The 69,948-nt window shown below is 57.7% G+C and overlaps 2 gene segments (V, D, J or C); both read right to left on the bottom strand.

The window, feature by feature from the left end:
- Positions 1-2,171: 2,171 nt before the first annotated feature.
- On the bottom strand, positions 2,172-22,247 carry LOC101692462. The segment is given in 8 exon segments: positions 2,172-2,406; positions 2,702-2,868; positions 6,397-6,708; positions 6,896-7,222; positions 7,749-7,817; positions 9,032-9,106; positions 9,311-9,589; positions 20,569-22,247. Coding segments are annotated over 7 exon segments (1,086 nt in total).
- LOC101691890 lies at positions 12,974-24,910 on the bottom strand. The segment is given in 7 exon segments: positions 12,974-13,152; positions 13,238-13,353; positions 15,290-15,622; positions 15,723-16,040; positions 16,297-16,638; positions 16,714-17,031; positions 24,667-24,910. Coding segments are annotated over 7 exon segments (1,665 nt in total).
- Positions 24,911-69,948: the final 45,038 nt, after the last annotated feature.

The following is a 69,948-nucleotide window of genomic DNA, read 5'->3' on the forward strand; positions in this document are numbered from 1 at the left end:
CTCGAGGCCAGGCTGGGAGGTGGGCAGAGCCAGGGGCGCGAGGAGGGTTGTCCTGGGCAGGCTTGGGTGGCTGGGCGGGGCCGGCAGGCTGGGTTGGGGTGCAGGAGCCCCTACCTCTTTTCTGGTGTAAAGGGAACCTTGATGTGTTCCTGAGGCTCCGGGACAGAGCTGTGTCCTCAGGACCCGGCCGAGGGCTGTAGGGGACGCCTGGAGGCTGCTCGACAGTGGGGAGCTCTGGGGGGTGGGGCGTGCGGTGTGCAGGAGGACGGTGGTGGTGATGCTGGGTGACTTTCGGGGTCCATGCGGCAGGAGCTCGCTTACAGAGAGGGCAGCGTGGGGGCGGGTAGGCCTGGGAAGATCCGTAAATCGGCCCCGCACGGGGGCAGACATGGGGAGCCGGGGTGGTCTTGTGCGGCGGTGGCGTCCCTTCCCTCAGCAGCCGCTTGCCGAGCACCTACTGTGTGCCAGGCTGTGCTCTGTGTGCTGGGGGTCGTGGGGGGGCAGCGGGAAACACTGTGCTCTCGGCGTGGACCTTCCGGGGAGCAGAAGGAGGAAGCCAAGCGCACGGCGGAAAGGGACGCGCAGGGCGTGCGGCCGGGGGCTGCGGAGAGGAGAGCCCGGCAGGGCTGGCAGAGGGCAGGGCGCGTCGCCGCCAGGGGCCCCGTGTGCCGATTTCTGGCGAATCGTGGGGGAGGCCGAGGCCTGAGAGGCTGCGGAGGCCAAGGCGGGCAGGACGGCCGCACAGGACGCGGCCGCGGGCGGACGCTGCGGACACCAGGGCGGTGGGCCGGCTGGTGCCGGAGACGCGGTGTCCCGGGAGTACGCCCAGGGCTGGGACAGCGGGAGGCGTGTAGGGGACGGAGGGAGTCTGTGCTCAGCGTGCGGCCTGAGCCCCTGGAAGGGGGGGCCCTGGGCCGGCAGGGGTCAAGGTCAGGCATGGGCAGGTGCAGCCCCTCCAGAGGCTCTGGGACACAGCCCGTCAGGCTTTCGGGCTTCAGGAGCAGCACCCCGGGCTCGTGGCCCTGCCTCCACTGCACAGCCACAGGGGCTGCCTTGCTCTGGGGTCGCCCCACCTTCTCCCATGGGCTCTGTGACAACACTGGCCCTGTTCCGCCAGGACATTGAACGCTGACCCACATGCCTCTGCAAGCGTCTTTGCCCTGGAGGTCATGTGCAGTCTGTAGGGGTAACGCGTGCAGGTTTTGGGGGCTGAGTCAGCTGATCTCAGCCTGACGTCCGGCTGTGGCATTTTGGGTGTCAGGTGTGGGCTGAGCTCCCGTGGCGACATGTGGAGTCGAAGTCCGCGCCGAGGGACGGGGTGTGACCTGGAGCCGTGAGCTCGGAGGAGGGGGGTAGAGGCAGCAGGAGTGTCGCTGTGGACCGGCGGGGGTGGGGGCTGGGCTTGGCAGGCCCCCTGCACCCTTGCCCCTGGCCAGTGGGTGGGGAGGGCAGGAGACGCAGGAGTCGTCTGCCGCTCTCACCTGCCCGCTGTGCCCCCTCCGTCTCCTGCAGCCGGGGACCCTGGGGGACCGCGGGACGGCCACCGCTGACCGTGTGCTGAGCTGTGCCAGGGTCTTCTCTACGTCCCCTTGGCACGGCGGCGTTCACTGCTCACCGCACTCCACGTGGGCCTGGGCTCCTGCCCGCGGTGCCGGCCGGCCGGAGACAGGAAGGTCGGGGTCGTCTCTGCGGCCGTGGGGCACACGGGAAGAGCTCTGTGTGGGGGCCGTCCCGACTGCCAGCCCGGCTGTCCTCTCGTGGCGCGTGGAGCCTGTGCGGGCCCGTGTCCGTGTGCACACGTGAGCACAAGAGTCCGCAGACCGGCCGTGTCCTGCGCATGTGCACGTGTTTGCGCTCATGTGTGTGCACTCGTGTCAGCAGGGGCAGAGGGCACACGTGCCCGGCTTGTGTCTGCGCACTTGTGCTTGGGTGTGGGCTGTGCTGTGCACACACGTACGCAGGGGCGCCCTGTGCGCATGTGGGGAGCAGCACCTCCCGTTCCCTTCGGGGCAGAGGGGCCTCACCAGCGTTTTCCCACAGGGGCGCCTCCCACGGCCTGCACTGCCGGTGCCGCACCCCAGGCCCGCTGTGAACCCTTGGACGCTTGCCTGCAGCCTTCTGGGGCCTCTGACCGGGGCAGATGCTGACGACAGAGACGGGGAAACAGGAGGCACGGAACGAGCAAGTTGTTTATGGGGCCGGCCGGCCAGTGTGAAGGCAAGGGGCTGCGGTGAGGTCTGCTGGCTCGGGGGTGCGCGGGCTGCGACGCCCTCCTCTCTGGGAACTGGCCGCTGAGCTCTGGACAGGGGTGGACAGCGGTGCGCGGGGCGTGGGCGGAGGTGGGGCTGGAGTCCGGCTGGGCCCCTTTGCCCTTGGCGACAGCATGGAGGCTGAGCGTCACTTCACCTGCAGTGAGAGCCCGGGGTCAGGAAGGGGACGGGTCTGACGGGAGGGTCCCCAGAGGACAGGGCCCAGGCCCCCGAGTCCTGCCCAGCTGAGTCCGACGTGAGCAGGCGCCCAGCATCTGTTCCACCGTAGGACCCGGGCGGCGGAGGGCAGGGGCCTGTGAGCTCTTGGGGCTGAGGCCCTGGGCCTGGGTCTGTGGCCCATGACGGCCGCACATGCCTCCCGCTCCCTGCGGGCTCCCTGGGCCGGCCCAGCCTGTCCCCAGCCCTGCACACAGGCGTGCCGTTCGCCTCACCTTGATGAAGGTGACAAAGCCGCTGTAGAGCAGAGCGAGCAGGAAGAGGGCGGCAAACGTGGGCCACAGCCCGCCCGTGTCCTCCAGGTCCGTGGCGTCCCCCAGGTCCGTGGCGTACCCCCTGCTCTCCTCGTGGCTCTGGGGCGGTGGGGGCGTCGTGGCCAGACCTGGGGAGCGAGGGCACTGGTGAGGAGGTTCAGTCCCCCACGCAGGGGGAGCCGAGGGACGGGCCGCTGCTCTGGGATGCCCCCTCCTGACGTGGCCCCCTCCTGACATGGCCCCTTCCTGACGTGGCCCCTTCCTGACGTGGCCCCTTCCTGACGTGGCCCCTTCCTGACGTGGCCCCTCCTGACGTGCACCTGTGAACCTTCTCCCTGCCCGCACCAGGGGCTCCCAGAGCCCGACGGGCCCAGCACCGAGCCACGCAGAGACCGCACCCAAACACCCTGATGTAACAGTCGGCAGGACAAGTGTGTGCGGCAGGTGCGTGGCACATAGCGGGTGTAGACACACGGGCAGGGCTGGCGGCGACCCGGGGCTGGGCAGGGCCCTCAGAGCGACAGGGAGCCCTCCAGGACTGCCTGGATGCCCACGGCTCTGTCCCCCATGTCCCAGGGTGGGGCTCGTGCCACTCTGAGCCCCTGCCCAGGGTGGGCTAAGGTGGCGGACAATGTCCTCTTCCCTGGAGTCAGGTCACCTGGCCCTCTGTGCGTCCCCAGCCCTCTCGTGGCTTTAGCTGCGCATGGTTTATAGGGTGTCTGTGGTGTCTCTGCTAGTTCCTGCAGGCCAGACTGTCCTTCCTTTTCTCCTACGTCCTAACTGGAGCCTCAGAAACCCCTTTGCTGTGGAGCAAGGCTGGGCTGTGGGGGAAGGCTTGTGGCAAGACGCCCTCAGGGAGGGCACCGCGATGAGCAGGGGGAGGCCCGGGGTGGTGCTGAAGAAGCAGAGGGGCTCCGGTGTCGGCTGGGGGGCCCCTGCCTCCGTCTGGACCGGGCCGCACGCAGCCCTCACACGAGGAGGGGAGCAGGACCCGCTCGGGAGGGGGCATGTGTAACTTCACGGCGACCCTGAGGAGCCCAAATGTCCCCCAGCTGTACGGCCGCCAGTGTGTCAGGCCTGTCCCGCAAGCACCACCCTGTTTGGGAACAGGGGACCCGTGCTGGGCCGAGGCAGAGGACAGCCTGTGGGTGGAGGATGGGGGGAGCCTGGGGGTCCGGTGAGGACAGCAAGCAGCAGCCCCAGAAGGAGCAAAGCCCCAGCTGCAGGAGGAGGGGCTGGGACCCTGCGGAGCCACGGAGGACGGGCTCCTCCCAAGGGGTCCGGGTTGCCAGAACCAGCCGCCCCCGCCTGGCTGGAGGAGGGGTCCTGGAGATACTCACGGGACCCCAGCTGCCCCCCGGCGCGGGCCCACCTGCATGGCTCAGCCTGTAGTGGGGTGCTGAGGGCTGGGCCCTCCCAGAGGAGGGCTTTCTCCCCAGTCGGTCCTGGGGGCCTGGGGGCTTCGGGGCCAGGGGGCCAGGCTCCCTGTACCCTCTGCGGGATGTCTTGTCTCCAGACTGTGTGACCCTGGCAGGAGGCTCTGCCCCTGCCAGAAGATGCGGCACGCGTGGCCTCTGGAGGCTCCGAATCTGTGCGTGGGCACCAGACACACAGCTGTGGGCATAGGGTGAGGGCAGTGCTGGGCCCTGGAGGGGCTCAGCCACCCCTGCTCGCTCACACAGCCCTGTTGCACCCCTGCCCTGCTCCACATGTGCTCAGAGACGCGGACGCTGGGAGGGGTCCTGCCACCGCAGGCGTAGAGCCACGTCCGGTGCAGGGGCCGCAGGGCCGGGCTGCCTCGTCGGAGCTGCGCGGTGCCCGCTGGGCAGGCCTGGCCTCTCCGCGTGCTGGGGTCTGCTTGTGCTCAGGTCCCCAGTGTGCGCGCCCACACAGCTGGAGCCGGCAGCCGGGGCTCTGCACGGGGTGGCACCGCAGTCTCCAGCCTTAACGGAGGCCGCACGGGGCCGGGTCCAGCCTCTCCTGTGACCTGACCTGGAGAGGCCGGGTCTGCGCCTCTGGGCAAAACCCACCTCCTGCTTGTAGGAGACGGGAACAGGAGGACGGTGGGCCTGGGCCTCAGGGGCCCACGGGAGGGAGGAGGCGCAGGGCCAGGAGGCTGCTCTGCGGGCCCCGGCCGGCGGCACTCGGAGAGGAAGGGGGCCGTGAGCCGCGGCAGGCGGCCTGCAGCTGTCCCTCAGAACGAGGCATTTCCTGACATGTAAGCGCGGGAAATGCCACTAGCTACCCAGCCCGTTTAGACGTAGCCTCAAGAAACACACGTCCTGCAACGGGCCTCTGGGGGAGAGGGTGACTGGCGTCCCGGAAGGCCAGCAGCGGGGGACGCGGGCTGCTCGGGGCAGACGCCGCCTGCTCCGTTTTCCCGGTGCCCCCCTTCCCTGGAGAGCACCCGTGGCCGGGGGCCGATGCCGTCGGATGTGCGGCGCAGCTACGACTGTCCTGCGCGACCGGGCGCGTTCCGCCCTTCCTCTCGTTCGTCCGCAGGCGGGTGACTGAGGTCTGGCCTGCGGGTCTCTAGCTAATAAAAGTGGGGCTGAGGAGTTGTTCGGGGCGACCGTCTCTTCTCCGGTCGCCCCCGGCTCCCTCTCTCTTCTCCGGTCGCCCCCGGCTCCCTCTCTCTTGCAGCTGACTGGTTTGTGCCTCATTCTTCTCCCGTGCGCCGTCAGGAAGCGGCAGCGGCCCAGGGCAGGTGGCATCCAGAGAGAAGGGGGTGGTGCCGGGAAGACGGGTGGAGGACCAGGGGTCCCAGCCTTGGGCGGGCAGGGAGGGCCTGGCCCCGGGACTTTAGGGGAAGCCTACTGGAGCAGTCCAGGTACGCTGGGGGTTAAAGAGCTGCCCCCTCCCTGGGCTGCCTCCAGGGCCAAGCTGGGCTGTTGGAGCCGTGGGGTCAGTGCTACTGTGTTGGAAGGGTGCCCGCTGCAGGGGTTGGGCCGTTGGCAGGGTGTCTGAGCCCGTGGAGCCTGGCACATCAGTCCCACATGCCCCCCACATGGCTGCCGTGGGCCTCCACTGGGTACCTCCCCCCACCCAGGTCCCAGGGGCGGCCAGACTGCCTCTCCATGAGCAGAAGGAGGACGGTGTCCTGCTGCCTGTGTGGCCTACGGTGTCCAGCGCTGTCCCACCAGGGCTTTGCTGCACCGGATGGGGCCACAGGAGGTCTGACAAGGGCCTCAGAGGGGGGAGTAAGCCCTACACCTTCCTCATGAGCCCGCACCGTGGTGGGCCTTCGTCCCCTCTGCCCTGTAGGGGGCCTGCAGTCGGGGCCCGTCGTGGGGCTGCGCCGGTCAGATGTCCCTGGGCACCGAGGCCAGCACCCACTTCTGGGTCTGTCTGTTTCCCGAGGTGCTGCCTGATCTGCACCCAGCTGTGTGGCACATCTTGCTGGGAAATGGTTGCTCTTTGGGGCCTGGCAGGGTGACAGCCACCTTGCAGCCCTCCGAGTCCAGCGCATGGCGTGTAGACAGAACAGGTGTCCCAGATGCCGAGCAGGCCGGCGTGGAGCCATCGGGTGGGTGGCCCAGGGCCTTGGCTGCAGCCCCAGGACCCGACCGCTGGGCTCCGGGAGGGCTGTCCCTCCCCCCTGCGCCCAGGCTGGGAGGAGGCTTGGATAGGAGCCATCAGGCCCGGGGGTGACTCACCAGCGTCCAGGCTCTGGCTGCTGTTGAACAGCTTCCGGGAGGCATCATGCCTCACCACACACGTGTAGGTGGCCGGGCCTGGGCTCTGGGCTGCGAGGACACGCAGGACACTCCAGGTCCAGAACGTGCTGTTCCCAGGCTGGACCATGGGGCGTGCGGTGGCAAAGGCACCAGGGTCCACCTCCGTGCGGCCCTTGAGCCAGGTGAGGAGGATGTCCGGGGGCGAGAAGCCTGACACCTCACAGAGGAGCCAGGAGGCGGCTTGGCGCACGGTCAGGACGCGGACAGTGAGGCTGCTGGGCGCGGTGGCCGCTGCGGGGAGAAGTCTGGTCATGCTGGGGCCACCCGAGGCCTGGGCGAAGCTGGGGGGCCCGCGGAGGGCTGGTCCTCACCCCCTCGGTGTCTCCGTGTGGAAGGAGGGGGAGCCACTGTGCTGGGCGGGGGGTGCGCGTGTGGGGCCCCAGCCTCCCGGTCTCCTGGACCCTGGAGCCGGCCTCACCGTGCTGTCCCGGTGCCACAGACGCCACCTGGGCCGGCCTGTTGGGCAGGCTCAGCGTGCAGGCGATGCTGGTCCCCGAGGCCCACAGGGACACGGGCAAGGCCAGCCGGCTGCTCAGGCTCTGGGAGCCGTTGGTGTGCTCCTCCCGCAGTTCCTCCTCCACCGCCCCGCTGGGGGGCGCCCTGGCCACCGCCCAGGACATGCGGGCCTCCTGCAGGTCATCCCCCACCGCCAGGCAGGTGAAGGTGGCCTCTCCCTGGAGCCACGGGCCCCGCAGGGGAGGCTGCAGCAGGTAAAGGCTGGGAGGGTGAGTGTGGTTCCGGCAGTCTGCCAGAGGAGAGCGACCTTGGTCAGTGGGGGGACCCCGGTCAGCGGTCAGTGGGGGACCCAGGTCAGGGGTCAGTGGGGGAAACCCAGGTCACTGGTCAATGGGGGGACCCTGGTCAGTGGCCAGTGAGGGGGACCCAGGTCAGCGTTCAGTGGGGGGACCCTGGTCAGCGGTCAGCGGGGGACCCAGGTCAGCGGTCAGCGGGAGACCAGGTCAGGGGTCAGCAGGGGACTCAGGTCAGGGGTCAGCGGGGGACCCAGGTCAGCGGTCAATGGGGGGACCCTGTCGGTGGCCAGTGGCGGGGGACCCCGTCAGTGGTCACTGGGGGACCCTGGTCAGTGGGGGGCACGCAGACCCTGCCTGGGAGTGGTGCTGTGGGCAGTGCCCAGCCCACGTCTGCTTCGCTCCCCAGGGAAGACCTCCCCTTTGTGGCTTCCTGGCCTCCCGCTGCCCGGCTAGGACACCCCCGGATCCCCCAGTCCTCTCTCCCCCGCCTCCCCCCACTCTGTGCCCCAAGGAACTGGCCTCTGAGCGTAGCGTCCACTGGGCTTCCTGACTCCGCGGCTTGTGTCCGGGTGTGGCGGGTGGAGGACACTAGGAGGGAAGGGGGGGTGAGACCAGGGACTCACCGGGGCTGTGGCCTCCCGGGGCCCCTCAGCCTTCCTGCTCTCTGGGGTCCAGAGACCTGCCCTGGCCCCTCGTCGGGGCTCCTGAGTGGTCATGCCACAGTGACGTCTACAGTTAGGGTGAGGACAGCCGGAAGTTATCGGGCCTTGGGTTTGGGACGGACGGGGGACCTGCAAGCGTGCTCTGCAGAGGGTCAGCCGTGAATACTTAGGTTGGCCGTTACGGGGTCTCTCTCCGTCCTCCCCACCCCCATCCTGCCAGAGCTGCTCGGGTTGCGGGAAACACGCTCAGGGCTGTGGGCCGTGCGGCCCTCCCGGGGGGATGGTGCCGGCCTGTTGGGAGGGCTGGGCTTGTGGGGCCACACACCCCAGTCTGCCCCTGGGACGCCATACGCCCCTGGAGGCCTCTCCCCGGAGCTCTGCCTGGGCCTGAATCCTGGCCAGCCAGTGGACGCGCCCTGCATGGACAGGGACTGGCGGGGACCCCTGCCCCAGGCCGGGGATATTTGGATCCTTGCCTGGAGGGCGGTCCCCTCTGGGTCTGACCGGGCTGTGCTGAGCCGGGCGTGGGTGGTGGAGGAAGATGGGGTTGTCAGGGGTGCGGGGGGCTGTGGAGGGGCCACGGAGGGGCCACGGCAGACCACAGCCTCTGCCCCAGCATCCCCAGGGCTTCTCTGAGAGCATGGCTTGCTGCCCTGCTTCGAGGAGCGAGTGCTGGACCTCTGCCGAGGGGCAGGCAGGGCGGCTCTGGCCCCGTGTGGCCCTTGGAGAGGCCCCTGGGTTGGGGGCAGCTCTCGGAGAGGGGCTCTGGCTGCGGGACCCCTGGGTCCGTGGTCAGGGGTCCTGAGCCTCAGGTGGCTACAGCTCTGTCAGGGCCACGGGGCCAAGTCCACCCTGCCGGGCATGTCGGCCGTGTGTCCTCACGTGAGGCTCTGGGACAGGCTCCCGTCTGAGCCCTGCCTTGGACCCGCTGAGTCCCGGTGCTGGCCGGAGGCCCCACCCCGTCCGCTGTGCTCACTGCAGGTGTGCGGGGGTCTCCTGTCCACAAGGGGCCTGAGGGGGCGCCTGCTGGGCCCCAGTGCGTGGTGTGGCCGGTTCTCTGCAGACACCGCCCCCAGAGAAGTCGCGGAGGGCTGCCGAAGGCGTCCGACTGAGGGACAGGAAGGCAGGAGGGCTCCTCACCTGGGGCGCTGGGTGTGGAGGTCTCCCGCGGAGACGGCCCGTGAGCCGGTGGGTCAGTCTTCCTTTCCCAGGACTCTGAAGTCAGAGGGCGGTGGCGGGGGAGGGTCAGACGGTGTGTGTCCGGGTCGGGGGGCTGCCCGGGGGGGGCCGGGGGCCGGGGAAGGCAGGAGGGTGGGGCGACTGGCCACGGGCCTGCTGGGCACAGCCGCCTGCATCGTCCTCGGGCTGGAAGGCGCGGGGCGCTCCGGAGGACGACCTCGGGGGCCTGGGGCCACCCACCTGGCCACGGGATGGGCTTCTGCTGCGGGCGGCCGGAAACTACGGCTCTGCAGAAGTGCGGGTCCGGCTTCCAGAAGACCGACAGGAAGGACAGCTGCATGCGCTCTCGGCTCCCCAGCGTGATCATGGTGGTCGTCTGCGGCCCCGAGCTCGAGCTCGAGGCCACCCGCAAGGACTCCACGGAGGGTCCTTGTGCCAAGCAGGCCAGGCCTAGGGAGTCGCCTTGCTTCGGGACTTTACACTCTGAGACCAAGGGGAACAGATGCAGCGTTTCGGTGTCTGGAAGACAGACAGGGCGTGTGAGGCCGGGGCCGCGGGGGTGCAGCGTGGAGGGGGAGGGGCAGGGTGTGGCCGGTGGCAGCCGTGGCCCTCTTGTCCAGCAAATGCAGCAAGGGGCGCTCCCCCCCCTGCGGAGCCCGTGCTGCCCTGCTGAGGGGCCCGGCTGTGGGTCCCCCCCGGGACTCCGAGTGCTGGCCCTGTGCCTTCCTGCAGTTGTCCTGGGTCCCCTCTGCCTGCAGAGAGGCCTTGGAACTGGGCTCTGGCTCCCTGGCCAGCGGGGTGGGCTCAGACACTGCCCTCCCTGTGACTGCCCCTGGAGCTCTGTGGCTTAGAGTCCAGGCCCATGAGACTTTTGCCCTCATGGGAGGCCCTTGGTCATGTCCTGGGGTGGGAGGTAGTTCGCTCTGAAGTGCTCTGGGCCCAAGGGTGGCAGGTCCCTGGGCGGGGCTCCCTGGTGGGCCAGTTCCAGTGCCCTGGTCCTCTCCCTAGGGACCCGGCTGGCCAAGGGCGGCCAAACAAGGGTGGGGTCCCTGCCTGTGTCCCTGAAGGCTCCCTCGCCAGTCTGTGGTCCCTGCTCTCTGCCGAGCCCCCAGGCACCGTGCTGCCACCGCACGACGGGACATGCCCGTGCTCCAGCCGGCCGCCTGGGCCATTGCCTGCGCCCACTCCGCAGGCGCCCTGGGGCAAGGCCCATCTGTCTGTCCTCTCAAGCACCCAGCTGGCCTGCCCCTGCCTTTTCCGGGGGTTCCCCGGCACGACGGTCCCATGCACGTCCCGGGGCCCCCACTGCCCATACGGCGTCCCCGGCACCCCCTGCGCCCTGCCAGGACCCCCGCATGCACTGGGGGGAGATGCCAGGCGTGGTTGGGCTTGACCCCCTTGTCCGACCGTGGCCGCATTTGGAGAGAAAGTCCTAGTGGGCGAGTCAGCGACTCTGTGAGGTGCTGCTGCTGGAGGGTGGCCTCCGACGCAACGTGCCCGTCCTCACGAGAGGGGACACGCGGCCCACGGGCCGTGGGCAGAGAGCTGGGGGTCGGAGGGACGCGGAAGCCAGGAAGGCCGGGGCCGCCCACGACCGGCGGCGGCCGGGACCCTGCCCTGCCCCAGCGGGAACCTACCCCCACACTGCGAGCCGGGGGTCGCGGCCCCCAGAGCGGACGCCACAGATGCCTGCTGTTGGGCGCCCGTGGGACACGAAAGCCGACGTGGGAGCAGGAGTGGCCTGTGCTGCGGCTGACGGCTGGAGACGCGCAGGCGGCCTCGGAGCCCCGGGGGGCAGGCACTCGGCTGGCCAGGAAACGCCGAGGGCTCCCGCAGGCCGCACATGGGGGCGAGAGGGGAGTCTGGGGAGGACTGAGGCGGGCAGAGCGGGGGACCCAGGTCAGCGGGCTGCTGGGCTTTGCAGGAGCGGCCGGGGCACTTGGCGGAGCGACCCCACAGCGCAGCCAGACGCCGGCCGCTGCCCCAGGAGTGTGGGAGGAGGCGGCACCAGGAGGCCGGACGGGACACTTACGGCCCGCTGGCCGCGGGGCCGGGCTCTGGCCGCTCCTCCCGCCGGGCACCACGCGTGTGGTCCCATCAAGCGTCTGAGGAACCTGGGGCGGCGCATGGTCGGCCCGGACGGCGACTTGTGCATGAACGGTGAGGGGCGCCGACCGGGTGTAGCAGAACTTGGCGTCAACGGGCCTGCCCGGAGGAGGCGGAGGAGGGCTGGCACTGAGGGCAGAGCTGCGGACGCAGAGGCCGGGGTGGGGGGGCTGCTGGCAGGGGTGCGGGGGGCCCGGGTCCTGGGGTGCGGCCGCCGCGTAGTGGGGCCTGAGCCGCTCGGGCTCCAGAGACAGCACGGAGCCACGCCGCATCCTCCGGAGCCTCGTCCTCTGCCGGGGGCCCTGCTGGACCCGGACCCTTGCCTCAGGCCCCCTGCAGGGACGGGCCTGGGCACCTGTGGCTGGCCCGGCCGCCTGGAGGCATGCAGCGTGCGGGGCCTCCGTGCGTGGGTCAGTCACCCCGCGTCTCGCCTCTCCCTGATTCAGGTGCTCCTGAGGCACGGCTTTCCATGCGGGGCGGCCGCGCGGGGCGACTGCGGGAGCGGCTGGGCCCGGCGTTCTGCACCGGGGAAGGATGAGAATTTCGGAGGCTGGGGGTGGACGGTTAGGGCTTGGGTTGAGAGCCCTGGTACGTACGGAAATCCTGTCGCCCCGGTGCCCTGGCGTGGGGCCTTGCTGGGGAACGGGGCCGCAGAGGCTGAGACCTTAGCCCCACCGACGGATGCCCCTATCAAAGGGGGGTCCGGACACGCGCGGGGGACAGCGCCACGGCCCGAAGGCAGACGGCGCGGAGACGCACCCACAAGCCCGGGCGGCCGCCAGAGCCCAGCCTGGAGCAGACTGTCCCCCTGGCCCATGTGACTCTTGGCTTCTAGAGGATTCCCTGCCCCCAGGGGTCCCTGGACACGGACTCAGCACAGACGCCATCGGAGGTGACAGCCCCCTACTCCCTGGCACGAGAGTCCCCAGCTGCGCACGCACCCCGTGGACCCCTCATCCCGGGAGGCTGGGCCGGGGGGTCTGTGTTACCAGAACGAAGCTGGGGCCTCCCTGTGTCCACCGGGAGCTCACGGGGACCCGTGAGCTGCATCCTGGCCTCCGCCAGTGCCTCCTCCCGGGAGCCCGGCTCACGGCCGTCCTCGCCACTGCCACCCGGATCCCTCAGCCGTGTGGGGTCTGCGCCTCCCCTTCTGCCCCTCCCCCACGCGCTGCCACCCGGACCTTGGTGGCCACAGCTCCACGGCCGGTGGGCGAGCCCCGACGCGAACCCGCGTCCCTTTGCTGCACTCCCTGTCCGCTGGGGCTCCCGGCCATGGCGCCGCCTGCCCCTCGCATACAGGGACGGGGCCACACGGAGCCTCCCCGACGCGGCTCCCTGGCAGGCACTCTCCTCCCTGGCTCGCCGGACGCTCCTGCTCCCGTCCACATGCCCGCACCGTGCAGCACCGGCAGGACGAGTGCCCTGTCCTCGGTCCCACACAGCCCAGCCCCACGAGGGGTGGGACCCGCCTGGGGGGCCGCCAGGCCGGCTGGGCTGGAGACGGGACCATGCGTCGTGTGGGGACCCAGCGGCAGAGGCCCCTGCTGGTCGCACACAGGGACCGAGCCCGGCTCCCGGTTCCCGCCACGTCCGGGAGGTCAGGCCTGGGACAGGGTCCAGCACCCGTCCTTGAGCAGACGGGACGAGCCGGAGACGCTGGGTCCCACCGCAGGGCCCCCTTCCCCGGCACGTCCCCTGGCAGGCCTGCGCGCAGACAGGCCTTTCCCACAGGCCCTGGACACACGCGGCCCCCAAGGAGCACTTCGGGACAGAAGCCTGCACAGCAGAGCGGTTCCGTAGGATAAAATATACACGTTTATTGGAAGGCGACACGCGGGTACACTGCACAGGCCGAGTCTTTGAGCTGGAAGCGGGGTGGGGGGTAGGTCTGAGGACGCGCTGCCGGGCTCCGCGGGCTGCCCACCCCGGGTCCACGTCCCGGGCCTCTGAAGGTCTCCGCGGGCCGGTCATTTCACCTGTGGACGACAGACGGCGTGAGGTGTTTTCCCGCTGCCCTGGGCTGGGTGCCCCCGCCCCCTCCTGCCCCGGCCCTGCTGTTACCTTGAACAGCGTCACTGTGGTGCTGTAGAAGACGCTGAGGAGGAAGAGGACGATGAAGGTGGACGTCACGGTGTTCAGGTTCTCGAAGTCTTCCTCCTCAGCGCTCACCTCTCCCTCTGCAGGGAACACAGCACAGAGGGTCAGGCCACACGGCAGGGAGGCCCGGCCCCAGAGCTGCCCTTGGGCCTCGGCGAGGCTGCCCCTGGGGTGCCAGGCGGGGTGGGGACAGTAGGAGCAGGTGTGCGTGGCTCCTGACTGGTCCCACAGTCTCCTCGGCACTTGCTTTGGGGGGCCGAGGGCTCCTGGGCTCAGTCGGGAGGCATCGAAGCCAGGCGTGAGCTGGGCCCTGGGAGCCCGAGACGGGTCAGGCGGAGGCAGAACACAGGCTTAGCAGAGCAAGGCCGACCCGAGCACCCTGTGTGGGAGCCGTGGCGGGGCAGAGAGCACAGCAGAGCAACACAGACGCAGGGGTGTGGCTGGGCAGCAGCGGGGGTTGGGGGCGCACGGCCAGGGCTGCCCGGGGGGGCGGGGAGAGCCTGGGAGCAGGGCCTTCTGCCGGCTCTGGTCTGGAGAGGGTGCTCTGCCCCTGGCCGCTGAGGCTGGAGAGCCTGGCAGTGGGGACCTGGCGTGTGTCTGGGCCCGAGGGGGAACCGCCTCATTTCCTAGTGAGATTCCCACTCGCTGTCTCTCGGTCTTGGAGGGCATGGCCCCTGGGAGACCCCGTGTGGGGCCCGGCCAGCTGTCTGCACTGCCAGGCCTCGGGGACCAAGGGCTCAGATAGGACCCTGAGGCTCCAGGGGGGGCGGCCCTGGGGTGGACTACGTGGACAGGCTGAGGACTCTCAACGGGGTCTGGAGCCCACTGGGCCCTTTGGAGCATCTGCAGCTCAGGTTCCCGAGGGTCCGGTGTGCAGGGAGGGTCTCGGAGGCAGCCCAGAGGGGCCCGTGCTGCTGTGGCAGGGGGGGTGCCACCGGACCCTTGCCCCTTCCCGCCCACCAGGTCTGTACCCCTCACGCCTGCTCCTGGGGCCTCATTCCCACTATTTCCAGGGCTGGGTGTTTGCAGGGGCTCTCCACTCAGACCAGGCCGTCTGCAGTCACCCCTGCCAGGAGAAGCCTCCAGGGACAGCCTCGCTGCCTCTGGGGCCGAGGACCAGGCCCTGGGGCTTTGTCAGCAGCAGCCCGGCCCCGTTCACCTGTGGGCCCTGCCACCTTCAAGAGCCTGGGCATGGGCAGGGACTTCCCTTGGCCCTAGGCCTGGGAATGGTGGCCGCGGCCAGAGTCCAGACCTTCACGCTGAGACAGAGGGACGCGCAGAGCTTGGGCTCGAAGCCCGCAGAGAGGGACACGGCGGGACGGGCAGCAGTTCCTGACAGAGGACCCCGGGTGTGCGAGGGCTGGCACTGTGTGTGCATACGGGTGCACAGTGTGTGTGTACGTGTCTGTGTCTGCCTGTACGTGAGACGTGTGTCCATGGGTGTGACCGTGTGTGCACGTGTCTGTACGTGCCCGCGTGTGGGTGAGCGAGAGTACGTGTGTGTGCCCGTGTGCGGCTGTCTGTGTGCGTGTGTCTCTATGTGTCCACGCGTGTGGGTGTGCGTGCGCACGCGTGTCCGTGTGTCTACATGCAGGTGCGTCCATGTCGGCATCCGCACGCGTGCATCATGTCTGTGTGTGCGGGTGTGTGTGTGTCGCACACTCATGGTCGTGGGAGCAGCTACAGGAGCGGTGAGCGTGGCCTCGGTCTACAAGGAGCACAGGGACTTCCAGAGGCTGGGCGGGGGCGGGGACAGCGCGGCTGCGGCTGCGGCCCCGGCAGGCGAGAGCATCGCTTACTCAGGAGGAGTGTCTTTTGAATGGATGTTTTTATTTCTGATTTTGATCAAAGGTCACACGTTGCCCCGTTGACAAGGTTAGTGGACACACACACACACAGCGAGGGGCCAGCCAGGGGCCGCGGATCCACCGGCCGGGATCCAGCGGCCCAGCGGTCAGTAGCAGGTGCCGGCCGTGTCGGACAAGACCAGGGACACGTTGTAGAGGGTGGGTTTACCGGTGGACTTGTCCACGCTCCGCTCGGTCACCATGTGGGGCAGGACCTCGTGGCCGACTACACAGGTGTAGGTCTCGCCGGCGCTCCAGTCCTCCTCGCTCACGGTCAGGGTGCTGTGCACAAAGTAGAGGCCGGGGGCTTGCGGCTCGGGCATCGGAGCACTGGTCACGTAGGTGTTGGGGGGCACGGGCTGCCCCTTCTGCAGCCATTGAACAAACACGTCTGGGGGAGAGAAGCCCGTCACCAGGCAGGTGACCGAGGCTGACTCCCGCAGGCTCAGCTGCTCCCGGCTTGGCGGCAGGACGTACACAGACGGCATGTGCTTGGGGACCCCTGTGGGAGGAAAGACAGGATGAGCTCGGGCCGGGGCCGCTGGGGAGAGACCCCCAGAGGCCACGGGAGAGTCCCGCGGCAGAGGGGGCACGGGCCCTACCCTTGGGCCTGGAGATGGTCTTCTTCAGTGGCGAGGGCAGGTCCGTGTGGGTCACCGTGCAGGTGAACTGCTCCCCTGACTCCCAGTCCTCCACACAGACCGTGGCCTCCCCCATGGCGCTGAAGGTGATGTTGGGGTGGCTCTCAGAGATGTTGGTGTGCGTTTTCAGAGGCTCGCCGTTCTGGCGTGTCCAGGTGATGGTCAGGCTGTCGTAGGTGCCCAGGTCTGTGACCAGGCAGGACAGCTTGGCCGACTTGGTGAGGAAGATGTTGGCAAAGGACGGGGGGATGGTGAAGACTCTGATGCCCACGGCTGGGTCTAGGGCAGGAGAGAGTTTGTGTCAGCGACCGGCCGGACGTGTGGCCGGGCAGAGGCGGGGATCGTCACCAAAGAGCACAGGATCGCTGAGCCGTCCTGAGCCCCAGGGGCCTACGGGAGAGGAACGCTGGGCCCCTGCCTCCCAGCCCTTGGCCGCTCCGGGAAGCCAAGGCTCGGGGAGTGGCCGGCCTGAGCGGACGCCCGCGCACGTGAGGGACCCCACGCCCAAGGGGCCGCCCCGGGGCCAAGCACTCACTGGAGGTGCACACGGAGGACACGTTCCTCTCGGAGGTCACGCCGCTGTGCTCCACTTGGCAGGTGAACACGCTCTGGCTGAGCCAGGCGCTCTCGGTGATGGTCAGCGTGCTGAGCACTCTGTAGGTCACTGTCCCGGACACTTTCCCGTCGGCCTCCACCTTGCCAGTGTCGATGCCGGACGCGAGCGGCTTTCCGTCACGAAACCAGGACACGGAGATCTGCTTGGGGCTGAAGCCCCTGGCCTGGCACAGGAGCTGGGACGTGCGCTGGCCGTTGCCAGAGAAGGCGTCGCGGGGCGGGATGAAGACGGTCACGTTGGGGGGCAGTTCTACGGCTGCTGCTGGGAGGGAACCAGGCGTCAGCCCCCTGGCCTCCCCCTGCCCGCCCCGCCGCGGGAGGAGGGCCCGGCTCTCACCTGGGAGGGGCACGTGCACGGACTTGTTACCCTTCGTGTGCTTGACCTTGCAGGTGAGGTAGTCCTCGGAGCCCTGGAGGACGTCGACGGACGGCAGGAACACCTGGGAGGTGGCCACGTACTTGCCCTCTCTCAGAACCGACGGGAAGTACTTGACGTTCTGCCTGCTGACCTCACTGTCATTCTTGTAGGTCCAGGAGAAGGTGACGGTGTCGGGCAGGAAGTCCCCGGCCAGACAGCCCATGGCCACCAGGGTCTCATCGGACTGGAAACTCTCACAGGTGATGAGGGGGAAGAGGTTTGGAGGGGATGGGTTCTCTGAGGACCACAGAGGGACAGGAGGTGAGTGAGACGGTGTCTTCTCCCTACACTCCGCCAGGCGGGCCAGAGCCAGCCCCGTGGCCCCCTCATCCCACTGCCACAAGGGCTGGCCTCACAGCCTTCCCAGCCTTGACCAACAGGGCAGCGGGCGGCTGGGCTGAGGCCGAGTCCAGCCGCGAAGGGGAGGTTCAATGCCCCCCACCCAGCTGCAGAAGCCGAGCTCTGGACTTGTGGGAAGCTGGGGTCTCCGTGGCCTCGCGAGCACTCTGGTACCCTGGCTCCCGGCTCCGGATGGCTGGGCCAGTGCTGCTTTCCCTCCGAGACACTGGAGCCAGACTGCTGTGCTCAGCCCCAAGCCCCACGAGCCGTCTGTGATGCAGACAGCATGGAGGGGAGCCCCCTGGCCAGTGCGGCTAGGGTCAGGGGATGGTGAGCATGTGACAACTTAGACCCGCACGTGGCCCATTGCAGGTGAATCCAGCCCAAACTAGGACATCAAGCTCTTCTGAGCCAAGACAGCTCAGCCAGTCCATTTTGGCTGGACCAGCTCAGTGACCCTGTTTAATCAACTCAATGTACCCAGCCTGGTCCAGTTCCGCCACCTCAGCTCAGCCCAGCCCAGCAGAGCCCAGCCCAGCCCAGTCCAGCCCAGCTCAGCTCAGCCCAGCCCAGCTCAGACCAGCTCAGACCAGCTCAGCCCAGGTCAGCCTAGCCCAGCTCAGTCCAGCTCAGCCCAGCCCAGCTCAGTCCAGTCCAGCCCAGCTCAGCTCAGTCCAGCCCAGCCCAGCCCAGCCCAGCTCAGCACAGCTTAGCTCAGCTCAGCCCAACCCAGCTCAGTCCAGCTCAGGTCAGCTCAGCCCAGCCCAGCTCAACCCAGCCCAGCTCAGCCCAGCCCAGCCCAGCTCAGCTCAGCTCAGCTCAGCTCAGCCCAGCCCAGCTCAGTCCAGCCCAGCTCAGACCAGCTCCGACCAGCTCAGCCCAGGTCAGCCTAGCTCAGCCCAGGTCAGCCTCGCCCAGCTCAGTCCAGCTCAGCCCAGCCCAGCTCAGTCCAGTCCAGCCCAGCTCAGCTCAGTCCAGCCCAGCCCAGCCCAGCTCAGCTCAGCTCAGCAGCCCAGCTCAGCTCAGCTCAGCCCAGCCCAGCTCAGTCCAGCTCAGCCCAGCTCAGCCCAGCCCAGCTCAGCCCAGCCCAGCTCAGTCCAGCTCGGCCCAGCCCAGCCCAGCTCAGCTTAGCCCAGCTCAGTCCAGCCCAGCCCAGCTCAGCCCAGCCCAGCCCAGCTCAGTCCAGCTCAGACCAGCCCAGCTCAGCTCAGCCCAGCTCAGCTCAGCCCAGCCCAGCCCAGCCCAGCTCAGTCCAGCTCAGCCCAGCCCAGCTCAGCTCAGCCCAGCCCAGCTCAGCCCAGCTCAGCCCAGCCCAGCTCAGCTCAGCACAGCCCAGCTCAGCCCAGCTCAGCCCAGCCCAGCTCAGCCCAGCTCAGTCCAGCCCAGCTCAGCCCAGCTCAGTCCAGCCCAGCCCAGCTCAGTCCAGCCCAGCCCAGCTCAGCCCAGCCCGGCCCAGCTCAGTCCAGCTCAGACCAGCCCAGCTCAGCTCAGCCCAGCTCAGCTCAGCCCAGCCCAGCCCAGCTCAGCCCAGCTCAGCCCAGCCCAGCTCAGCTCAGCCCAGCCCAGCTCAGCCCAGCTCAGCCCAGCCCAGCTCAGCTCAGCCCAGCTCAGTCCAGTCCAGCCCAGCCCAGCTCAGCTCAGCCCAGCTCAGGTCAGCTCAGCCCAGCCGAGCTCAGCTCAGCTCAGCCCAGCCCAGCTCAGCTCAGCTCAGCCCAGTCCAGCTCAGCTCAGCCCAGCTCAGCTCAGCTCAGCCCAGCTCAGTCCAGCTCAGCCCAGCCCAGCTCAGCCCAGCCCAGCTCAGTCCAGCTCAGTCCAGCTCAGTCCAGCTCAGCCCAGCCCAGCTCAGCACAGCACAGCCCAGCTCAGTCCAGCTCAGCTCAGCCCAGCTCAGCCCAGCCCAGCTCAGCTCAGCTCAGCTCAGCCCAGCCCAGCCCAGCTCAGCTCAGCTCAGCCCAGCTCAGTCCAGTCCAGCCCAGCTCAGCTCAGCTCAGCCCAGCTCAGTCCAGCCCAGCCCAGCTCAGCCCAGCCCAGCTCAGTCCAGCTCAGACCAGCCCAGCTCAGCTCAGCCCAGCTCAGTCCAGCCCAGCCCAGCCCAGCTCAGCTCAGCCCAGCTCAGCTCAGTCCAGTCCAGCCCAGCCCAGCTCAGCTCAGCCCAGCTCAGCTCAGCTCAGCCCAGCCCAGCTCAGCTCAGCTCAGCCCAGCCCAGCTCAGCCCAGCCCAGCTCAGCCCAGCTCAGCTCAGCCCAGCCCAGCTCAGTCCAGCTCAGGTCAGCCCAGCTCAGTCAGCTCAGCTCAGCCAGTCCAGTCCAGCTCAGTCCAGCTCAGCCCAGCCCAGCTCGGCCCAGCCCAGCTCAGTCCAGCTCAGACCAGCACAGCTCAGTCCAGCCCAGCTCAGCCCAGCCCAGCTCAGCCCAGCCCAGCTCAGCCCAGCTCAGCTCAGCTCAGTCCAGCTCAGTCCAGCCCAGCCCAGCTCAGTCCAGCCCAGCCCAGCCTCAGCTCAGCTCAGCCCAGCCCAGCCCAGCTCAGCTCAGCCCAGCTCAACCCAGCTCAGCCCAGAAGTGCCAGTTTAATCTAGTCAAGCCAGATTGACCGCTTTGGCCAGCCCAGTGTAGTCCTGGGTCCTGCATTCCCGGAAAGTCCGGTCCCGGGACGGGCTAGAAAATTTTAGAGCTCCGGATCTGCGTGCTTCCAGCTAAAGCCAGCTCACCTAGGAATCCAATCCTGATGGGCCTGGCTCTGGGTCTGTACCTTCTGGTGCTTCGCCCTGCCTGTTCCACGGTTGTGTGTCCTTGTGGATTTTCCACTAGGACCCCCTATTTGGTTGTGATCCCAGGCTGAGCCGGCTCTTGGGCCCAAGCACTGGCAGTCACTCGTCAGTGTCCTGGGTAAAAAGCTTCCTGGCCAGTTAAGGTTCACCAGGACACGTTGCAAGGATGGAGGAGGGTTCACTCTCCCCGGTGGAAAGCCTGTGTCCCTGCTCCAGAGCAGGGAGTGCTGCTTCTGGGCTGAGAGGGGCGCTCGGTGCTGCCCGCCCGGCCTGCACCCTCCTGGGCAGTTGCCTGAGCTGACCTCCTGCCTTCAGAGTCTAAAGTAGGCCCCCCACTTCAGCTAAGTTCCCTCTAAATAAAAATCATCATTACATAGGCCAGAAACAAGTCTTTGCTGAATCTGCACTGTCAGAAAGCCCCTCGCAGCGGTGGCCGGTGGCCCCACACCCAGGGCCACGTTTACAACCAAAAGCCTAAGTGGGACTCTCGTGCTTGAGCGTCTGAGCCGTAGGGATCCACAGCCAAGAAGCCTCGGGGAGCCCTTCCAGCTGTGTCCTTCGGAGAAAGTCAGGCGGAGAGCTGGGACCCATACAAATAACCCTCATGGTTTCACTGAGCCTGAGTCTCCCGCCCAGAAGCCAAACAGGAAATACGAGCTTCTCTCTTACCAGCTGGGCTCCCTGGTCACTTGTGGGGGTCTTGGGAGAATTCCTCCAAATCCATTAAAATCGGGTGGTTGATGCACAGGCGGTTGGCCTGGCGGCAGAAGCCACGAGTGCCTGCCCCCAGCCACGGCGGGCCCGGGGAGACCCCCAGCCACGGCGGGCCCGGGGAGACCCCCAGCCACGGCGGGCCCGGGGAGACCCCCAGCCACGGCGGGCTGGGGGGCCCCATCGGCGCGGGAGAGTTCCTTTCTGATTCGAGACCTGACGGGGCCTCCTCTTAGTCCAACAAGAACGCGCTTCACTGAAACCACTCAGGACAATCACTCGTTTCCTCTAAAATTTGTCCCCAAAGGAATGCTTGAAAACAGGTCTGCGAACAGGCGGCCAGGAAGGTCACCTCCTCAGGGTACCTCCGTGCCTCTCCCTCACAAAGAGAAAGTCTTAGAACACGGACACAGAGTTCCCAAAACCCTGCTTCGGGGCACCGGAGGGCGGTTTGGGGTCAACGACCAGGAACCACTGATTCAGAAAACCCAACAGGAACAGGAACGCGCTGCAAACCGTCCCTGAGACCAGCGGAAGGTCCTCAACGTCTTACTTTGGAAATGAGTGTAATTCAGACGGAGAGATTAAATTCGGAAAGTCAGAAAAAGAAGGCTCTGGGCTCCTGCCAGCCTCTCGGGCTTATTTTAGAAAATGCAAATCGTGCAGGTGTTGTTTTGCAGGAGGCCGAGCTGGCCCTGGGGCTGGGCAAAACCGCCCGAAAACCACTTCTGCTAACCACAAACTATGAATTTGCAAGTGTGTTTTCTTGCTTCCTAAAATAGACGGTCCCAGAGACCTGCTTCCTGCCACCTGCCCCGGCCTGGCCCTGCCCCCACCGGCACGGCCGCCGCTTCCTGCCGCTTCCTGAATCGCTGAATTAAACAAAAAATAAACTTCATTGATCATCGTCAAAACTCAGCTGTGGCGGGGGCCGCCTTCTCATATCGACTCCAGAAAGATAAGATTCTGGCAGGTTAATGGCCTGATACAACTAAAAAGTCTAATACACTTGAAAATCTCCGACATTTTAAAGTCACCATTGTTTAGCGATTTCTCGCAGGAGAAAAGAAACCCTTCAAGGACGTCCTGCCCGTCCATGTTGCGAGCGCATTCGCTTAGCAGGCACAAGCCGCGCTCCCCTGGGGGCCGACCGCGCAGAGCCCAGCTCCCAGGGCCCCAGACCTGCCCCTCAGTGTCCCTCCCTGCCCGGACGGCTCTGTCCCAGACCAGGAATCCTAAACAGCCTAGCCCCGAACGGCACTCCTGGTTCCCAGCACAGTCTCCCACGACCCGCAGCCCTCTCCTCTCCTGCACACACAGCCGGCCGTGCACGTTCCTAGCTGACCCCAGGATTCTAAGCGCCCGGTGGCCCTGCGGCCGAGGGAGTCCCGGCCCTCAGTGGCCGGCCCAGCCTCCAGCCCCCTCTTCAGGGGCTCAGGTCCTGCACAGGGCCTGCCGGCAGGATTCCAGTTTTAGAACGGCACTGGAAAATCAAGAGGCGCGGAAGTCCCCAGATCACCTGGTCCTCGTCCCCTCCCGGCCAGCCTGCCCTTGGGGGGCCTGTCCCACGGACCGGCCATCGGTGCTCAGAAAACCCCACAGAAAGGAGCAGAAAATAAAGGCCATCACAGGGCCAGTCTTACCTGAGGACACGGTGACCGAGGTCCCCTGGCCCCAGTAGCCCATAGCATAGTAGTCACAGTGGTGAATTCGCCATCCGCACCCCACCAAAACCCCGGGGGCCTGGCCCGGCCTCGCCCTGACTCAGAGGCTGGCACGGTCTCCCGGACCCCACAGAAGCCAATCATCCAAGTCACCCCCCACTGCCCCTGAGACCCCAGAGAAGCCAGGGCACTGCCCGGCTACAAGCCCCTAACTGGGACTCCGAGGTCCAGTCTGCCCCAAGGGCCACAGCCGCAGAGACCCCGATTCCACTGATCGCCCCACAGTCGCCGTGGCCCCCCAAACTACGTGGACAGACCAGCCAAAGGAGCCGCCTTGCCTCTGAGTGCAGCCTTCCTCAGGGCAGGGTGGTCACCAGGCCCCCGTTCCTGTCCCCATCCTGGCCTCCAGAAACCCCAACAGCCTGATCCCCCCAAGTGCGGCCAAAGTGGGGAGGCTGAGGACCCACCTGAGGACACGGTGACCAGGGTCCCCTGGCCCCAGTAGTCAAGCCAGTTGTCACAATGTGACAATTGTGCAGGAAATCTGGACAAGAAGTCGGGCCTGGCAGAGCCTCCGACCTCACACCCCAGCCGGTGGGGCCGACAGGGCAGCCCAGGAGGCAAGGGAGGCTGAGTGCCAGGATGGTGGGTTGCCGCCGGCTGCCGGCCCCTTCCTTCCCCTGGTCCTCCCAGACGCCAGACCCAGACAGCCTCATTTTCTCCCCCAAATGCAGCAAAAAGCCCCAGAGAGAGAGAGGAGAGAGGGCTGGAAGGACTCACCTGAGGAGACGGTGACCAGGGTCCCCTGGCCCCAGTAGTCCATAGCATAGTAGTCACAGTGGCGAATTCGCCATCCGCACCCCACCAAAACCCCGGGGGCCTGGCCCGGCCTCGCCCTGACTCAGAGGCTGGCACGGTCTCTGGACCCCACAGAAGCCAATCATCCAAGTCACCCCCCACTGCCCCTGAGACCCCAGAGAAGCCAGGGCACTGCGCACCTGGGCTGCCCGGCTACAAGCCCCTAACTGGGACTCCGAGGTCCAGTCTGCCCCAAGGGCCACAGCCGCAGACACCCCTATTCCACTGATCGCCCCACAGTCGCCGTGGCCCCCCAAAACTACGTGGACAGACCAGCCAAAGGAGCCGCCTTGCCTCTGAGTGCAGCCGTCCTCAGGGCAGGGTGGTCACCAGGCCCCCGTTCCTGTCCCCATCCTGGCCTCCAGAAACCCCAACAGCCTGATCCCCCCAAGTGCGGCCAAAGTGGGGAGGCTGAGGACCCACCTGAGGACACGGTGACCAGGGTCCCCTGGCCCCAGTAGTCAAGCCAGTTGTCACAATGTGACAATTGTGCAGGAAATCTGGACAAGAAGTCGGGCCTGGCAGAGCCTCCGACCTCAAACCCCAGCCGGTGGGGCCGACAGGGCAGCCCAGGAGGCAAGGGAGGCTGAGTGCCAGGATGGTGGGTTGCCGCCGGCCGCCGGCCCCTTCCTTCCCCTGGTCCTCCCAGACGCCAGACCCAGACAGCCTCATTTTCTCCCCCAAATGCAGCAAAAAGCCCCAGAGAGAGAGAGGAGAGAGGGCTGGAAGGACTCACCTGAGGAGACGGTGACCAGGGTCCCCTGGCCCCAGTACTCAAAGTAGTCACATTGCCAAAGGCCCCGTCAGGGGGTGTACAAAAACCTCGGCCCCTGCCTGGCCGCCCGGCCACAGTGGACGCACCCCAGACGCGGAGCCTGCTCTGCCAGCCCCCCTCCCCACCCCACAGAGAGGCCCCCCAGAGTCGCAGAGGCAGCCCTCACTAGACTGGGCCCCACAGACCCCGGGGGTCTCAGGAACCTTCAGCTCCGGGGCTGGAACGAAGGGCCAGAGGGAAGCCGTCTTACCTGAGGACATGGGGACCAGGGTCCCCTGGCCCCAGGAACGGTCCCTGCTTCTCCCCCAACAGAGACCCTCCTGGCCCGCACCGTCCACCTCGGAGCCTGAGGACGCAGCCCACGCCGCCGGCTCCCCTGCCCCCAGATGGACCCCCAGGGCCAGAGCGAGGCAGGAAGGGTTGCAGTTACCTGAGGAGACGGTCACCAGGGTGCCCTGGCCCCAGACGTCCAAGTAGTCATGGCCACACTGGTGCAGCTGCCCAGCCGCTGCACACAGAAAGCAGGCCCCACGCTTCCCCTTCCCATCAACGCCTGAGCCCGGGGCGTCTGTCTGCCTGGCCCTCAGCTCGGTTGCCACCCAGGGGCTCTGCCAGCTCTGATTCCAGTCCCCACGGGTCTGGGACCCAGTGGGGACCTTGCGGTCCCGCAGGGCCCCAGGCTGGACCTTGGGCTCAGAGCTGCGGCCAGACCCAGGTGCCTGGCCCTGTGCCCACAGAGCTGCTGCCACGGAGACTCACCTGAGGAGACGGTGACCAGGGAGCCTTGGCCCCAGTAAACCAAATCCCAGAAGCACAGTCTCTGCCCAGCTGCGCCTCCCAGACAAAGACCCACTTGACCTCCTAGTGCCCCTGACACCCCCCCCTCCGCCACGCCGTGGAGACAGCAGCTTGCCCTGAGTGTGGGTAGCAGACGCAGCCGAGGAGACGGTGACCGGTGCGCACCGGCCCCAGGGGCCCGCGTAAGCATCTGCACAGTGCGCTGGGCTGGGCTGGGGCCCACAGACCCCCCCCGCCCCCCGCCCAGCCAAGGTCCCCAGGGAGCCGCAGGGGCCGGAAAGCCTGCTGACTGCTGGAAGAATGGCCCGCCCCGTGCCCCCAACCCGTCCCTCCAGCCCCCAGAGCGCTGGGCCTGCATTTGATGTCCCTCCGGCACCTGACTCGCGTTGGTCCTGAGGTCACGGTCTCCCGCACAGCCTTGCGAGGGCCGTCACTACTCGGGGCCCAGGGTGGCGCGCCCTGCCCGGCCCCGACCAAGCGCCCACCCCCTCCCCTGGTATCCAGGCTGCTGCGCACACCACGCCTCCTCCAGCCTGTCGATGACCCAGGCCGTCCCCGTGGTCACGTCCTGTCCCCTTGCAAAGTCCCTTTGCCTTCTGAGGCGGCTAAGCACCCCTCCCCCAGGTTTCTTGGGCTGCCCCCGCCCCGCCGCCTGGCGGGTGTGCTGGGACCCGGAGGGCCCCCCTCCGCTGCTGGAGTGCTCCCCTGCGGGGTTTCTGTAGGGTTGTGAATCACTGTGGCCCCAGTTAGCACTGTGGTTCCTGGCTCAGCCAAAACCCCAAGGACCCTACGGCAGGAGGGGGAGGGAATCACAGACCCTCGTCATTGTCCTCCGGCCCGGCCGTTCCTGACACAGCGGCAGACAAGTGGCTGGCAGTAACAATAACCGAATATTGGACGCCTTCCTGTGTCTGTTTTCCTTTTATCATTCAGAAATAAGAGTAGACCCAGGGCTGTGCCCACAGGCCACCTGCCTCCTAGACATGTGGTCTGAGAAGGCCGCTGGCTGCCGCAGGCAGGGCCACACAGAGGTCCATGGCCAATCCCCAGCTGGGCGCCGGAGGGCCTGCCTGAGGCTCGGCCGATGAGGCCACCTTCCCTCTGGCCACATCTGCGGACCCAAGGGCCGCTCCCTTGGGAACTCTGCCTGTTCGCTGTCCCCATGAACAGGCTGCTGGGGCCCAGGACTGTGCCGGTTGGCCGGAGCTGTGGGTCCTGGAGGAGGGTTCCCAGCTCTGCACGTCCGCGGCTGGGGGTGGGCTCAGGGGGCAGGGCACGATGGTCCACAGGGGCCGCGTCTCCCCCTGTGGGGCTGCTCTCCCCTGACTGCATGTGTCAGACCTGGGCTGGGCGCTGGGACCCACAGGTTCACCGGCTGTGGCCTTCAGGGGGGCGGAGACCCACACGGGCTCCCACAGCGGGCGCGAGAGTGGCAGATGCGCGGATGCAGGGGCAACTGCTCGGGGCAGGGATGCGGCCGGGGGCAGGGAGGGACTGGTGACGCCCTGGGGCTCGCTGGTGGAGCGGGTGGGTGAAGAGGGTGTTGGAAGTCTGTGTGTGAGTGTGTGTGTGTGTGTGTGTGGTGTGTGTGTGTGTGTGTGATGCCAGGCAGAGGGGCAGCCGAAGCCAAGACCACAGGCTGGCGGTGTGTCTGGAGAGGAGGCCACGTGGCTCGGATTCCAACATGTCCCATGTGCCCCTCGAAGAGGCCTGTGTCTGGGCCTGGTTTAGAGTCTCTTTCTGGAAAGTTCTGTCTACTATGGTGTGGAGGATGGGTCTAGGCCGGCCTGGGGGCACCAGGAGCAGGAGGTCTGGGAGGGTTAGGGAGCCCTTGGGGTGGCAGGTCTGTCATGGGGGCTCCTGTGGGAGAGGTGGGGAGCAGGGCAGACTGTCTGAGGTGGCCTCCCAGGACTGGGGACCAAGGTGCCTGATCTTGGGGAAAAGGGGAGAAGCTGGGGAGTGCCATGCAGGGGCAGTGAGGGGTGCAGCTGGTCATGTCAGCCTCCGGCAGGTGGACACGAGGTGCTGGGGAGACCCCGCCATGATGCTGGGGCTCAGGACCTCTCCAGGCATGGTTGGTCACCAGCCCATGCACAGTATCTGGGTCTGGAGCGGGGAGGGACAAGCCTGAGTTCACTGTGGGGGTGCCCTGTGTAAGGGCAGACTAGGGCAATGTCCCCGAGTTACCTGTGGAGGATGCAGGTGGGGGAGGAGAGGCAGGGTGAGGTCCCTGGGAGGAGGTGCTCCTGTAGTTGGCCCTGGGGCTGGGGCAGGACCTGGGGCTGGGGCAGGCCCTGGGGCTGGGGCAGGACCTGGGGCTGGGGGCAGGACCTGGGGCTGGGGGCAGGACCTGGGGCTGGGGGCAGGACCTGGGGCTGGGGCAGGCCCTGGGGCTGGGGCAGGACCTGGGGCTGGGGCAGGACCTGGGGCTGGGGGCAGGGCAGGTGGAGGAGCGGTCACAGCCTGTGGTCCCTCCCCACCCCCATGCCTGGGCCTCCAGAGCCTGCCCTCCAGGGCCCAAGGAGGAGGGGCTCCTGCCTGGCCGGAGGGCTTCCTCCAGGACTGCCCCCCCCCTCACTGGAGAGTCACCCTGGGCCCGCTTTCTCCTCTTAGGGAACGAAGGGTAAGGTGTGCTCTGGCCCTTCAGGAAGCACCTGCTCCGGGTTTCTGGGCCGTCAGCTCCTGGCTGGGGGAAGGAAGGTGCCTTCCTTGCCGTGCAGCTCTGTCCCTTCGGCTCCCAGGCCCAGACCCGTGCCTGCCTCTTCACCACGGCAGAGACCCAGTCAGGCCGCAGCACTCTCTGGCCTGCAGAGGACCCAGCCCAGCACCTGCAGGCCAGTGAGTCCTATCGCGCCCCCGTGGAGGATAAGACCTAACCTTGGCAGAGCTCATGGGCCTTCCACAGAGACCTCCGACCTGCCATCCCTGGTTCTTCCTGGAGATGCTGTGTGGAGTCTGGATCAGGGCAGCCATTCTGGGTCCAGAGCCTGTAAGCCATGTGTCTGGCTGTGCTCGTACCCAGGCCGGGCTGTGCAGCATCCCGTGGGCCAGTTCTGGGAGCCTGACCCTGCCCTCCTGGGAAAGGACATGGGGGTTACAGGTGTGCGCCCCAGCAAGTGCCAGTGTGGTATCTGGATCAGTGTAACGGGGCGGCTGGGACTGGGGTCAGTGGTGGGCATTCCAGCCTCTGCCCACAGCTACAGGCGCCCGGGGCCCTACCCTTCCCGGAACGGTGACTGGGACGGTGACTCGCTTACTTAGCTGCCCTGAATAAGCCGAGCTGAATTCTAAACCCCTGTGACAGGTGGGGAGGGCACTGTCAGTCAGGACATGTCCAGGCAATCGCTTCTGAAAATGACTGGTGAGCGAGGAGTGGCTAGTGTGGGGCCTTGAGGTCCTTCCCGGCCTGCAGTGCTGCTATGTTTCGGTGAGCTAATCACACTCCTGGGTGATGCACCCCTAAAATCGGGCACAGGGGTAGACCAGATGGCCGGAATGCAGGTGCGCTCTGGCAAGTTCTGGGAGCATTCATCACACTCCTGGGGGAGAAGCTTCCTATCTGAGACTTGATCTCTGATGGCCTCTGCCATGCGGAGCTGGTTCCTGAGCACGTGACTCCAGAAGGGAGGTCCTAGAGGACAAAACCACGAGGAACATCTTGCTTCATCTCTCAGGCTGGAAAGAGCAAGTCGTTGCTGTTGCCGACAAACCAGCAGTTGTGAGAAGCCACCAAAAGGAATAGAAAGGAATAAGAAACAGGATTGCCCTCCTCTGAGACCCTATGACATGAGCAAAAAGGAGTAAAAACCCGACAAATAGGTGGGAGCTTACAAATAAATGTGAAGAACAATGGGAGGGGACACAAGTCCTGCTCTGGAAAGGACAGAAGATCCAGTGGATCCTGGTCAGTCCCCCCGATCGTGCAGCCCAGACAGGTGGTGGTGGGGTTAACAAAGCCGTGAGAAGGCAGCTCATATGTCGCCACGTGCCTGAGAGAAGGGCCTGGCCGGAGCGGTCATCACGCTCTATGGGACCGAGCACCTTCAGTGCACACGACAAAGGGTTGGCGATAGGGTAGACAGGGCTGACGTTGGACTCCTCACTGAGTGAGGAGTCAGGACGGGAACTTACCCAGCCACTGAGGGGATGGGGTATTGGGCAGGTATCTCTGTGAAGGCCATTCCTTCATGGCAGGGGAGGGGCTGCCCCCGTCATTGGCACCTGAAGCAGGAGGGACCGGCAGGAGCTAACGTGCATTCATTGCCATTCTGGCTTTTTGCACAAGAAGGGAAGCCCCAGCTTCTTCAGCAGCTCCTTGTCCAGAGTGAATCCTGTGTCCATCTTGGGCCTCGCTGCTGCTCTCGTCCCCTGGAGCTGGGAGCACTCTCATTTCCCTGGGGTTTAAGGACCATACACTGCTGGACAGACACCTCCCATCCGCCTGCTGTCTGGCTAGCACGAGACAGCGGCTCCTCCTCCTCCTCCTCCTCCTCCTCCTCCTCTTTCTTCTTTTTATTATTTAAGCCTTTTATTAATGGGTGCTTGCTGTTTGTTGACTTTTTTGAAAAAATCAAGTTGTAAACTTTTATTCCAAATTAAAAATGAAGTTCTTGGAACGTGGACAAAATGGTGGAGAAGTAGGAGGTGCTGTTTCAACCAGTCCCCTAAAGTGAGCTGATCATCTACCAAAGAACTCTGATCACCCATGAAATCAGCCTGAGATGTAGGATTATCCACGTCTGGATCTCTACGGGGGCAGAAGACGCCAGTGGGCAGGTAAAGCGGAGTGGGAACGTTGGACTGATATGGGAAGATAACCAAAAGGGGGAAGGAGCCACCAGAAGCCACCCATTGGAAAGTACTACCCCAATGCGAGAGCGCCCTGCGACGGGGGACCAGCATTAACTTGGAGTCTGGTTGAAAGCACTCAAGAAGAGCAAAGGATCTTAAGGGGAAATTGGGGGAAACAGGGCAGTTAGGGACAAGGACTTAAGCCCACGGACCCAGGACGGCCACCCCTGGTGCTGAGCCAGAAAGGGTGCAGTGAAGAAGCCAGGTCTTGGTCCCTGAGCCACCAGCACACGTGAGAGCGTCAGGGTGGCAGCTGTGTGACGGAGTCTGGTGTGGACACCAGCCATGCTCTCTAGAACCACAGCTTTTTGCACTCTGAGTAAGTGCTGCACTACCAGGGTCTGAGTCACGCTCCACCCCCTCCCCTGAGAGGGGTCCGTGTGGACACTAGCCGGTGCTCTCGAGGACCAGTCAAGAGTCTGAACACTCCACCCAGGCCATTGTGAAAATCTCAGCGTGCTACCTCTGCTTGGGACCTCTCTGGTGGTCTGGACCTGCCCAGACAGCCATGGCAGAGGCAGCTGCTGGAAGCCAGCTCTCTGGACTAGTACTTTTTCTGGGTTTGCTAACACCGGGGTACAAAGAGGAGCTCCTGTGACCCCTGAGACTGTGACTGGGACCTGCTCTGCCAGCAGCAGAGGGGGAAGTTGTGTGCTCTGGAGCACCCAGAGGGGAGCAGGTGAGGTTTCTCTCTGAGATGGAGGTCTGGGTGCAGTTTGCTTTCCTCTAGACCTCCAAAGAACCACCAAAAACTGCCAACCACCAAAAAACAAAACCCAAAAAACCCCCAGAGAACAAAAGCCTGAAAAACCGGTTTCCTCAGAGACCACCCCCTTGATGGGGGCAGGAGGACTCAACTCTAGCAAGACTCCCTGAAAAACCACGCGGTGGGCCCCCCCCACCCCAGAAAGCCAGCCAAAAAGCCACAAAAAAACCCACAAAAAACAAAAAAACAAAAAACAAACCCCAAACTAACAAAAAGCAAAGAACAAGAGGACAACCACCACTTCATAGATACAAATTTTATCTTAAATTCATTCCCACTAATCTCATTCTTTTTAATTTTTAAATAATTTTTAACCTATTTACCATCACAATAAGATGCTCAGTACAACAAATTCCATAATAACCTTTTAACTTGGATGTTTTTGATATATATTCCTGTTTATCTTTTGCTTTTCTATTTTTTAAATATTCACATAGAGATAAGCTTCAAAGTAATCCTCTTTCCCCAATCAATGCTACCCCTGTATATAAACCAGTTTTAATCCCCCCTTATTTCGGGAAACTTGAGTCCTTTAACAAAGATATCAAGATACACCCAGGAAGAATCAAAATAACCGTCCTCGCTCACACTGAGAATTTATAACCACTCTCCCGTCTTTTTCCTCTGTCAGTGTTTCTGTGTATTTGTTTTTATTATGGTTGTATATAAATCTATACTTGGGGTTCATTTTGGCTGGGTTCTATTTTTTCTTGTCATTTACTTTTGTTGGTCTATTTGTTTGACTGTTTATTTTTGTATACTTTATAAATCTTACCTTTGGGGCCCATTCTGGCTGTGTCTTCTCTTTTATTTTTCCTTTTTCTTTTCTCCTGTCTCTCTTTCTCTCTCTATCTCTTTTTTCTTTTTTATTTCTTTTTGGTGGGGACTCCCGATTGCTCAGAAGCATTTCAGGGTGCACCGTGCCTGGATCATGGTTGATACATTCCACTGTACATGCCCTCAACCACTTCTCACTAAAATGACTAGGAGGAGGAATGCCCAACAGAGGAAAAATTCAGACAGTGCCCTCTCCATCAGAGCTACTGGATATGGCTAAACAGTATGTCAGAAAGGGAATTCATGGTAACAATTATCCAGGCGATGGCTAGGGTGGAGAAAGCCTTTGATGACAAAATGGAATTGATTAGGGAAGAAGTGAAAGCAACGAGGGAAGATGTTAACAATGCTCTCAATGAGAACAAATTCTCCATGAAAATTCTCAATTTGGGGAATGGAGTTAGCATTCGTGTTCTAGAGGCAGAAAGGTCTCCCCCCAAGATCATAGAATCTAGAAAGAACTCAAGATACCATATTGTGAACATGAGGAATCATAATTGTAGACAGAAGCTCTTGAAAGCAGCTAGGGGAAAGAGATTCCTTAGGTACAGAGGAAATCCCATCAGAATAACATGAGACCAGTCCACAGAAACCTGGCAAGCCAGAAAGGGCTGGAAAGATATATTCAGGACACTAAATGAGAAGAACATGCAGCCAAGAATACTTTATCCGGCGAGACTGACATTCAAAATGGATGGAGACATAAAGAGCTTCCAAAACCAGCAAGGCTTAAAAGAGTATGTGACCACCAAGCTGACACTGCAGGAAATATTAAGGGGGGTTCTATAAAAGAGGGAAAATCCTAAGAATATCATTGAACAGAAATATATGGAGACAATCTATAAAAACAAGGACTTCACAGGTAACACGATGTCAATAAAAACGAATCTCTCAACAATCACTCTCAATGTGAATGGCCTAAATGCGCCCCAAACTGGCACAGGGTTGCAGATTGGATAAAACGACAGGACCCATCCATATGTTATCTACAAGACATCCATTTCAAACCTAAGGATACACCCAGACTGAAAGTGAAGGGATAGAGAAGCATCTTTCATGGCAATGGGCCTCAAGGGAGGCCGGGGTAGCGATTCTCATATCAGATAAATTAGATTTTAAACTCAAGACTGTAGTCAGAGATACAGAAAGAAACTACATAATTCTTAAGGGGACTATCCACCAAGAAGATCTAACAATTGTAAATATTTATGCCCCTAATACAGGAGCAGCCAAACACAGAAGACAACTGCTAATCAAGATAAAGAGTCATATTGATATGAATACATTAACAGTAGGAGATCTTAACATGCCACTCTCAATAATAGACAGATCATCCAAGCAGAAAATCAACAAAGAAACAAGAACATTGAATGACACATTGGATCAGATGGACCTCATAGATATATACAGAACATTTCACCCTAAAACAACAGAATACTCATTCTTCTCAAGTGCACATGGAGCCTTCTCCAGGATAGACCACATACTGGGTCACAAATCAGGACTCAACCAATACCAAAAGACTGAGATTATTCCCTGCACATTCTTAGATCACAATGCTTTGAAACTGGAGCTCAACCACAAGGAAAATTTGGAAGGAACTCAAACACCTGGAAGCTAAAGACCACCTTGCTTAAGAATGCTTGGATCATTAAATTGAAATAATCGTCAAAAAGGACTTTCTTTTATAAATGCTCAGTTTAGTCTTTGGTGATTAAAGTATATATGCCTGTCAGTGCAAACAAAAAGTCATTCATTATATATCAAAAATTGATCTGTCAGGTGTGTTTTATCTCTGTATTTAATAAAGGATATTGTTGACATTTATTAATGAATTTAATAATTAATGAAGTAAAAAAAAAAAAAGAATGCTTGAATCAACCAGGAAATCAAAGAAGAACTTAGACAATTCATGGAAACCAATGAGAATGAAGACACATTGGTCCAAAACCTATGGGATACAGCAAAGATGGTCCTAAAGGGGAAACACATAGCCATCCAAGCCTCCCTCAAAAAAAATGAAAAATCCAGAATACACCAGCTGTCTTTACATCTTAAGAATCAACAACAAATTAAGCCAACAGAACACACAAGAAGAGAAATAATCAAGATTAGAGCAGAGATCAATGAGGTAGAAACCGGAGATACAGTAGAATGTATCAATGAAACGAGAAGCTGGTTTTTTGAAAGAATCAATAAGATTGATAAACCATTGGCCGCACTAATCCAAAAGAAAAGTGAGAAAGCCCAAATTAATAAAATTATGAATGAAAAGGGAGAGTTCACAACTAACACCAAGGAAATAGAAATAATTATCAGAAATTATTATCAACAGTTATATGCCAATAAGTTAAGCAACCTATATATAACTATAAAACTATATACTTCAAAAATTGAACCAGGAAGCAGTTGACTATATGAATAGACTGATATCTAGTAACGAGATTGAAGCAGTGATGAAAAACCTCCCAAAAAACAAGAGCCCAGGACCTGACAGATTCCCTGGGGGAATTATACCAAACTTTCAAAAAGAAATAACACCTATTCTCCTGAAGCTGTTTCAAAAAATTGAAGCACAACCAAAACTTCCAGAATCCTTTTATGAAGCCAGCATTACCCTGATCCCCAAATCAGGCAAAGTCCCCACCAAAAAGGAGAATTTCAGACCAATATCCCTGATGAATATGGATGCTAAGATTCTCAACAAGATCCTAGAAAATAGGATCCAACAGCACATGAAAAAGATTATCCACCATGACCAGGTGGGATTCATCTCTGGGCTACAAGGATGATTGAACATTTGCAAATCAATCAGTGTGATAGAACAAATGAACAAGAGAAGAGAGAAGAACCACATGGTCCTCTCAATTGATGCAAAAAAAAAGCATTTGACAAAATCCAGCATCCGTTCATGATTAAAATGCTTCAAAGTATAGGGATAGAGAGAACATTCCTGAACTTCATAAAATCTATCTATGAAAGACCCACAGCAAATATCATCCTCAATGGGAAAAAGCTCGCAGCCTTCCCTTTGAGATTAGGAACACGACAAGGATGCCCACTCTCACCACTCTTGTTCAACATAGTATTAGAAGTCCTAGCAACAGCAATCAGACAACAAAGAGAAATAAAAGGTATTCAAATTGGCAATGAAGAAGTCAAACTCTCTCTTTGCAGATGACATGATTCTTTATATGGAAAATCCCAAAGACTCCACCCCCAAACTACTAGAACTCATACAACAATTCAGCAACATGGCAGGATACAAAGTCAATGTACAGAAATCAGGGGCTTTCTTATACACTAACAATGAAAGTACAGAAAGGGAAATTAGAGGATTGATTACATTTACTGTAGCACCAAGAACCACAAGATACTGGGGAATAAACCTAACCAAAGAGGTAAAGGATCTGTACTTGAGGAACTACAGAACACTCATGAAAGAAATTGAAGAAGACACAAAAAGATGGAAGACCATTCCATGCTCATGGAACAGAAGAATAAACATTGTTAAAATGTCTATACTACCAGAGAAATCTATACTTTCAATGCCATTCTGATAAAAATTCCACCAGCATTTTTCAAAGAGCTGGAGCAAACAATCCTAAAATTTGTATAGAATCAGAAGAGACCCCGAGTCACTAAGGAAATGTTGAAAAAAACAAAACAAAACAAAACAAAACAAAACAAAACAAAAGCAGCATCACATTGCCTGATTTCAAGCTTTACTACAAAGCTGTGATCACCAAGACAGCATGGTACTGGCATAAAAACAGACACATAGACCAGTGGAACAGAGTAGAGAGCCCAGGTATGGACCCTCAACTCTACGGTCAAATAATCTTCGACAAAGCAGGAAAAAATAGACAGTGGAAAAAAGACAGTCTCTTCAATAAATGGAGCTGGGAAAACTGGACAGCTATGTGTAGAAGAATGAAACTTGACCATTCTCTTACACCGTACACAAAGATAAACTCAAAATGGACAAAAGACCTTAACGTGAGACAGGAATCCATCCGAATCTTAGAGGAGAACATAGGCAGTAATCTCTTCGACATCGGCCACAACAACTTCTTTCAAGATATGTCTCCTAAGGGAAAGGAAACAAAAGTGAAAATGAAGTTTTGGGACTTCATCAAGATCAAAAGTTTCTGCACAGCAAAGGAAACAGTCAACAAAGCAAAGAGGCAACCCACAGAATGGGAAAAGATATTTGCAAATGACCAGACATATAAAGGGCTGATATCCAAGATCTATAAAGAGCTTCTGAAACGCACACACAAAACAGATGATCACACCAAAAAATGGGCAGAAGACATGAATAGACACTTCTCCAATAAAGACATACAAATGGCTATCAGACACATGAAAAAATGTTCATCCTCACTAGCCATTAGGGAGATTCAAACCAAAACCACATTGAGATATAAGCTTACACCAGTTAGAATGGCCAAAATTAGCAAGACAGGAAACAACATGTGTTGGAGAGGATGTGGAGAAGGGGGAACCCTCTTCCACTGTTGGTGGGAATGCAAGTTGGTGCAGCCTCTTTGGAGAACAGTGTGGAGATTCCTTAAGAAATTAAAAATAGAGCTTCCCTATGACCCTGCAATTTCATTCCTGGGTATTTACCCCAAAGATACAGATGTCATGAAAAGAAGGGCCATCTGTACGCCAATGTTCATAGCAGCAATGGCCACGGTCGCCAAACTGTGGAAAGAACCAAGATGCCCTTCAACGGACGAATGGATAAGGAAGATGTGGTCCATATACACTTTGGAGTATTGTGCCTCCATCAGAAAGGATGGATACCCAACTTTTGTAGCAACATGGGCAGGACTGGAAGAGATGATGCTGAGTGAAATAAGTCAAGCAGAGAGAGTCAGTTATCATATGGTTTCACTTATTTGTGGAGCATAAGGAATAACATGGAGGACATCGGGAAATGGAGAGGAGAAGGGAGTTGAGGGAAATTGGAAGGGGAGGTGAACCATGAGAGACTATGGACTCTGAGAAACAATTTGAGGGTTTTGGAGGGGCGGGGGGTGGGAGGTTGGGTGAGCCTGGTGGTGGTTATTGGGGAGGGCACAGATTGCATGGAGCCCTGGGTGTGGTGCATAAACAATGATTCTATTATGCTGAAAAGAAGCAAACGAACAAACAAATAAATAAGGGAGCACATGTGGGGAAGAGGCAAGGGGTCATCCACCATGACACGGAGGCTGAAATCTTTAAAATTTTTTAAAAATTTTAGTATATTTTTATTTTTATTATTTTTTAATTTAATATATATATATTTTATTTCATCAGGACAAGTGCACTCCTTGATCCCTCTCCACCATCCCCCACTCACTTCTCCTCTTGTAACCGTCAGTGGGTTCTCTGTGGTTGACAGTCTGTTTCAGGGTTGGTCTCTCTTTCCCCTCCACCCTTGGCTTTCTGTTTTGTTTCTTCAAATCCGCACGTGAGTGAAATCAAATGGTGTATGTTTCTCTGCCTGACTGGTTTCCTTCAGCATTATTCTCTGTAGCTCCATCCATGTTACTGCAAATGGCAAGATTTTATCCTTTTTTTAAAATGAATAATATTCCATGCATACACATGATACAGCTTTTTCTATTCCTCCTTCTGTGGTCACTTGGGCTGTTTCCAAAATTTGGCTGTGGTAGCTGTAATTATTGGGGTGCATGTATCCCTTTGAATTATCATTCTGATATCCTTTGCGTAAATACCCGGTAGTGCGATTGCTGGGTCATAGGGCAGCTCTATTTTCAACTTTTTGAAGAATCTCCCTGCTGTTTTCCAGAGCGGCCGCACCCGCTTGCATTCCCACCAGCAGTGCAGGAGGGCTCCCCTTTCTCTGCATCCCCTCTAGCTCTGGTTGTTTCTTGTGTTGTTCGTTTTATCCATTCTGATCCTTCTGAGGTGGTATCCCATTGTGGCTTTGATTTGCATTTTCCTGATGGTGAGGGATGTGGAGCATCTCCTCATGTGTCCATTAGCTGTTTGTATGTCTTTGGAGAAATGGCTGCTTTTGTCTACTGCCCATTTTTAAATTGGATTATTCGGTTTTTGTGTGTTGAGTATGACAAGTTCTTTATAAATATGTTGTTTGCAAGTATCTTCTCCCATCCCACAGTATGACTTGCACTTTGGTTGAGTTTTGCTGTGCAAAAGATTTTTTTTTATCTTGATGAAGGCCTGATACTTCATTTTTGCTTTTGTTTTCCTTGTCTTTGGACATGGGTCTAGTAAGAAGTTGCCATGGCCCATGTCGAAGAGGTTGCTGCCTGGGTTCTCCTCTAGGATTTTGAAAGAGTCCAGCCTCACATTGAGGTCTTTCATCCATTTTGAATTTATCTTGGTGTACAGTGTAAGTGAATGGTCCAGTTTCATTCCACTGTACGTGGCTGTCCAATTTTCCCAGCACCATTTACTGAAGAGACTGTCTTCTTTCCTGCTTTGTTGAAGATTAGCTGATCGTAGATTTGAGGGTCCATTTCTGGGCTCTCTGTTCTGTTCCGTTGATTTCTGCATCTGTTTTTGTGCCAGTACCATACCATCCTGATGATTACGGCTTTGTAATAGAGCTTGAAGTCTGAATTGTGAGGCTACTAGCTTTGGTCTTTTTCCACATTCCTCTGGCTATTTGGGGGTCTTTTCTGATTCCATATAAATTTTAGGATTTTTGACTCTAGCTCTGTGAAAAATGATGGTGGTATTCTGATAGGGATTGCATTAAATGTGTAGGTGGCTCTGGGTAGTGTAGACACTTTCACAATGTTCTTCTGATCCATGAGCATGGAATGTTTTTCCACTTCTTTCTGTACTCTTCGATTCCTTTCATAAGTGTTTTATGGTTTTTACAGTATTGATCTTTTACCTCATTGGTTAAGTTTATTCCTAGGTATCCTATTGCTTTTGGTGCAATTGCAAATGGGATCGATTCCTTGATTCCTTTTTCTATTGCTTCCAGATTGGTGTATAGAAATGCAACAGATTTCTGCACATTGATTTTATTATGTCTCGCAAATTTACTGAATTTCTGTATGAGTTCTAGCAATTTTTTTTTTGAGTTCTAGCAATTTTTTGGTGGTCTTTCATGTTTTCTTTCTTTCTTTCTCTCTTAAGGTTTTCTTTATTTATTTGATGGAGAGAGAGATATCATAAGTAGATGGTGAGGCAGGCACTGGGGGCCTCCCTCCTGAGCAGGGAGCCCCACGAGGGACTCGAACCCAGGATCCTGAGACCATGACCTGAGCCGAAGGCAGAGGCTTAACCCACTGAGCCACCCAGGCACCCTTTCAGGTTTTCCGTGTAGAGTATCATGCCATCTAAGAACAGTGAAAATTTGACTTTTTTTTTTTGCCTATTTAGATGCATTTCATTTCTTTTTGTTGTCTGATTCAGAGGCTTCCAGTTCTATGTTAAATAGTATTGGTGAGAGTAGCCATCTTTGTCTTGTTACTGACAGTAGGGGAAAGCCTCTGTTTTTCCCCATTGAGGAAAGATATTAGCTGGGAGTCTTTCGTATGTGGCTTTAGTGATGTTGAGGTATGTTCCATTTATCCCTACTTTGTGGAGGGCTTTTTTTTTTTTTTTTAACCAAGAAATGTGCTGCATTTTGCCAAATGTTCATGTGTTGAGAGGATCCTTTTGTTCTTTGTTTTATTAATGTGCTGTATCACATTGATTGATTTATGAATATTGAACCACCCCTGCAGCCCAGAAATGAGTCTCACTGGAAGGTGATGAATAATTCTTACAATGTACTGTTGAATTCAATTTGCTCTATTTTATTAAGAACTTTTTGAAAGATTTTATTTATTTATTTTAGAGACAGAAAGAGTGTGCACATGAATCGGGGAGGGGAAGAGGGAGAGGAAGAGAGAGAATCCATAAGCAGACGCTCCACTGAGTGCAGAGCTGGATGCAGGGCTCACTCCCCTAACTCTGAGTCCATGACTTGAGTCGGAATCTAGAGTAACACATTTAACTGACTGAGCCATGCAGCCACCGCATTGTACTGAGAATTTTGGTATCTGTGTTCAGGGATATTTGGTATCAATATCAGGGATATTGATCTGTAATTTTCCTTTTTGGTGGGGTCTTTGTCTGGTTTTGGGATCAAGGTAATGCTGGCCTCCAAGAATGAGTTTGGAAGTTTTCTTTTTTTTTTTTTAGAAGACCAGGTATTAATTCTTTTTTAAATGTTTGGTGGAATTCTGCTGGGAGGCCATCTGTTCCTGGACCTCCCATTTTTGGGAGATTTTTGATTACTGCTTCAAATTCTTTGCTGGTTATGGGTCTGTTCAGATTTTATATTTCTTTGTGTTTCAGTTCTGGTAATTTATACATTGTTAGGAATGCATCCATTTCTTCCAGATTGTCAAATTTGCTGGCATACAGTTACCTAAAATATTCTCTTATAATTGTATTTCCTTGGTGTTGGTTGTGATTTCTCCTCTTTAATTCATGATTTTATTTATTTGGATCCTTTCTCTTTTTGGTAGGCCTGGCTAGGGGTTTATCAAACTTATTAATTCCTTCAAAGAATCATCTCCAATTTTTGTTGATCGTTCTATGTATTTTTAAAAATTTCTATTTTATTGATTTCTCCTCTGATCTTTATTAAGTCTCTTCTCCTGCCTGGCTTAGACTTTCTTTGCTGTTCTTTCTTTAGGTGGAGGGGTCCTTTAGGTGGAGGGTTATGTTGTGTACTTGAGACTTTTCCTGTTTCTTGAGAAAGGCTTGTATTGCTATATACTTCCTCTTAGGACTGCATTTGCTGCATCCTCAAGGTTTAGAACAGCTTTGTTTTCATTTTCATTTGTTTCCATGGATTTTTAAAATTCTTCTCTCTTTTCTTTTTGAGACTTTCCATTTTTATTGTGTATCTTTTTATATTTTAAATTTTCTTTTTTTAGATATCCATTTTTTTATTATGTTATGCTAGTCACCATAGAGTACATCATTAGTTTTTGATGTAGTGTTCCATGATTCATTGTTTGCATATAACAACCAGTGCTCCATGCGATACGTACCCTCCTTAATACCTATCACCAGGCCAACTCATCCCCTCAATCCACTGTCCTATAAAACCTTCAGATTGTTTCCTGGAGTCCACAGTCTCTTATGGTTTGTCTCCATCTCTGATTCTAACCCCCCCTTCAGTTTTCCCTTTCTTCCCCTAATGTTCCTTCTCTTCCTTCCTTATGTTCCACATACGAGTGAGACCATATGATAATTATCTTTCTTTGCTTGACTTACTTCACTTAACCTAATCTCCTCCAGTCCTGTCCATGTTGATGCAAAAGCTGGGTATTCATTCTTTCTGATGGCTGATTGTATATATGGATCACATCTTCTTTATCAATTCGTCTGTTGAAGGGCAGCTCAGCTCTTCCCACAGTTTGGCGATTGTGGACATTGCTGCTATGAACACTGGGATGCATGTGCCGCTTCTTTTCACTACATCTTCAATTTCCTGGTTGACTCATTCTTCAGTAGGATTCTCCTTAACCTTCAGGTATTTGAGTTCCTTCCAAATTTCCTCCTGTTACTGAGTTCAAGTTTCAAAGAACTGTGGTCTGAAAGTATACAGGGAATAGTCCCACATTTTTGGTATGGTTGAGACCTGATCTGTGACCCAGTATGTGATCTCCTCTGGAGAATGTTCCATGTGCACTGGAGAAAATATGTATTCTGTTGCTTTAGGATAAAATGCTCTGAGTGTATCTGTGATGTGTATCTGTGATATCCCTCGGGTCCAGTGTGTCATTCAAAGCCCTTGTTTCCTTGTTGATCAGCTGCTAAGATGATCTATCCATTGCAGTGAGTAGGACGGTGAAGTCCCCTAGTATTACTGTATTATTATCAATGTGTTTCTTTAATTTTGTTATTAATTGCTTCATATAATTGACTGGTTACAAATCGGGAGCATAAATATTTATGATTGTTAGATCATATGTTGGATAGACCCTTTAAGTATTATATATTATCCCTCTACATCCCTTTGGTTTAAAGTCTAAGTATCTGACAGAGGATTGCTATTGCAAGCTTTCTTTTGATGTCCATTACTGTGATAAATGCATAGTTCCCCACCCCATCACTTTCAGTATGGAGGTGTCTTTAGGCCTAAAGTGAGTCTCTTGCAGACAGCATATCGATGTGTCTTGCTTTTTTATCCAATCTGATGCCCTATGTCTTTTGATTGAAGCATTTAGCCCATTTACATTCAGAATAACTATTGAAAGTCATTAATTTAGCGCCATTGAATTACCTGTAAAGTTTCTGTTTCTGTAGATTGTCTCTGTTCCTTTCTGGTCTATGTTACTTTTGGGGTCTCTTCACTTAAGGTATCCCCTTTAATATTTCTTGTAGGGGTGGTTTAGTGATCAGAAATACTTTTAGTTTCTGTTTGTCCTGAAAGCTCTTTATCTCTCTTTCTATTCTTAATAACAGCCTTTCTAGATAAAGGATTCTTGGCTGCATATTTTTCTCATTTAGCCCTGAATAGTTCATGCCAGCTCTTTCTGGCCTGCTGGGTCTCTGTGGACAGGTCTGATGTCAGTCTAATATTCCTATATCTGTAGGTTAAGGAGTTCTTGTCTTGAGGTGCTTTCAGGATTGTCTCTTTATCTCTGAGATTTGCAAGCTTCCCTTTTATATGTCTGGGTATTGATCTATGTTTATGGATCTCGAGGGGGGTTCTCTGTGCCTCCTGGACATGCATGCCTGTTTCCTTCCCCAGATTAGGGAAGTTCTCAGCTGTGATTTGCTGAAAAATTCTTTCTGTCCCTCTCTTGCTTTCTTCTTCCTTTGTGACTAGAGTGATTCTAATATTGTTTTGTTTTATGATATCACTGATTTCTCAAAGCCTCCCCTCATGATCGATTAGCTGTTTTTCTCTTTCCTCAACTTCCATCCTTTCCAACATTTTGTCTTCTATGTCACTGACTCTTCTGTCTCATCTATCCTAGCTGTTAGAGCATCTATTTTAGACTATGTCTCCCTTAAATCATTTTTTTCTTTGTCTTTTTTTAAAATTTATTTTTAATTTATTTTCAGCATAGCAGTATTCATTATTTTTTCACCACACCCAGTGCTCCATGCAATCCGTGCCCTCTCTAATACCCACCACCTGGTACACCAACCTCCCACCCCCCGCCACTTCAAACACCTCAGATTGTTTTTTAGGGTCCATAGTCTCTCATGGTTCACCTCCCCTTCCAATTTCCCCCAACTCCCTTCTCCTCTCCATCACCCCTTGTCCTTCATGTTATTTGTTATGCTCCACAAATAAGTGAAACCATATGATAATTGACTCTCTCTGCTTGACTTATTTCACTCAGCATCATCTCTTCCAGTCCGGTCCATGTTGCTACAAAAGTTGGGTATTCATCCTTTCTGATGGAGGCTTAATACTCCATAGTGTATATGGACCACATCTTCCTTATCCATTCATCCATTGAAGGGCATCTTGGTTCTTTCCACAGTTTGGCGACCGTGGCCATTGCTGCTATAAACATTGGGGTACAGATGGCCCTTCTTTTCACAACATCTGTATCTTTGGGATAAATACCCAGGAGTGCAATGGCAGGGTCATAGGGAAGCTCTATTTTTAATTTCTTGAGGAATCTCCACACTGTTCTCCAAAGAGGCTGCACCAACTTGCATTCCCACCAACAGTGGAAGAGGGTTCCCCTTTCTCCACATCCTCTCCAACACATGTTGTTTCCTGTCTTGCTAATTTTGGCCATTCTAACTGGTGTAAGGTGATATCTCAATGTGGTTTTAATTTGAAGCTCCCTGATGGTTAGTGATGATGAACATTTTTTCATGTGTCTGATAGCCATTTGTATGTCTTCATTGGAGAAGTCTCTGTTCATATCTTCTGCCCATTTTTTGATATGATTATCTGTTTTGTGTGTGTTGAGTTTCAGGAGTTCTGTATGGATCCTGGATATCAACCTTTTGTCTGTACTGTCATTTGCAAATATCTTCTCCCATCCCATGGGTCGCCTCTTTCTTTTTTTGACTGTTTCCTTGGCTGTGCAGAAGCTTTTGATTTTGATGAAGTCCCAAAAGTTTATTTTCACTTTTGTTCCTTTGCCTTTGGAGACATATCTTGAAAGAAGTTGCTGTGGCTGATATCGAAGAGATTACTGCCTATGTTCTCCTATAGGATTCTGATGGATTCCTGTCTCACATTGAGGTCTTTTATCCATTTTGAGTTTATCTCTGTGGATGGTGTAAGAGAATGGTCGAGTTTCATTCTTCTACATATAGCTGCCTAGTTTTCCCAGCACCATTGATTGAAGAGACTGTCTTTTTTCCATTGTATATTTTTTCCTGCTTTGTCGAAGATTATTTGCCCATAGAGTTGAGGGTCCATATCTGAGCTCTCTACTCTGTTCCACTGGTCTATGTGTCTGTTTTATGCCAGTACCATGCTGTCTTGGTGATCACAGGTTTGTAATAAAGCTTGTAATCAGGTAACGTGATGCCCCAGTTTTATTTTTGTTTTTCTCCCTTAAATCATTTTTTAATTTAAGCCTATTAGATTTTAGTTTTTTTTTTAAATTTCTGTACTGAAGGATTCTCCAATGTCTTATATATTTTTTTCAAGCCCACCTAGTAACTCTATATAATCTCTTTTCTAAATTCTAGTTCTAACATTTTACTTATATCCATATTGACTAAATCTATATCAGAGAATGTTACTTCTGGTTTTCTTTTGTTGTTAATTTCTCCTCCTAGTCATTCTGTCCAGAGAAGAATAGATGAATGGGAGAACAAAATAAACAAGATTAACAACAACCCCAGTGAAATACACAGTAGATAAGTCTCAAGAGTCTGAAACCAAAAATACAAGGAAAAAAAAAAAGAATAAAGAATATAATCTCACAGGCTGACAAAACAAGGTGATCCACTTGATCCTGGGTGCATTTTGGTCTCGGTGTTAGAAGACACTAAATCCCAAAATTGTAAAGAAAGCAAAACTTTTATATATATAGGAAAATAAAATTGAATATAGTGAAAGGAAGCAAAAAAATGAAGAATATAGGTAGAAAATGTAAATGTAAAAATGAAAGTTAAAAAAAGACTTAAAAATAAAGAATTGATAAAATAAAGTTGTTGAAAAGGAAAAAAAGGAAAGAAAAAATTTTAACCTGAAATACCAGTGAATCGCGAGAAACAACCTCAACATCTATGTGGCATTCCCCCAGAGCCGGAGCTGTGCGGTGCTGAGTGCTCCCTGTCCTTCCCGCGGGTCTTCTGGGGGAGGGGCCTGATGCACCTGCACCACGTGTCTCTGGGTCAGCGGAGTTGCAACAGCCTTGCCAGGGGTAGGAGTTGGTGTAAGCCGTTTCCAGTTTTTCTCTGTGGCTTTTGTTCCCCGAAGGCACTTGAGCCTCTTTAGAGGATGAGAGTAAAAATGGCCACATCGTGGTCTCCAGCCCGGAGCTGCAGGACGGCGGCCCCTCCTCCAGTAAACCCTGGGGGAGAAGCAGCCACCACCTCCCTGTGCGCCACACCCTGCAGACCCGCGCTGCGCCCCTGTGTCCCTCCCCAGCGGGTGGGGCGGCGCTGGGGTCCGCTGCGCGCTGGGCTCGCGGTGGCGGTGGCTGGATGGGGCCGCCCATTGCGGTTGACGGCAGCGCTGAGCTGAGGGTCCTGCGGGGCTCCTGGTGTGGACGGGGTTCCTGCTCGGGTGCCTGGGAGCCTCGCCGCCCCCCGGCACCCCGTCCTCTCCGTGGCCCCGGGGATCCTGAGACAGCGCCGGCCCCGCGCCTGAGCGCCTTCCAGGCCAACGTCCGGAAGTACCGACGTGGCTCTCTGTGGCTCTGTCACCTTGAGGCCCCCGGCTTGCCACCTCCCCCGGGGCCTGGCCCAGGGTGCTGTCCTGGCAGCTCCGCACCTCCTGCGGGACCGGCAGCTGCTGGTGGAGCCGCCGCAAATCTCTGATGTCCCGTCGCGCGCAGGGCGGCGGAGAGCAGGCCCCCCATGCGCCCCGCCGCCTCGAGCCCCTCCACCTCCGCACCGAGGTTCCTTACCGGCGGCGGGGTCTGCGCTGCTGTTTTCTGGAGACTCTTAAGGAAGTTCCAGATACTGCCCGGAGCTGCGCCTGATGGTTGGTTTCGGGTTCCTAGTTACCTCTCCCTGCGATGGGCAGGTGGTGGGACCACGGGGAGGGGTGACCCTTCCGTGGGTGTCCCAAGGCGGGGGGGGGGGGAGCGAGTCGGAGGAGCAGGACTGGCATCTGCATCCCCGGGTTGAGGGAGGCGCAGCCGCCAAGGCTTCCGAGGGGACGACCTGCCCAGTGACGTGACCCCAGGGAGGACCTCGTCGGTCCGGGGATCGAGCCCCATCAAGGGCCAGTCAGGGCCAGCGGAGGGGCTGTGGGGTTTTGTCTGAGGACAGATGGTGCTCTGGGAGGGTTTCCAGCAGGTGCACCGGGGTGGGGGGTCCTGCGGAGGGCTTCGAGGGCCTGTGTGCACGGGAGAGTTCCGCCGTGACGGGCACATCGCGGGTGCTGGAGCCCGGACGGGGACCTCACAGGCCCTGCCTTGCACACAGGGTCGCGTCTGGGGAGCTGGAGGTGGGTCCTGAAGTGCTAGGGACCTGCGGTGCGGGTGAGCTGGGCCGCAGGGGCCTCCGTCTTCATGCTCCTGCTGCCGTTGGCGAGGGTGCCTGGGGCTGGCTTCCCCGCAGGCTGCGGGCTCACACCGCAGGCGGAGCTCCTCCGGAGGCGCCTGGCCCTGCGCTGGGAGGACATGCCAGTGCGGCCTGCACAGATGTCCATTCTCGCTATTTCCAGCCCCGCAGGTCATGTCTAATGGACCCGAGTGTATGGACCTTGTCCTCTTACGAAGCCTGGCAGGGATGCATCTTAACAACGTGCACTAATACAGCAAAGTGCGAGTGAAGGTCTGGGCAGCTCGGGTTGCCAGGTGCAAGGAAGCGGGGTCTGGGAGAGAGGACACGTCGTAGACACCGCTCTGCTTCCGCACAGGCCACCTCCGTAGGCCCCCGTTAATGACCCGGCTTGCAGCCTGTCCGGCTTGATTAAGTAACAACACTCCTGTAACGGAAAAGAGAATCATCCCACATGGCCTCCATTCTTGCTTTTAGGTGAGGGAAAGCACTGGACGGGCGGCCCCTCCCAGTGTCTGGTGTGGTCCCGCATGGCTGTGTCCTGTTGGCCATCTTTAAGGATGGCCCCCCGAGGGCCCCCCACTCCCACCCCACATGTAAGCAGGTTGGTGGGCGCCTGGACGACGCGTGGCAGGTGGGGAGACGGGACAGCAGAGGGGACGCACAGCATGATCCCAGTGTGGATGTCCTCCGTGGGGACCAGTCAGGACGGGGCTAACAGAAACCCCACTGCAGCAGCTTCGCCACGCCGAGGTTATCGCCCACACGTGAGAACGGAGGAGTCGCGGAACGCCACTGGGGACTAAAGCTCCCTCTCTTTTCGCTGCCTTTAGTAGGTGCGCAAAGGGGCTGCTCATCTCTGGGCACTGCGCCTGCACCCCAGGACGGGCAGACTGCAAACAGCAAACCATGCTCTGGAAGTGCCCTGCCCGCAAGTGTGTCTCACTGACCAGGCGTGGGTGCTGTGGCCACCAGGTTGCAGGCGACTGTGAGCTGGAAGATGAGGGGAGAATGGATTTGGGCTGGGCACTGGGACAGCCCCACAGAGGGGAGAGGGCCTGGCGGAGCTCTGCAGGGCAGCCCACAGCCCGCTTCAGCGTGTGGCACCAGGGGGCATGGGGTCATGAGTCCTGGGTGGCCAGGCCTGGCTGTGGAGGGTTGGGCCAGTCTTGGGTCATGGGGTCATGGCTGTCATCCCAGTGAGCTGGGCAGAGGGTCCTCAGACCCGTCCTGGTGACCACATAGGGGAGAGCAGCAGCCTCCCAGGGTGGTGGGCTGGGAGGGGGTGGGGTGACTGTCTGCATGGGTTGGGGGTCATGGCAAGGGCTGGCTCAGATGGTCGTTGTGGGGGGAGGGAGCTCACGGGGCTCCTGTGTTCTGGGGCATGAGGAATGGTGCAGCTTCCTTCCTGACCACTGGCCATGGCCGAGCAGGGACAGGTCCTCACACGGGGCTGCCTGGGGCTCCCTGGGACCCCACTGGCCACCCCGGACCCAGGAGGCTCTGTCTGAATCCATGGGCCAGTCAGATTCCTGGGCATCTGAGTGGGACCTGTCCCTCTTGTCCCCCTGCCTGGGGGCATGGGCTTGTGTCCTGCGCCTTGGGGGGTGCCAGGGCTGGGAGAGCTTCTCTGTTCCTGGACCTTGTGTGTCTGGGTCCTCGTGACCCCCGCCCCGTCCACCACTGTCTGGGACGATGGCTCCTGTCTTGGGCTCTGGCTGGTCCTGGAGCTCCCGTGTGGGTCTCGGGGAGACACAGAGTCCTCAGGCTCCCTGCCCTCCCGGGGGCATCCTGGGCCCCCATTGCCAGGTCCCGCACTCTTCTCCTCTCCACCTGCAGCGAAAGCGCCTCCTCCTCCAGGTAGCTGCCTTGACTGACTCCAGCAGGCAGGAGAGTGACCCAGCTTCCCAGCCATGCCCTCCCAGTCGCGGCCTCATGCAGCCGCACGTGTGTAAATGTGGGGACCCCCCAGGGCCTGGCTTAGGTTCTCTGGGGTGACGGACCGTGAAGGAGCAGGCGTGAGTGCGGGATCGAGGTGCTGGGAGTGAGGAAAAACCGAACGGAAAGGAAATTGCGGAGGAACCCCTGCAGAGAAATCCCAGCTTCAAGGTGAGAGTCCTGAGAACTTACACTGTCGGTGGGAATGCAGGTTGGTGCAGCCTCTTTGGAGAACAGTGTGGAGGTTCCTCAAGAAATTAAAAATAGAGCTTCCCTATGACCCTGCCATTGCACTCCTGGGTATTTACCCCAAAGATACAGATGTTGTGAAAAGAAGGGCCATCTGTACCCCAATGTTCATGGCAGCAATGGCCACGGTCGCCAAACTGTGGAAAGAACCAAGATGCCCTTTAACAGATGAATGGATAAGGAAGATGTGGTCCATATACACTATGGAGTATGATGCCTCCATCAGAAAGGACGAATACCCAACTTTTGTAGCAACATGGACGGGACTGGAAGAGAGTATGCTGAGTGAAATAAGTCAAGCAGAGAGAGTCAGTTATCATATGGTTTCACTTATTTGTGGAGCATAACAAATAGCACGGAGGACAAGGGGAGATGGAGAGGAGAAGGGAGTTGAGGGAAATTGGAAGGGGAGGTGAACCATGAGAGACTGTGGACTCTGAAAAACAATCTGAGGGTTTTGAAGGGGCGGGAGGTGGGAGGTTGGGGTACCAGGTGGTGGGCATTATAGAGGGCACGGATTGCATGGAGCACTGGGTGTGGTGCAAAAATAATGAATACTGTTATGCTGAAAATAAATTAAAAAAAAAAAAAGAGTCCTGAGAACCCGGAAGAGCTGAGCTCAGGGAGGGCAGGGAGGGGAGGGGCATGGGGGTGGGGCCAGGGCAGGAAGTGGGGGGGGGCTCTGTGCCCTGGGGCGTGTGTCTTCCTGCCTGCCGGCCCCAGGCTCCGCTGCCCTTCAGGCCCACACTCTCTCTGTGACCAGTGCCGGCAGGTGGGGGCCCGGATGCGTGGGGCCTTCTCCCAGGAAAGAGCCCTGTGAGTGCCGCCGCTGCCCATGGTGGGGGCTCAGAGCCTCGGGGGACGGGCTCTAGAGTGACCAGCTGGTGGGTCTGTCAGTGGAGTACCCCAGGCACCCAGAGCTCCCCAGGCTCCACGGTGGGCTGGGCCCTCTGGCTGCCCGGGGCAGCTGAGTCCTCAGTGCTGGACAGTAGCCCTGGAGGACCCGGCAGGCTGCAGTGCGGGAACCCCAGGGAGGGTCTGCCTGGGGGAGGGCATGGGCTCAGCTGTGGACAGAAGGGGCGGGGGTCTCCTTGGGCAGCCTTCCTGGTGCTGCCCGGGGCTGCAGGCTGTCAGCGGAGCTGCACTGTGTGTGCGGCCCACCTGCTGCACATTCAGTGGGGGGGACGCAGGCCCAGTCGGGCTGTGTCCAGGCGTGGCTTCTGCAAGTCTGCCCCAGGGAGCTGCTGCCCAGACAGCCTTGGCCCCCGGCAGGGGATGGTGGTCCGTGCTCGGCATTGGCTCAGGATGCATGGCAGGAGGGGTCTGCCCCAGGGCACGGGTGGCAGGAGCAGACGTGTCCCTGAGGGTCGGCTCTGGCCAGGGCCCGCAGAGCAGACGAGGGAGGCTGAGGACAGGGCCCAGCCCCACAGTGACCGCACCGGCCTCCTGTCCTTACCGTGAAAGGGGCTGCTGAGGGACCTTGGCTGTCCGGTTACTGAGGAGCCCGCAGACACGGCCTGGCTGGGCACAGGGCTCCGCTGTCCGAGCACTGCTCTGGGGCTGGGCCCAGGCAGCCTTGCAGCGCTGCCTCCTGGTCGGCCGCACTGACTCGGGGCTGCTCCTGGCCTCAGGGCCTCCACACTGCGGGCTGGACTGCTGGGCCCAGTCTCCTACGCGGTGGGGACCAGCACTGAGGTTTTTATGAATGGTGCGGGGCACGGTGAGCCCCATCCGCTAACGCTCACCCTGCTTCAGGCCCGTACAGAGTCCACCAAGGTCCCGGGGCGGGGAGACCATGGTGGTCTGTCCTCGGGCAGTCGCTGGCGGCTGAGGACGAAGGGCGAGGCTGTGGGGGTGCCCGCAAGCCTGGAGGGCAGGCCCAGCAGCGCACCGGGAGGAGGCCCCTCTGCCCGGGGGCCCGCGGGCGGGGTTTGTGGCCTGGAGAGTGTCACCGTGGATCCAGCTGCTACTGTAGCCACAGTGACACAGGCGGGGTCAGAAACCTCCTGGGCTCAGACTGAGGCTCGCGGGCGTCCGCGCGCTGGGTGCTGTGGGCGAGGACCCCGAGGTGCTTCCAGCCGCGTCCGCGGTCGGCCGGCAGGTGGGTGGGCTCTGAGGCACAGGCCAGCCGCCCCTGCGCGCCCGCCAGCCCGGCCGGAGCCGCCCTGCTGTGCTCAGCCCTCCTGCCCGCGGGGCCCCCTGGGTGTGCTGGTGCATCCCGTCTGTGAGGGGTCTGCCCTCAGTCAGTGAGGGGCTCCCCGGGGGCGGGGGCAGCACCGCAGGGTCTGTTCCACCAGGAGAGGGGCTGGTGCCCAACGGCCAGTCAGGCCTGTTCCCCAGGTGTGGGGTGTGGGCGGGGCTGGGGCCGTCCTCAGCTCTGCCTGCAGCTGCCCCAGCCCCTCGCCCTGCCCTGGCTGCAACCCAGGCACCTGTCCTCCACCAGGCAGGGGCTGGGCGAGGGGAGCTGGGACCTGGGGGACAGGCAAGCGCCCCGGGCTCAGGCAGAGCGCAGGGGAGTGACCTCAGGCTTCAGGCCTGAGCCGTCCCACCTGAGGCGCTGCCTGGCATTTCCTGGGAGGCCGGTCCTGCTGCAAGTCCCTGAGGAAGTCCTGGCACAGAGAGCCCAGGGGCAGGGAGGGGAGAGCAGAGGGAGCAGGCAGAGGAGGTGAGGCAAGGGCCTCGGGCGGAGGGTGCTGGGGGCAGGGCTCTCCAGACAGGGCCTGCAGGCCGACCGACCCCCTGCCCACCTGCCGAGGCCTGAGCGCAGGTTGCAGGAAGGGCCTCCCGTGTGTGGCCAGAAGCCCATTCCGTCCTGCGTCCTGGGGGCGAGGCGGGTCGGGTGTGAGCACGGGCGGGGGGAGGGCCAGGGTCGGTGCTGTGCAGGTCCGCTCCTCACGGGGTGCTTGCCTGGGCCCCTGGCGCTCAGTCTGCTGCAGCCTGGGTCGTTCCGCACTGTCTGGTGCTGGGGACGGAGTGGACTCAGCTCACCACATCCTAGGGTGGAGGGAGGTTGGTGACAGGGTGGGGACGGCTCGAGCAGGGGACAGCGGGCCGGTGAGGGCGGCTGGTTTTGAGCACAGGACATGTCACTGTGGGAGATACTATTCCAGTACCCACAGTGACAGACGCTCAGACAATATGGCCTGTCCCCGGGGCTGGGGGAGGGCCCAGCTCGTGGCTGCCCACCCCGTCCTGGTGGAGGCCGGGGCCCCTTCAGCCAGGTGTCACCCTGGGAGGCTTGAGTGCTGGGAGATGGGGGCTGACCGAGGGGGCCTGGGTCCCCCTGGGGTGCCGACCCCGGTGTGGCCCATTTGTCGACAGAGAAGAGCCCGTGTCTCCAGGTGGCCCCTGGGGAACACGGGCAGCATGGGGGCACCCAGACAGGGCCCTGGGCTCCCCCTCGGACCCCCTGGGCTCCCACTCGGACCCCCGGGCTCCCCCTCGGACCCCCTGGGCTCCCACTGGGACCCCTGGGCTCCCCCTCAGACCCCCTGGGCTCCCCCTCGAACTCCCAGGCTGCTCCTTAGAGGGGTGGGCCCGGCCAGTCCTCAGTCCCCCACCGTGGAGGTGGTGACGGAGCCTCTACAGAGGGACACTTGGCAGATGACAGGTTCCTTGCACCGGGGGTGAAGCCCATTCTGGGGGCTCTGCACTCTGTCCTGGGGGGAGGCCGGGCGCTCCCTTTGCACAGACCTGTGCTTTCCTCCTTCCCCGGAGAGCCAGCCGCTCCGGCCACACGGGACACTACCTCACCGTTTAGAAGCAGTCAGCCGGAGGAGGCCCTGAGCACGAGGGGCCCGTCCCCCCAGAGGCCAGAGACCAGAGCCCCAGACTCAAAGGGGCCAGAGGTGGGCCCGGGGGAGCAGTGGGCTCTTTGGTGCTATGGGAGGCATCACGGTGGTACGTGTAGTCCTCTAGACCACTGTTGGAGGCCCCGTGACAAGAACCCTAGCTGGCACCCGAGGCGGGGCTGGCAGGAGGAGCCTCCTCAGGAAAGGGGGTTGTGCAGGGGCCACCAGGGCTGTGGAGGGGCTGGAGCTGCCCTGGGACCCGGACGCACGCCAGTCGCTGGGGTGGGAGACGGGAAGCTGCGGTCAGCCGCCCCTGGGCTGGGCTGGGAGGACACAGGCTGTTCCCAGGACGTCTGGCTGGCTGCCAGGTGGACGCCACATCTCTGAGCCCTTCCTGTGGACGCCAGGGCTGGGAGGCACTTGGGCAGGCTGGACCTGGAGGTGTGTGGTCGGCTGCATCCCAGAGCTCAGACCGGCTGCCCCAGGAGGGCGGGCGGGGCGTGTGCTGGCGGGTGAGGACCTGTCTGTGTGGGAGCCCGCTGTGAGCTGGCAGGAGGGTCCGAGGGACCCTGGATGGGGTGGATGGTGGGGGGGGGAGGGGATGGCTCCCAGGGAGGCCTTGTGGGGGGACCGGCCACAAGGCCACTGCCCTTTGTCTATGCCAGCCAGGTCACCCTTCTGGAAGACGTGGGCTGCAGCTTTGCCGCGTCGTCTGTATGTCTCTGAGTTGGGGCGACATGCCTGGTTAGAATCCCTGCCATCCTGCGGCCTCCCTGCCAGGAAGGTCCACACCGTAGGTCCCCATCCCAGGAACAGCCCCTGGGGACAGAAGGCTGGATGTGGGCACGGGAGGGTGCAGCAGCGGCCAGAGCTGGGGGACGGCTGTGTGGATGAGAGCCAGACGAGACCCTGGACAGTGTCCGCCCCCCGGAGCCCCTTAGGTCTGGAGGGCAGCACAACAGCGGGCACCATTGCAGAGCCTGCGCTGGGGGGCACGGGCGCCCGTGCTGCTGGTCTGGGCCGGCTCCTCGGAGGGGCTTTCCCTGGAGCCGCCTGCTGGGGGTGGGTTTCTAGCACCGCCTGGCCATGACCAGCAAGACAGCCCACAGCCAGAGCCTGCACAGCCCCTCTCCTGGGGGAGAGGCCACGGACCCCCGATGGCCAGGCCTGGAACAGGAGCCACCTCCGTCAGGATACCGGGGGCCAGGGGATGCTCCACTTCCCTTGAACCTCATTCTGCGTCGAACATCAGGGATGAGCTTCTGCTACAGGCCTAGCCCCAGTGTCCACTCTTGTCAGCCTGCCCTGGGTCTCTGGGGGTCGTGCTCACGGGGAGCTGGGTCCCTGACAGTTTGCTCGCGGGAGGCCCTGTCCTTCCTGATCCCTGCCGCCCGCAGCCAGGAGAGCCAGGGCTGTGCCTGCCAGCTCGATGCGAGATGCGTGGCCATCCCTGGCCCTTCCGGGCTGCGGCTGGGGGTGGACGTTGTAGCTGAACACAAGCCCATGGGCCGAGCTGCTGCTGCTGCTCTGGGGACCCAGGGTCCCAGCTCTCACCCTCAGGGCCCGACTGGAGGGCCCGGGGGTCCGGCTGGGTTTTCGCCCTGAGGTCTGTCGCTGTGGTAGTTATCGTAGTTATCACAGTGGGAAGTTCCTTGTCAAAAAACCTGGCAGGTGGCGGAAGGACCCCTTCCCTGCTGCAGGCGTCTGCTGGGCCCCGACGCACAGGTGTCCCGTGCACCTGCCCCACAGTCCCGGGCAGCTGGGGGTGTCTGGTCGTCCTCTCCTGCCCTGCCTCCCCGGGGAGGAGGGCAGGGCCCTTGCCGGGGTGGGCCGATGCCAAGACTCCGTGGGCGGGCAGGGCGGGTGTGGGGCTGCTCCGGGTCCTCTGGGGGGACCGGGTGGGTCTGGGCTATGGGGGCAGCCCTGGCGGGTCAGCCCTGCGTCCTTCGGGCACTCGCTCGCAGACCCGGGGTGTGTGCCCAGAGGTGCCAGGGGCGGCCGTGGGGGAGGGTGTGCTCGAGTGCACCGAGGGTCCCAGGGGCCTCAGGTGGGGTCAGGATCGGACCTGAGGGGAGTCCTGGCACCGGCAGGACGGTCCGGCCGGATCAGCGATGTGTCCTCGGCTGGTGTCCCTGCTGGGCCCGGGGCAGGGCCGGGGCTGGGACCCCGGGGCGGGGTTTTCGGTGGGGTCCGTGACGCTGTGGGAAGCAGGCGGAACTATCACAATACCCCACCGTGACACAGACCCAGTCCGAATCGTCCGTCCCTGGGGCCTCCTGCCTGTGGCCCCCGGGCAGGGCCGGGGCTGGGACCCCGGGGCGGGGTTTTCGGTGGGGTCCGTGACGCTGTGGGAAGCAGTAGCCGTAACTATCACAATACCCCACCGTGACACAGACCCAGCCCGAATCCTCCGTCCCTGGGGCCTCCTGCCTGTGGAGCCCCGCGGCCCGAGGCGGGGCGCGCGGATGGAGGCGGAGCCCGGGAGGCGGTGGGCGTGCCCGAGGCGGTGGGCGTGCCCGAGGCGGTGGGCGTGCCCGAGGCGGTGGGCGTGCCTGAGCCGCAGGCGGGGCGGGGCGGGGCGGCCGCGGGGCTCCCGGCGGGGCTCCGGGCTGCGCGCGGGAGGGCGGCCGCGTGGGCTGCTGCGCGCCCGACTGGGGACCCAAGCCGGTGGGACAGGCGTCTGGTCGAAGGAACCGCCGCGCGGTGTGGGGGTCCCTCCGGGGCCGCTGGACCCTGGGGCCGGCAGGGGGCTCCCACCCAGGAAGGACAGGCGGGGAGGGAGGCGGCCGCCGTCGGTCCTGGCGCCACGGACCCTGGGGACCTGGGTCTGCCGAGCGGCGCGGCCTGCGAGGGCGGCTGGAAGGCGCCGGGCTCCTCCCGCTGGTCCCAGGCCCCCGCGGTGCCCCTGACGCCCCGCACCGGTCTCCCTCTGCCGTCTGCGCGGGGCCCAGCGTCTCCAGAGCCCCTGGGCGGAGGGGCCCAGAAACCCTCCGTCCCACGGTCCTTTCTGGTTCCAGCCGGACCTGGAGCGCGTGCAGGTGGGCGGTGCCGGTGGGGCCGAGACCCAGGACGGGCGCCGAGGAGAACTGATTTCGGGGGAGACCCAGGGGCAGGTGTTGAGGGGAGGCCCAGGGACAGGTGGGGCAGGGCCGGTGCAGGCGACGCGGTTGTCCAGACTCAGGGGAGGCCAAGCGGAGCCCGGGTGCAGGTGCAGGAAACCGAGGCCCAGGGGCGGCCCAGGAGCCGTCCTGCACACCCGGCTGCGGGGGCTGCTGGAGCGCCCGAGCCCCCGGGAGGGCGGCGTTTGCTGGGGCTGCTCAGGACCCTCACTGTGTCCCGAGGCCCCAGGCGTCTCGCCTCTCTGTCCTCCCAGGAGCTCCCGGCTTCGACTCCGTGGTGGGTGTGGGCGCCTCCGAGGGGGCCTACATGCTTCCCTGGGGCACTGCGTGCTTCTCGTCCCCCCTTCGACCACCGGAGCTTCTGGAAAGGGCTGCCCAGGGCCTGGGCGACATGGCGTCCGTTGGTCTCCATTTTCCCATGGGATCTGGGGCGGGCGGGTTGGCCCTCTCTGGACCCCCCACACCAGCTGCCGGTGCCCTGCGGGGCCTTCAGGCCTTGACACCACCGCTGCCTGGGGGGTGGGGTGAGTCCTTGCTGGGACCTGTGCCTCCTGTGATGCCCACGGGGCCCATGTTGGTGCCTCTGCTCCTTCCTGTCCCAGGGCGGTCACAGCCCCTAGTGCCGGGACCCTCCCCGGAGCCCCTGCCCCCTCCCCCCCAGGGTTCCTCACATCCTCTCGTGCTTGCACATGGCCCCTCCCTGTGGTCCCTAACTCGGTGGGGCTTCGGGGAGATCCTGTCCACTGGTCCTGGCCATCCCGACTGACCGTCCCAGCCCCTGGGCCCCGCGTTGACTTTGCGGTGCCCCAGCTCTGTCCCTGCCACGCGTCACCAATGTGTGGACCCTTCTGTCTCATCCCCCCACACGGCAGCGTTGGGCCGGGTGTGTGTGGGGGAAGCGAGGAGCCCCTTGCCCCCGTCTTACCGGTGAGAGACGATGCCGTAGGGTTTTCGCAGTTTGCACCCGGAGGGGAGCCTGTGCAGGGGACACGGGGGGCTGCACAAGGAATGGGTCCTCGGGCCCCACGTCAGTACCTCCCAGATGGACACACAAGTCTGGGGCCTGGGGAGGGGCTCCTGGCCATCAGCACATGAACCACAGTGGGCAGGTAGGACTGGGGCTCTTAGGGCCAGACTGGAGAGCCCTGGGGTCCGGCAGGGTTATTGCCCCGGGGTCTGTCACTGTGGCTGTAGCTACCGTAGTAACACAGTGGGAAGTTCCTTGTCAAAAAACCTGGCAGGTGGCAGAAGGACCCCTTCCCTGCTGCAGGCGTCTGCTGGGCCCCGACGCACAGGTGTCCCGTGCACCTGCCCCACAGTCCCGGGCAGCTGGGGGTGTCTGGTCGTCCTCTCCTGCCCTGCCTCCCCGGGGAGGAGGGCAGGGCCCTTGCCGGGGTGGGCCGATGCCAAGACTCCGTGGGCGGGCAGGGCGGGTGTGGGGCTGCTCCGGGTCCTCTGGGGGGACCGGGTGGGTCTGGGCTATGGGGGCAGCCCTGGCGGGTCAGCCCTGCGTCCTTCGGGCACTCGCTCGCAGACCCGGGGTGTGTGCCCAGAGGTGCCAAGGGCGGCCGTGGGGGAGGGTGTGCTCTTCTGGAAACCTCCGGACTCGCCGAGTGCACTGAGGGTCCCAGGGGCCTCAGGTGGGGTCAGGATCGGACCTGAGGGGAGTCCTGGCACCGGCAGGACGGTCCGGCCGGATCAGCGATGTGTCCTCGGCTGGTGTCCCTGCTGGGCCCGGGGCAGGGCCGGGGCTGGGACCCCGGGGCGGGGTTTTCGGTGGGGTCCGTGACGCTGTGGGAGTAGTAGCCGTAACTATCATAATACACCACCGTGACACAGACCCAGTCCGAATCGTCCGTCCCTGGGGCCTCCTGCCTGTGGCCCCCCGGGCAGGAGCCCGGCGGCTCGAGGGGGGGCGCGCGGATGGAGGCGGAGCCCGGGAGGCGGTGGGCGTGCCCGAGCCGCAGGCGGGGCGGGGCGGCCGCGGGGCTCCGGGCGGGGCTCCGGGCTGCGCGCCGGGGCGGGGGGCGGGGGGCGGCCGCGTGGGCTGCTGCGCGCCCGAGTGTCCTCAGGAGAGTGATCCAGGGGCGACCCGGGGGCAGGTGCTGAGGAGAGTGATCCAGGGAGGACCAGGGGCAGGTGCTGCGGAGACTCATTCCGGGGCGGCCCAGGCTCCGGCGCCGGCGAGTCCGAGCCAGGCGGTTCCGGCCAGTCCCCCAGCCCGCGAGGCCCAGCATAAGGACGCCGAGGCCCGGCCCAGGAGAGGCGCAGGCGCAGTGCAGACGACGTCCGCACCCGGGGAGAGCCCGCGGAGGGGCCGCGGGAGACCCGGGGCGGCAGCGGCCGCGGGAGCAGAGGCCCGGGCGCCCGTACCGTGGAACGCAGGTGCCGGCAGCTGAGGGCCGGCCGGGGCGACGGTAGACCGGGGCGACCCCGCTGTGCGTGCCGAGGGCAGCGTCCCCGGTCCATGCTCCGGTGCAGGACCTTGGCGGGCAGATGCAGGGTACAGGAGGCCTTGACCCAGCGCAGTTACAGGGGAGGGTCGGCGCAGGCCCAGGACAGGCCCAGGCGAAGCTGAGGGACGTCCATGGGGCGCAGGTACAGGCGTTGTTGGTCACCGGCCAGGGGAGGCCCAAGGACAGGTGAAGGGGAGGAAGCCCAGGTACAGTCGGAGGCAAAGTCCACAGCCAGGGAGGCCCAGGGGCAGGTGCCGCAGATCCAGACCCTGGGGAGGCCCCGCTGCAGGTTGCACGGACGTGCAGGCCCAGGAGAGGTCCAGGGTCAGGTAAGGGGAGGCCCGGGCCCAGGGGAGGTTCTAGTGCAGGTGCAGGTTGTACAGTTACGGGTGAGGCCCACCCCTGGGGAGGCCCCGAGGAGGCCCCCGAGAGGACCAGGGGAGGCCTAGGGGCAGTAAAGTGTGATTTAGAAGCCGGGAGCTGAGGTGCAGGTACCGGGGTCCAGAACCAGGGGGTCCACATCCAGGTGAGGGCAGGTCACACCCAGGGGAGGCCCAGGCACATATTCGTGGGAGGTGCAGAGCCAGGGGAGCTCCCAGGATGGTCCGTACTCAGGGCAACGCCATGTACCCATGAAGGAGTGGACGGACCCAGGACAGGCCCAGACTCAGGAGAGGCGCCGGTGGAGGCTCAGGGGAGTCTAGACCCAGGTGAAGCCCAGGGACATCCCAGGGACATCCCAGACACAGCCCCAAGCAGGTGAGGCCTCGTATTCCTTCTGGGGAGGCCCAGGTATAGATTAGGGTCGGGAGGAGCAGGGACAGTGCGGACTTCAGGGAGCCCCACATGCAGGTGGAGGTCGAGAGCCAGGGGAAGCCAAGGTACACAGGGACGGTTGGTCCAGACCCCGCTGAGGCCCAGGGACAGCGCAGGGGAGGCCCAGGTACTCCTTCAGGGGAAGCCCAGCCCTCAGGAGGCCCAGGGGAGGTAAGGGGAGACCCAGGTGCAGATGTGGTCCTGGGACAGGACACCAAGGACCAGACTCAGGGAGGCCCGCGTATAGGTGGAGGGGAGGTCCAGACCCAGGGGAGACCCAGCTGCAGGCCCAGCAGTTGTCCAGACTCCGTGGAACCCCAGGCGCAGGGGAAGGGGAGTTCCAGGCCCTGGGAAGGCTCAGGGAAACCCAAGAATGGGTGAGGCCCAGATAGGCTTTAGGGGAGGTCCAGACCTAAGGGATGCCGCGTTACAGGTAAAGGAGTGGTCCAGTCTCAGGGGAGAACCAAGAACAGGGGCAGGGGAGGCCCAGGTGCAGGTGCAGAGGAGGTCTAGACCAAGGGAGGTCCAGGGAAAATGCAGTCCCAGGAGAGGCCCAGGCAGAGTGGAGACCCAGCGGGGAACAAGGTAGAGGTGTAGGGAGGGTCTATACCCGGTGGAGGCCCAGGTGCAGATGCAGCGGAGGCCCAGACTTAGGGGAGGCCCAGAGAAGTCCCAGGTACAGATGAAGGGGAGGTCCAGGCCCAGAAGAGGGCCAGGGGAGTCCCAGGTTCAGGTGAGGGGAAGGTCTAGGCAAAGCCCAGGGGAGGCTCACGTGTAGGTGAGGACTGGGCAGAGGGGCATTGTTAGTCTAGACTTAAAGGATGCACAGTTACAGGTGCAAGAGAGGTCCAGGTCCAGGTGCAGTTCTCAGCAGAACTTCCAGGCATAGGGGAGACCCAGGGGAGACCCAGGTACAGGTGAGCCCTCAGTATAACTGACACGGTCATCCAGACTTAGGGGAGGCCCAAATACAGGTTCAATTGAGGCCCAGATGCAGGTGATGTGGTCGTCCAGACCCAGGGATAATGAGGTATAGGTAAAGGGGAAGCCACGACCCAGTGGAGGTCCAAGGGACATTTAGACAGAGGGCAGGCACAAGTCCAATTGAAGGGAAGGTCCATTTCAGGAGAAGACCAGGTACATGTGAGTAGGAGGCCCAGGGGAGATGAGGTCCAGGTATAGGTACAGGGGAGGCCCAGAAGTGCATGAGGCCCAGGTACAGATGCGGTGGTACTCCAGGTACAGGTGCAGGAGAGGTCCAGACTCATGGGAGGGTCAAGGGATGTCCAGGTAAAGGTGCAGGGGAGTCCAGACCCAGGTGAGGCCCAGGGATAGCCCAGGTATAGCCCAAAGCAGGTGAGACCCAGATACTCTTTCAGGGGAGGCCCAGGCCACAGGAGGCCCAGGGGAGTCTTAGGTACAGATGAAGGCCAGGTATTGGTAGTCCAGACTCAGGAAGGCCCAGGTTCAGGTGCAGGGGAGGTCTAGGCCAAGGGGCGGTCTATGGGAAAGTACAGTCCCAGGAGAGGCCAAGGTGCACCTAAAGAAGAGGTCCAGACCCAGGGGAGACCTAGGTTAAGGTGTAGGGAGGGTTTATACCCAGTGGAGGCACAGGTGTAGGTGAAGGTGAGGCCCAGGCAGAGGGGAAGATCAGGGGCGGCCCAGACACAGGTGATGTGTATTCCAGGAAAAGGGTAGGCCCTGGCCCGGGTGCAGGTGAGGCCCAGGTATAAGTACACAGGGGTTCACATTGGGGGGTGCTGCTGAGAGAAGGCCAGGTGAGGCCAAAGATCAGTTGAGGCCAATGTGCAGGTGCAGGTGCAGCCCAGGCCCAGGGATAGCCCAGTTTCAGATTATGCTCAGGTGCAGAAGAAGTGGTATTCCAGACCCGAGGAGGCCCAGGGAAGGTGAGAGGAGGTCCTGACAAAGGAATGGTCCAGGGGAAGCCCACGAACAGGTGAGGTCTACGTAAAGGATCAGAGGATGTCCTGACCTAAGGGATGCCCAGTTACAGGTGAAGGAGAGGTTCAGTCTCAGGGGAGGTCCGAGTGCAGGTGCAGGGGAGGCCCAGGCAGAGGGGAGGCCCAGGGGAGCCCCAGGAGCAGGTGAGGCCCAGGTGCCCTCCTGCACACCTGACTGGGGTTGCTGCCAGAACTCCAGAGCCCCCGTGAGGGTGACGTTTGCTGTGGCTGCTCAGGACCCTCACCTTCTCCCGAGGCCCCCGAAGTCTTACCTCTCTGTCCTTCCAGTGGCCCCTGGGCTTAGACTCCATTGTGAATGTGGGTGATTCTGAGTGGGTTTAAATGCTTTCCTCTGGACACTCGTTGTCTCTCATCCCTTCTCTTGACCACCAGAAATTCTAGAGAGGGCTGCCCAGGGCCTGGCCAACATTGGCGTCTATTTGTCTCAAGTTCCCTATGGGATTCTGGAGCTGGAGGGCTGGCCCTCTGTTGGACCCCCCACACCAACTGCCTATATCCTGTGGGGTTCAGGCTTTGACATCACTGCTATCTGGCAGATGGGGAGGGCCTCTCTGAGTCTTGTCCCTCCTGTGGTGCTCATCTTCTCTGCCCAAGGGGCCCATGTTGCTGCCTTTGCTCCTTCATCTTCTGGGGGGTGTTGGCTCCCTCTGGGTCCCTGACCCTCCCCTGAGTTCAGTCCCAGAGCTTGGTGGGGCTCCCAGCATCACGAATGGTCAGTGTTGAAAAGGTATTTCCACTGTTTTTTTTTTTTTTTTAAAGATTTTATTTATTTATTTGACAGAGAGAGATCACAAGTAGGCAGAGAGGCAGGCAGAGAGAGAGAGAGGAGGAAGCAGGCTCCCTGCTGAGCAGAGAGCCCGATGCGGGACTCGATCCCAGGACCCCGAGATCATGACCTGAGCCAAAGGCAGCGGCTTAACCCACTGAGCCACCCAGGCGCCCTCCACTGGGTTTTAAGGTCTCATTCCAAAGGCTGTGGCTGCCCATGGCAGCAATTCCAAGTGAGGAAGTAAGCAAGGAAAAGCCTGAGTTCTCCCTGCGTCCAGCCTCCTGGGAGCTTGTTGGATTCTCAGGATGTGTGTTCCAGAGATGCTCTTCCTGTGGACCCCATCTGGCCCCGAGGTTGGGTCCTGCATTGCTGCCTTGTGTGGCATTGCCCAGAGGGAGGACCCTGTAGAACCTCTCTCCACAGAGGTGGCAGCACCTCCCTGGCTAAGCCCCCAGTCTCTGAGAGCAGACCTTGATGAGCCTTGGGAGGAGTGGTGCTGCATCGGGTTCCTTTTGGCCTCCCCTGAGCTCCTGACCATCTCAGAGGAGGGCTCTGTACACACAGCACTTCTCATTGGTCCCATTCATCCCTTGAAGGACATCTCAGCTCCTTCTACAGTTTGGCTATTGTGGACATTGCTGTATGACATTGGGGCTCACATATCCCTTCTTTTCACTGCATCTGTATCTTTGGGATAGATAAGACCATAGTCTTAGTGAACCAACAGATGTTAAATTAGGTGTACATTAAAACTACATCAAAACCTCAGTACTGCATAATAATACACATTTATTTCATTCACATGACTTGGCTGGGTGTTCTGTTGACCTGGGATGGACTTACCCACATAACTGTAGGTCACTGGGGAGCCACTTGTCTTTGGGATAAATACCCAGTAGTGCAATTGCTGGGTTGCAGGACAGTTCTATTTTTAATGTCTTGAGGAACCTCCATAATGTTGTTGAGAGTTCCTCTTCCTAGTTATACTGTTGAGGGATGGTTGAGTGAATGAACAGATTCTACAATACCAACCACAACCCAAGTACAGTGCACCCTAGAAAAAAATCTGAAGTGGTTATTATGCCTCCATCAGGAAGGACGAATACCCAACTTTTGTGTCAACATGGACGGGACTGGAAGAGATGATGCTGAGTGAAATAAGTCAAGCAGAGAAAGTCAATTATCATATGGTTTCACTTATTTGTGGAGCGTAAGAAATAACACGAGGACGTGGGGAGCTGGAGAGAAGGGAGTTGAGGGAAATTGGAGGGGGAGACGAACCATGAGAGACTACCGACTCTGAAAAACAGAGTTTTGAAGGGGTGGGAGGTGGGAGGTTGGGTGAGCCTGGTGGTGGGTGTTAAGGAGGGCATGTATTGTATGGAGCGCTGGGTGTGGTGCATAAACAATGAATTCTGGTACACTGAAAAGAAATTAAAAAAAAAAACCTAAAAAAATATCTGAAGTGGTTAGAAGCTACCACAGAAAAGCAAACAAAGCCAGAATGGAACAATACCGTATAAAGGGGGGAGGTAAGACAGACTATAATCTCACAGAGTGGACAAAGCAGGGTGATCCACTTATTCCTGATTGAATTTTGGTGTGTGTGTGTGTGTTAGAAGACACTATATCCCAAAATTGCAAAGAAATCAAAACTCAAATGTAAAAATAAAATCGAATAGAGAGAAAAAAGGACTAGAATGAGGGGTAAATGTATAAAGGTAGACATGAAAAAAAAGATAAAAAGCAAATTTAAAAACACAAATTGGTAAAATAAGAATCTAGTTGAAGTGGGAAAAAGGTAAAAAAGAAAAAAGAAATGGAACATTTCAGACTGAAGGATCAATAAGTCAGGAGGAAACACTCTGAGCTCAATATACTATCTTCCCCTGGCTTTGAAGTTTTACAGTCTTGGGGGATCCACGAGCTTGTCATTCACCTGTTCTTTCTTTCTTTCTTTCTTTTTTTTTTTTTTTTAAAGATTTTATTTATTTATTTGACAGAGAGAGATCACAAGTAGGCAGAGAGAGAGAGAGAGAGAGAGAGGGAGAGGAGGAAGCAGGCTCCCTGCTGAGCAGAGAGCCCGATGCGGGACTCGATCCAGGACCCTGAGATCACGACCTGAGCAGAAGGCAGCAGCTTAACCCACTGAGCCACCCAGGCGTCCTCATTCACCTGTTCTTAAGCGTTGCCTCACCCTTGTCAGGAGGATGGGTTCAATGTGAGCTGCTTGTGTGGTTTTTGGTTCCTGGTAGCTTTCCCTGCCTCTCCAGAGGGTCAGAGCAAAGACAGCCATGTCTTTGGTATCTGGCCCAAAGCTGTGAGACCACAGTTCCTCCTCTTCAATAAACCTCTGCATCAAACCATCTCCACTTCTGTGTACACCAAACTCTGAAGACTCCCAATGTTTGTGTCCACTGCAGTTCTCCCCCAGGGAGTCCCAGGGAACTGCAAGCATATCTGTACTTTGTGTCTTTGCAGCGGTGAGTGGTTGTGGGCTAGCATGTGCACCCTACTACTCTGCCACTCCCTGCTCAGAGCAGAATGCTGCCCCATTGTCCTTTCCAGGGTGGCTGCCACCCTGAGAGCTGTTGCCCAGGCATGGGGCAGCCTTTTTGTCCCTGCCAGGGGATGGCAAATGGCTTCCATGTTCCAGTCCTTTTCAGGGTGCTCAGGCATAAAGAGATCACCTGAATGGCCTGTTCACAGTGTATTGTGACCAGAGCTGGGAGTCTCTTCTGGGCTGGCTGACTGTAACCAGTTTCCCTGCTCCACTGATTGGGCACTCTTCGGTCCAGGCATCCCCAATCTTTCAGTGTCCCCTAGGATCCAGAGACCACAATGATCCACCTAGAACTCTGCCCTTTTCACCCCTTGAGCCCCTTTAGAAAGGGATGTTTCTCATTGGAGCAGATTTCTAAGGGTTCTGATTTTGCACTCCTGTGTTATATCACTTTCCAGTAGCCAAAGTTTAGATGCTCCCTCCCCCCTCCATTTATCTTCCAATATTTCCTATAGATTCATGACTCCACACCTCCTCACTTGCAAAAAACAGTCATTTTTCTGCTTGTGAAGTTCTAGATATATTTCCATTTTTTGGGTATAATATGTGATTTATTTTTCATTAACATATAATGTATTATTAGCCCCAGGGGTACAGGTCTGTGAATCGCCAGGTTTACACACTTCACCATACTCACCATAGCACATACCCTCCCCAATGTCCATAACCCAACCACCTTCTCCCTCCCCCCTCCCCCAGCAACCCTCAGTTTGTTTTGTGAGATTGAGTCTCATATGGTTTGTCTGTCTCCCGATTCCATCTTATTTCATTTTTTCCTTCCCTACTCCCCAAACCCCCCACATTGCCTCTCAAATTCTTCAGATCATGGAGCTCCAGATATATTTTCTTACATCTCAGGCTGAATTCATGGGTGTTCAGAATGGTGTGATAGATATCCAGCTAAATTCAAGGGACCAGATGAAATGAGGTCCCCTACTCTTCTGTCATTTTGCTTCCCCTTTTTCCTTTTATTTCTTTCTTTCCTCCTTTCTTTTCTGGACACAATGACTAGAAGGAGAAATTCATAGCAAAAGAAAGAACCAGAGGTAGTACTCTCTGTCATGATTTTGTCAATACAGATATAAGTAAGATGTTGGAACTAAAATTCAAAATAACGATTTTAAAGATACTAGGTGAGTTTTAAAAAAACACAGAGGATACTAGAGAATCTCTTACTGCAGAAATAAAAGAACTAAAATCTCATCAGGGCAAAATTAAAAATTCTATTACTGTGATGCGGTCATAAATGGAGGCTTTAACAGCTAGGATAAATGAGCAAGAAAAGAGAGTCAGTGATATAGAAGACAAAATGATGGAAAGTAAGGAAGCTGAGAAAAAGACAAAAACAACAACTACTGGATCATGAGGGGAGACGTCAAGAAATCAGTGATACCATAAAGTATAATTACATTTGAATAATAGGGGTCCAAGGAGATGAGGGAAGAAGGAGATGGGCAGAAGGTTTATTTGAACAAATTATACCTGAGAACTTCCGTAATCTGGTGTAGGAAATCCCCTTCAATATCAATAAAAATAGGTCAACAACCAAACCTATAATAGCGAAGATTGCAAACTTCAGAGATAAAGATAAAATCCTAAAAGCAGCTGGAATAAGAGACATAGACATATAAGGTTGGCAGCAGACCTATCCACAGGGACCAGGCAGGCCAGAAAGGCCTGCCATGATATATTCAATATGCTAAATGGGATAAATATGTGGCCAGAATACTTGATGTAACAAGGATGTCATTCAAAATAGGAGAGATAAATAACTTCCAGAACAAACAAAGACTAAAAGAATTTGTGATCACTAAATCAGCCCTACAAGACTTTACAGGTAACAAAATGACATTAAGTTAATCTCTTTCAACTAACCTGAAAGCAAATGAACTAAATGCTCCAATAAAAAGGCACAGGATATGAGACTGTAATAAAAAACAAGACCCTTTGATATTCTGTCTATAAGAAACTCATTTTACTTATTTATTTTTGTCTTTCTTTTTAAAATTTATTATTATTTTTATTAACATATAATGTATTATTAGCCCCAGGGGTACAGGTCTGTGAATCACCAGGAAAAAACTCATTTTAGACCCAAAGACACCTCCAGATTAAAACTGAGGGGGTAGAGAAGAGTTTATCATGTCAATGGAGTTCAAAGGAAAGCTGGAGTAGCAATCCTCATGTCAAAGAAGTTGGAGTTTGAACCAAAGACTGTAGTAAGAGAGGAAGTGGGATGCTATATCTTACTTAAAGAGTCTACCAAACAATAAGATCTAGTACTTATAACTATTCATGCTCCTAATCTGGGAGAGGCCTTTTACATCAACCAATTAATAATCAAAGTAAAGAAACACGTAGATAATACAATAATACTAGGGGACTTCAACACCTCATTCACAGCAATGGCCAGATCATTAGAACAGAAAATCAACAAGGAAACAAGGACTTTGAATGACACACTGGAACAGATGGACATCACAGATATATAAAGAACATTCCATCCCAAAGCAACAGAATACACATTCTTCAAAACTGCACATGGAACATTCTCCAGAATAGATCACAAACTGTGCAATAAATCAGGTCTCAAAGGATAACGGAAGATTAGGATTATACCCTGCATATTTTCAGACAACAATGCTTTGAAACTGGAACTCAAGGTCAAGAAGAAATTTGGAAGGAACTCAAGCACTTGGAGGTTGAAGAGCATTCTGTTAAAGAATGAATGGACCACTGGGTTGCAAACAAGGAATCATGGGACACTACATCAAAAACTAATGACGTATTCTATGGTGACTAACATGACATAAAAAAAAAGGGAGAAAATAAAATAAAATAAAATAAGATACATGAATGAATGGGTTGACTAGGAAGTTAAAGAAAATTTTAAAAAAATTCATGGAAACTAGTGAAAATGAAAACGCAACTTTTCAAAACCTTTGGGAGGCAGCAAAGGCAGACTTAAGAGGGAAATATAAAGCAATTAAAACATTTCCCAAGAAACAAGCAAAATCCCAAATACACAAGCTAACATTACAACTAAAGGACCTGGAGAAAGAACAGCAAATGAAGCCTAACAAAGCAGGAGAAGAGAAATAATAATGATTACAGCAGAAATCAATGAAACAGAAACCAGAAGAACAGTAGAAAAGATCAATGAAATTAGAAGCTGGTTCATTGAAAGAATGAATAACATCGATAAACCTCTGGCCAGACTTATTCAAAAGAAAAGAGAAATAACCCAAATAAATAATATCATGAATGAAAAAGGAGAGATCACAACCAACCAAAGAAATACAAACAATTATAAGAACTTATTTTGAGTGATTATATGCCAACAATTTAGGCAATCTGGATGAAATGGATGCATTCCTAGAAACGTATAAACTACCAAAAATGAAGCATGAAGAAACAGAAAATCTGAACAAACCAATAACCAGCAAAGAAATTGAAGAAGTAATAAAAAATGCCCCTTTCCTGCAAAAAAGATCTGAGGACCAATGGCTACCCAAGGGAATTCTACCAAACTTTTAAAGAAGAAATAATACCTATTCTCCCGAAGCCATTTCAAAAAATAGAAACAGAAGGGTGTGAGTCATATCCTCTGTCATTGAATGACATGATTCACACACTTGAAATAATAATTATATGAGAAGAGAGAACTTTATAAAACTGATGAATAAGTGGGAAAAACCACTTATTTTAAAGCACAGGTTGAATACAAGTGGCTAACAGACACATGAAAAAATGTTCATCATCACTAGCCATTAGGGAGGTTAAAATCAAATCCGTATTGAGATACCACCTTACACCAGTTAGAATGACCAAAATTAACAAGACAGGAAACAACATGTGTCGGAGAGGATGTGGAGAAAGGGGAGCCCTCTTACACTGTTGGTGGGAATGCAAGTTGGTGCAGCCTCTTTGGAAAACAATGTGGAGGTTTCTTAAGAAATTAAAAATAGAGCTTCCCTATGACCCTGCGATTGCTCTAGTGTGTATTTACCCAAAAGATACAGATGTAGTGAACAGAAGGGCCATCTGTACCCCAATGTTCATAGCAACAATGGTCACAGTTGCCAAGCTGTGGAAAGAGCAAAGATGTCCTTCAACAGAGGGATGGATAAGGAAGATGTGGTCCATATATACAATGGCATAGTATGCCTCCATCAGAAAGGATGAATACATGTTTATAAAAAATAAAAAATTAAAAAAGAAAAGAAAAGATGAATACCCAACTTTTGTATCAACATGGACGGGACTGGAAGAGATTATGCTGAGTGAAATAAGTCAAGCAGAGAGAGTCAATTATCACATGGTTTCACTTATTTGTGGAGCATAAGGAATAACATGGAAGACATTGGGAGATGGAGAGGCAAAGGGAGTTGGTGGGAATTGGAGCGGGAGATGAACCATGAGAGACTGTGGACTCTGAGGAACTAACAGGGTATCAGAGGGGAGGATAGTGAGGGGGTGGGTTAGTCCAGTGATGTGTGAATAAGGAGGGCAGGTATTACATGGAGCTCTGGGGGTTATATGCAAACAATGAATCATGAAACACTACATCAAAAACTAAAGAGAGTTTTGAAGGGGTGGGGTTTGGGTGAGGCTGGTAGTGGGTATTGTGGAGGGCATGTATTGCATGGAGCACTGGGTGTGGTACATAAACAATGAATTCTGGAACACTGAAAAGAAATAAAAAAAAACCCTAGGAAAAAAATAAACATTAAGTCTAAAAAAAAAAAAAAAAAAACCAAACCCAAAACCAAAACAAAGAAACCTAATGATATTCTGTATGGTGACTAACATAATAATAAAAAACAAAAAACAAAAAACAAAACAAAAACTAACGATGTGGGCACCTGGGTGGCTCAGTCAATTCAGTGGCTGCTTTTGGCTTAAGTCATGATCCTGGAGTCCTGGAATCAAGCCCTCATATGGGGCTCATTGTTCTCCCTCTCCCTCTGACCCCCTCCCTGCTTGTGCTTGCTCCCTCTGTGTCTCAAATAAATAAATAAATACCTAATTACAAAAAAAAACCCTAATGATAAACTATATGTTGACTAACTGCACATAATAAAGCAAAAAAAAAAAAAAGTGTTCTTTTACGCAAACCTTTTTACCTGTGTTTTTATTTCAGTATATTTGGACTCTTCAAACCTTCCCCTAAAAGACTGGGGTCCCCATGAGAATATGATTCATTGTCCCAAACTTCTGGGGAAGAAGTATGATGAAGGCAGGGGAATCCATGTATTTCATATCTCCTTAGCCCATCACCACAGCTTCCCCTGCCCCAGGGTTTCTGGCACAACCAAGATATGGGTTCTCACACAGTTTGTCTCCCACAGTGAAACATGGCCATGTCCTCCGACCTCAGATTGCTCAGCTCCATGTAGGCTGTGCTAGCAGATGCGTCTGCCATCAGGGTGACTCTGCCATGGAATGTCATGCATAACTTGTGGCACCATCTTCATGGTCAATGAACCCACTCCATTCAAGCCTTTGTCCAGGGGCTTGTCACATGCAGTGCATATAGTAGTCAGTGACCATGTATCCAGATGCCTATGGCAGACCTTCCTGGATGCTTCAGCTTCCTCACCTCAGCCCCAGACTGCATCAGCTGCACCAGGGAGTACACGCCTTTGGAAAGGGAACAGGTGGGGATGAAGTCATTCTTGACTGGCCTTTGACCCCTCCTCAGCCCAGAGACTGAAAGTCCCTTACTTGTAGCCAGTGCCATCAAGATGAGGATTCTCCAGCTCCAGGTCATGGTGAGGGGCTGTGCTCTCAGAGCTACTGTAGTGGAGAGGTGCCATTGTTGGGCAATGCTCTCAGGCCACAGGCATCCTCATATCTAACCTTGCGTACCTCAGATCATTTGCATATCCATGAGGCAGCGTATCCCATACTCAAAACCAGACCCATCAAGATAAGGAGCAGATAGACATCATAGGGACCATGGTCAGTAGGACGTTGAGAACCCAAGTCATAATCTTTGTTTGAGGTCATGTATACCCTGCCAGCTCCCTAAACTGTGTGCCGAACTTCTCCCACTAAGGGAAAAGAACCCACAGGAAATTATCCTCATTTTGGAACCAACTTTGAATGACAGAGAGACCGTCTGAACCTGTTCTTGGCTCTAAAACCTGGATGTTTTATAGCTGGATCAGTGTGTCTCCAAAATGCTGCATCCAATGAGCAAATAATGCATTCAGTCCTCCATCTCTTTACAGTTAAGATATCTAAAAGCCCTGGAATATCATCCTTTTCAAATGTGCTTTTCATTGCTTGGAGTTTGGTAAATGTTCCTGATAGAACAGGATATTTACACACCCTTTAGCACTGCTTGTCCTACCCATATTTAAATTATTTTCTGGAAAAGGAGACCCCAGTTTCTGAGAGGAAAGACTTCCCCAGACCCCTGTGCACCTGCTCCTGGGGC

This window comes from Mustela putorius, unplaced genomic scaffold (genome assembly GCF_011764305.1).
Source record: "Mustela putorius furo isolate JIRA1106 unplaced genomic scaffold, ASM1176430v1.1 tig00000129_pilon_pilon_pilon, whole genome shotgun sequence".
Taxonomy (NCBI): Eukaryota; Metazoa; Chordata; class Mammalia; order Carnivora; family Mustelidae; genus Mustela; species Mustela putorius.